This window comes from Oryx dammah, unplaced genomic scaffold (genome assembly GCF_014754425.2).
Source record: "Oryx dammah isolate SB20612 unplaced genomic scaffold, SCBI_Odam_1.1 HiC_scaffold_9, whole genome shotgun sequence".
Lineage (NCBI taxonomy): Eukaryota > Metazoa > Chordata > Mammalia > Artiodactyla > Bovidae > Oryx > Oryx dammah.
The window spans coordinates 47418141-47490229 of record NW_024070193.1 but is presented as its reverse complement, the minus strand read 5'-3'; positions in this window follow the sequence as shown (position 1 = coordinate 47490229).

Here is a 72089-nt window from a genome sequence, read left to right as displayed (position 1 = left end):
TGGTCTGTGCAAACACAGAAACAGAACCAATTCTGTCTTAGAGGCTGAATCAGAGCGGCCTGAATTATCCTATATCTTTAAAGAAGTGGTTGGGACTTAGGAAAGTGCATCAAGAAACAGATAAGGCTGATTTAATAATAAGCATTAATTTTTCCCCTATGAGATGCTCAGTTTAAGAATGCTGAGTGGGAATTATTCTGTTGGGAAGACTAAACAGTTTCCGTATAATCTCATTTGCACTATTCTAGTGCTCATTAAACTGTTTCTTCACATAAGGCATTTCCTGGATTCTGTCTGTGGGGGAGGGAGGGTGGATAAAAAAAATCCATGGCCCTGCCCTTGAGGGAAACTTCTTGGGCTACTTTTAAATTATCTTTAGTAGCCTCAAATGAGTACTGCTTGCTCACTCTGCTTTGAAAGATGATGGGTAAATGAGGGCCTCTTTCTGGGTCTAGGAGTAAAACCAGGCCAATTTGAGCTGCACAAATCAACAGGGGAAGGAAAGTGAGCAGACTTCCTGTGTGTGTGTGTGCGCGCGTGTGAGTGTGAGGTTCACTACCATGTAGAAGCCCTCAGTGACCATTTGCTGAATGACTGAACACTGTGGTTGGACAGGAATTTCTGCATCTCTGGGAGCACACATGGTTCTCCTAGGAGGTGTGTGTGGTGACAGCGTCTGCGAAGAACTGGGAAGATGGATCTAGACAGCAGCCCAGGTGGTCCAGCAGTTCAGGGCCAAGGGGCTCAGAGAAGATCCCGGAGCCAAGGCCAAGCAGAGGAGGGGGAATGGCTTGGAGTCTAACTGCCCTGACGTGGGATCCCAGCTTTGTTCCTCATGAGCTGTGTGACCTGATCACCTGGTCTTTCTGAAAAGGAGGTTGGTGACATGTGGATTCCCTGGAGGAGGAGGTTTTGTGTGCTTCTGGCTCCTAAGCAGGGGTCTTCAATGGGTAGCAGAGTCCAGGCCTCCCTTGGCTCAAACAGAAGGAATTCGGGGCCAGGTGTCTGCTGACGGGGGCAGAAGCAGCCCACATGTTGTGAGCTGGCCCAGCTTCCCATAAGGAAGGAAGTCATGCCCCTGGACGGATGAACACTATCCAAAGGGCTGTCAGCTTCTTAGGCGGCTGGAGGCCTGGGGTTTGAAGGAGGTTTGAGTGGGGCCAGGTGGAGAAGGAAGGATGCTGGCAAGCGTTGCTTAGAAAAGTCTTAAATTCTACAAGGTCAAGACTGAACATTTGTTTCCCAGACTTTCTCCAGAGCCCAAGTCAGCAAAAGGAAAACATTGTTTATTCTGACTCAAAATATGAAGTCACTCTACACCCCTTCCTCTCCTCAGCTCCAACATCCACCCGGTCACCAAAGCCCATCACCTCCACTTCCCAGAGCCTGCTAGAACCAGCCGCTTCTCCACTCTTGTACCATTGCAGCTTCTTCCTCTCTGCCTCCTCAGTCCATGGTCTCCATGGAACAGTCTCCATGCACAGGAACCCGACTTACCTTTTAAGAAACCTCTCCCCTGCTTAGGCGGTTTCATGATTCCCCATCATTTGTGGAATTCTGACCTGAATGAATGGGCCCTGCATCCTGTCCAGATACTTGATCCCCTTCATTGAGCAAAGAGTTCCAGAAACAGAGACGATATCCCCTTCCAGTGGAGTTTTATAATAAAACCAGGCGTCTCCCTTCATGTTAAAAATAAGAGCCTCCACTGAAAGCTTCCTATAGTCAAGGCATCCACACACAGAGCTCTATGCCTCATCTTAGTTCATCCTCACTACAGCCCTGAACTTCAGGGGCGTCTGCTGCTTCCGTTTACAGATGGACACGCACAGGAAAGTTACATAACATCACCCAGATCAGTTCACTGCTTGGCGATTGCATCAGGATCAAACCAGCCAGCCTGACTCCACAGAGGGATGCCGCATGTTCCCTCCTGCATCCTGAATGGACCACCTCTGATGGTTGGGCCCTAAGCATGTATTTGAGTGACACATTAACCAGTTTGTCTCCTGAAGCAACCCTGGGAGGAGGGAAGTCAGGGAATATTATCTTCATTTTTCAGAAAGGCAAAGTGAACTCGAATATAGTCTCTGAATAGTAATGACTAATGACAACAGGTCATTTCGCCCAGCAGCTGACACACGCTGTAGAGCATGCTGGCCTTGCCAGGAGAACAGTATCCATGGACGGTATGTGTAGCGGTATCGACGGTCACACGGGCACTTACCCAGAAGAGGAGTCTGGCCAGATTCCAGGGGGTGCCATCCAGGGGCGGAAGATGTGGGCAGAGAGGACTCAGAGACCACAGTTCTTACTCCCAGAGGTGACCTATGGGGACGAGGAAGGGATGAAATAACAAGGGCTGCCTGGCCATAGTGCCTGTACCAAGTGCCATGCAGACAAGCCCAGCGCCTCCCAAACGGCCCTCACTTGTCAGGCGCAGTTCTCACATTTGGCTCGGGTTGTTGGTCCTCCTGCTTATCGTCAGCGCTGTAAACCTGTGGAATCACCACCTGCATATTGGGCTGTGGGGACCAACATCTTTCCTCTTCCCTGGGGGACTTCTACACTGAGAGATCCCTTTAATGCTTGGTCTCAGGACCCTCTTATGGGCTTCCCTGGTAGCTCAGCCAGTAAAGAATCCACCTGCAATGCAAGAGACCCTGGTTCGATTCCTGGGTTGGGAAGTTCCCTTGGAGGAGCAATAGGCTACCCATTCCAGTATTCTTGGGCTTCCCTGGTGGCTCAGAGAGTAAAGAATCCACCTGCAATGTGGGAGACCTGGTTTGATCCCTGGGTTGGGAAGATCCCCTGGAGAAGGGAATGGCTACCCATTCCAGTATTCCTGCCTGGAGAATTCCATGGACAGAGGACCCTGGCAGGCTATAGTCCATGAGGTTGCAAAGAATCAGACACGATTAAGCAACTTTCACTTCACTTCTTTACTCAGGACCCCTTTATACTCTTATGAGTTATTAAGGAACCCCCAAAGAGACTGTTGATATGGGCTATTTCGACTGATATTTACCATATTAGAAATGAATAGCAAGACATTACAAATTTGTATTAATTCACTGAAAATAAACCAACCCCTTACATGTTAACACAAATGCTATCTTTTTTATAGTAAATAACTGTATTTCCCCAAACAAAAACTATGTGACTAAGAAGATAGGCTCTTTTATATTTATGAACCACTGTTGGGGCTGAGATAACGGAGCTTGGTTTTCATGAGTCACGATTTTTGCAGGAATTCTACTGGAAGCATTTTGGACCCCCTTTCTTCTCAGCATTTAGACTACATTTAGATACAATTTAATGGATTTCTTTGGATGCTCAATGCCAGCATCTACACTTCCAATTAACGAAGTGTCAACTCTGCAGTTCCTGCAAGGTAACAGATTTACCTCCCCAAATGTGCTTGGGCCTATTGTAATTAATAATGTGACCTTCGGCAACTGGAACTGAAAGCTTCTGGAGCAGGGAAATTGTTCACCTGAGTTCCACGGAGGGTGGCCAGAGCTGGGTGTGAGTTGCAGCATCTGTCAGTAGCAAGGTCAAAAGTCAGAGCACCTAAGAGAGGCGTGAGAGGGAGAAGGAGAAAGCAAGGAAATCCGTAAATCAGGAGTGATGTTTAGCTTTCAGGAAGCTCATGAACATACCCAGTGACAAGATAAATGTGGTGGTGGGCTCTGGAATATGCTTTTAGGAAGTCTCTTCTTTTTTAAAAAAACTTATTTTATATTGGAGTATAGCCGATTAACAATGTTGTGATAGTTTCAGGTGAACAGCAGAGTAACTCCAAATTCTCCTCCCATCCAGGCTGCCCACGTAACATTGAGCAGAGTCCCCTGTGCTATAGTGTAGGTCCTGGTTGGTTATCTATTTTAAATATAGCAGTGTGTACATGTCCACCCCCAACTCCTTCTCTATCCCTTCCCCCATCTCTTCAGACCATTATTCTGCCAGCCTGGAGTCCTTCCCTAAGCCGCCCAGCCTCCACACGCTGGGGGATTAAGTCCCCTGTTGAGGCAGATCTATGCCGCAGAGCTGCTCTCCACCGACTACTGGCAGGCCAGGGTGCCTATGTCCTGTGCCCCCTGCCACTCTTCTTCCCCCATGGAGTTCCCTGAAAATGCACAGTTTTCCTCACTCATCTTTTCTTAAAAAATGTTTCTTAAATTATTTTTAATTGCAGTAAAATACATACATATAAAATTTCCATCTTAACTATTTTTAAGAGGCATCAAATACATTCATACTGTTATACAACCATCATGGCCTCCATCCGTCTTCAAAACTCACTCCGTCTGGCAACTCTGAAACTCTGTACCTATTAGGCTCTAACTCCCTTTCCCCCTCTCCAACAGTCCTTGACTCTCACCTCTCTACTTCCTCTCCCTATGAATCTCTCCGTTTCAGGTTCTTCATATAAGTGGAACCATACCGTATTTGTCCTTTTGTGACTGGCTTATTTCACTCAACATAACGTCCTCAGGGTTCATCCACGCTGTGGCACATGTCAGAATTTCCTTTCTTGTTAAGGCTGAATAATATACCACTGTGTGTATATATATATATACATACATATATACACACATACATACATACATACATATATACACCACACTTTGTTTATCCACTCATCTGTCAGTAGACACTAGGGTTTGCTTCTGCCTTTTGACTATTGTGCAAAATGTTGCTGTTAACCTAGGTGTACAAACATCTCTTTGCATCTTTGCTTTCAATAAGTGGAATTGATGGAAAATATGTTAACTCTGTTTTTAATTTTTTAGGAGCCGTTGCAGTGTTTTTCAAAGCACTGCAATATTTTACATTTCCAACAGCAGTGCACAAGGCTTCCAATTTCCCCACATTCTTGCCAACACTTACTATTTTCTGTCTTTTTGATATGATAGTAAGTAGCCATCCTAATGGGCTCTCACTCATGACTGAATCTTCCATAACAGGACATGATACAGTACCTGGCCCAAGGGACGACCACAATGAGTGGCTTTTAAATGGCATGCCCTTTGGTTTCAACAACACGTTGAACCAAATCTCTCTCACCAAAGCCATCTTTGTCACTGCGCAGTGGTGGCGTTTATCAGCAATGAGAGACCTTTATGCCAGAAGACAATACCTCCCAACACATCCTGTTCATACATGGTAAGATTTGACATTGTAAAAGTGTATGTCTTTCCCAAGACAATCTGTAAAATCATGTTAGAATGTGATATCACAATATGAAATCTATCTAAAAAATAATCTTATGAGAACAGACGCAAAAATCTTGAAAAGGGAGAGTGGAGGGCACAGGGAGATTATATTTTGCAGTTACTGAAACACAAGAGCACGGCATGCATGGGAATCGGAGGGTCACTGCTCGCTGGGTGTGATGCAGAGATTTCTGTTCAGTTCTCCTCCTTGCTGTGGCCTGAGAGTTCCTATCAAGACTGCAAACCACAGCACTGCTATCAGCGCTGCCCTGGGGGCAGCCTCGTTCTTTCAGCTTATTCACTACTTTCTGCTCCCAGCTCTGGTTCTAGCTCTGAGTCTAGTACCCTTTCTTTAGGAAGGAGGGTTCCTTGGAGATTTCCCCTATTTCCTGTAAGCACAGCAATCACCAAAGTAAGTTTCCTTCTGGATCTAGGTGTTCTGGAGCAAATGAGGGGCGGGGATCAACAAAGAAGTATATCATTGTGCTAAAAATAGATTCTCTTGAGGAATTCAGATAATACTTTGAATGTTGTAACTATCTTGCTCCAGTGGAACCAAGGTAGGCAGACCTAATGGCTAGGCAGTGGCAGTGTCCTGACCGGACTTCAAGCCCCTGAGTGACCAGGGAATCCCACTTCCAGATGCTAAGATGTCGCATTGCCTTTGAACAGTGGTTTGTGATTTGATGACAGGTGTTTTGAGAGCTGGGAATAAGGAATAACTTTCCTCATTGGCCCCTCTCTCTATCTTTTCATTTCTGCAGCCAGCTCTTCTTTTATAAGAAATGCACCTTCTGGGCATCCAGATAAGCCAGATTTCCTGTGTTGTGCTTACTGAAAGATAACTTTTTTCTTTCCTCCACCTCCAGCTTTATGAGATATAATTTACATATAACACTGTTTAAGTTTGAGGTGTACAAAGTGTTATTAAATCTAAGTATTTCTAATGCTGGACAATGGGGAGCAGGAACAACCAGACAGACTCCTGCTGTTGCCTAGACCCTCATGTTCCTCCCTCTGTCAACAGTGAGCCACTTAGGCATATGGGAAAAAACCCCAAGAGCTGTTTCTCCCCCAGAACTAGTGATCAGGACACCAGGATTCTGGTCCAGCTCATCCTGCAAATATCACTTTTGAACATCTGAGGAATCTACTGCCCAACCCGGCTCTTAAAGCACCTGGATCTTAGAGATGACTTCATCACAGTGATTAGAGAGATACTGTAAAGACTAAATGGCTGCTTCAGAAATGTTATTCAAATGGAAAGCAGTAGTAGCAGCAGCATCAAAGATACCTAAGATACACAGAGCTTGGTGTTAGCACGGTGGAACAGCTGTATAATCTGCCTAGCTGCAGAGCCTGGATTTGTAAATAAACCTAAATGACTGTGTAAGGAAGTATATGATAACACATACTTCTCTCGAAGTGTGATCCATAGAAAACGTCCTTCAAAATATCGCGTAAATGTTTCGTGTTTAAATCAGTCTTGAAAATTCTCTCTCTTAAGTCTACTTTCTTGGGAAGTTACAATGGATATTAATTTATTAAACATTGTGGTAGATCCCGCACCAGGTAAGCCATGTAAGCCACAGTTTCCCGCATTCATTGACCACGGAGCTTATCTTCAGCATCACCGACTGGCGCCAATAGGAGCACATTTTGGGAACGCTGACCTGGACCTTTACACTTTGGAACGACCGTCAGGATACTAAGAGCTCAGTGGAGACGTGAACAAACGGGGAGCGTCCACACAAGGGACAAGAAGAGCTGGAACAGAGCAGACAGTCTGGCAGGTAAGCTTAGAGAAGAAGATGCCATTTGGAAAGGCTTGAGCAGCTGGCTGAAGGACTAGACTTTCACGAGGAAGCTGTGTGTCATGTTCTTCAATGGGCCTCCTCCTGATAGACCTGTGCGAAGCTCACAGGCTGCCCCATGGCCCTAGGTGAGCACCCCAGAGTCCCGCAGCTCTTCCTCAGCCCCAGGCAGGAGAAGACTATCAAGCTGGGTCTGTGTTGCTTCCAGCGCTTGCTCAGCCCAGCAGTTCTCAAACGTCAGCCTGCATGACAGGAACCCGCAGAGCTTGCTGAAGCAAATGTTGCTGGGCTCTGCTCGGTGTTTCTGATTCAGTAGTCTCAGAGGGGCCTAAGACTTTGCATTTCTAACAAGTGTAAGGTGATGCCAATCTGCTGATCCAAAGCCCACCCTCCAGGCAGTCCTTCAGGAAGACTTTTATCCCTGACTCTCAGCCCACAATGGTTTCTGCCCTGGTGGCTTACAGAGGACACCAATGATTGGGGGCATTTTAAACAGCTTGAGAGACAGATGGCTGCACTCGTCAACGGCTCACTCGTGTTCTCCACAGAAACAGGAAGTGGCTTGGTACTTGGGCCAGGTCAAGGCTTGCAAACTCCAACCCTAGAGGTGTCCGGGTGGCCAGTGAAGACGAGTGAAGCTAGCTGGAGAGCCCAAGCTGAGACTCAGCTCATGTCAGCTGGTGCCATGCTAGAGGGTGGGGCCCATGGTGCCAAGTAGGTATCAGGGTCACCTTTCCATAATTGAAGAAACAGGCTCAGCGAGGAGAGATAGTGAGTTCAACGTGACTCAGCTAGGTGTGAAAGAGCCCAGGGTCCAATTTAGGGGGGTCTGCAGCCATGAAATTAAAAGACGCTTACTCCTTGGAAAAAAAGTTATGACCAACCTAGACAGCATATTCAAAAGCAGAGATATTACTTTGCCGAATAAGGTCCATCTAGTCAAGGCTATGGTTTTTCCTGTGGTCATGGATTGATGTGAGAGTTGGACTGTGAAGAAGGCTGAGCGCCAAAGAATTGATGCTTTTGAACTGTGGTATTGGAGAAGACTCTTTTGAGAGTCCCTTGGACTGCAGGGAGATCCAACCAGTCCATTCTGAAGGAGATTAGCCCTGGGATTTCTTTGGAAGGAATGATGCTAAAGCTGAAACTCCAGTACTTTGGCCACCTCACGCGAAGGGTTGACTCATTGGAAAAGACTCTGATGCTGGGAGGGATTGGGGGCAGGAGGAGAAGGGGACGACAGAGGATGAGATGGCTGGATGGCATCACTGACTCGATGGACGTGAGTCTCAGTGAACTCTGGGAGTTGGTGATGGACAGGGAGGCCTGGCGTGCTGCGATTCATGGGGTCACAAAGAGTCAGACACGACTGAGCGACTGAACTGAACTGAACTGAGCTCCAAAACCTTTGCTCTTTCCCCTACACAGCATTGTCTCTGAGTGCCTTCCCCCTCCAGGTCATGGCACAGACAGTTAGGAAGGGTCTGTGGACTGGGGAGGAGTGAGGAGGTGTGCAGAGCCCTCCTGGAGATCTGGAGATTTTCTGTTTGCTAGTTTTTCCTGTTGCTATTCTGAGGCAGAGTCACAGGCACAGAGCAGACTCCGATGAAGGATGCCTGGGTTTGCTAAATGCTCTTGGCTATGCTCCACCAGGTTTAATCCTCCTGCTTCCCTAGTACCAGCTTTCCACCCCGGCTCCTTGCCTTGGAGTTCATCAAGCCTTAATTGGAAACAGAAATGCAGTCCCTTTCCTGAGTCACAGGATGACAACAAACCAAGATAAATTAGAGTGAGCTTGCATGATCTTGAGCTGCTTCTGCTAATGAAGCAAATGCAATTTAAAGAGATGGTCCCTGTCATGGTCTGCAGCACACAGGATGAGGTGGCTGGCTTTTATATTTGTGGCAGCATCAAGCTCCCCAGCTTCCTCATCAATCCTTTTTAACATTTGACTAGTAATAATAGCTGTCACACCAAATATCTCCCATCTAACATCACAGAGAATATAAGGAAGCATTAGCGAGTACATCCTCACAAATTCAACCCACTTATAATGTGGGTTGCTAAATAAAGTTTGACAGAAAGATCAAACTTGATCATAAAAGCCCAGACTCATTTTAGACCATGCTTTGCCCCAGTACTAATCATACTTTTGACATATTAAGAGCTATGGGATGAGGTGAATTTCATTTCTCTTCCGTGCATTGCTACCAAATTGGGTAGAGGTGAGGGATGAAGAAGAGTAGGGAAAGACATAGATGGAGAATTAATAGAATTATTGAAATTAATAAGTGAATTTTTAGAATTAGTAAATGAATTCTAAAAGTCCTTGAGCTACAAGGGCAGTGCATAAATACCTACTGTATTTCTTTATAGAAACATTATAGAAAATAAAGTTTAAATTTTACTTTACAAGTACAATTGCATAAAGTGTATCAAAGATTTAGGAATAAATATAATGAAATAGGTTCAAGACCTCCACAGTGAAAACTAAAATTCAGCATAGGAGACTTTAAAGGATACCTTTAAAAAAAAAAAATAGAGGGAATATACCATGTTCATGAAACAGAGCACTCAATATTGTGAAAATGTCAGTTGTCCCCCAAACAGATGTTTCGATTCAATACAGAGTCAAATCTCAGAAAGCTGTTCCTTGGGGAGAAACTGACAAGTAGATATTAAGGAAGTGGAAAAGTGTAAGAATAGCCAAGCCAGTATTGAAGAACAAAGCTGGAGGGTGTTGAGACAACTTACAACTGCATGAATGAAGGCGAGTTTGGGTGAACAGATCAATGGAACAGAGTGGAGAGTCTGGCAAGAGATCCGCTTCCGGGCTTTATCAGACTGTCGCAAAGGTAATGCTGCGTACAGTTTGGGGAGCAGGGTCTCTCCAATAAATGGTGTAAGATCCCCTGTCTCTCACTATTCACAAAACCCAACTCCAGATAGATCACTGATTTAAATGTGAATATGAAGCCATTAAAGCTTCTCGCAGATAGCATAGGAAAACATACGTTCATGACTTTCAAGTACGCAAAGATTTCTTCAAAGGGTAACAGGAAGCATGAGTGCTTAAGGGGAAAATTGATAAGCTGGTGTTCAGAAAATAAGAACTTTTAGAGAAAGACCCTTCTCTAATCTTCCCTTCTTATTAAAAGAGGAGGAAAAAAGAGAAAAATTTAAAACTTTTAGTCATCAAAACCCCATTAAGGAAGTGAAAAAGTCCCGATAGTGCTGGAGAAAACATTTGCAGTCCATATATTGATAATATAAAAAACTTCCACAAATCAGTGAAAAGGGCAACTCAGTAGAAAGATGGGCACTTTTCATACGTAAAATATATGAAATATGCAGGGAAATGCAAATTAATCATCAGGGAAATGCAAAGTAAAACCATAAGAAGACTCCAAACACTGAGCCAGTAATTCCACGATTAGGTATGTATACATCCCACAGAAGTACTCTCTTCTTCCTAGCATCTTTCCCCACATTTTCCAGCTTCTTTTCCTGATTCCTCTGGCCCAAGAGACAGACCTGCCTGTGACTCGGGCTGCCTTCTGAGCAAACCAGTGAGGGAAAAGAGAGAGGGGGAAAAAAAGTAACTGCATCGTCCCACCTCCAGATTCTCTGTCTAAGGAGACAGATATTCCCTCGGGGCAGGAACTGGGAGAGAGCAAAAACCACACAGGATTTCTCCTTGCAGCGGCAGGGCGTGTGGCAACTACCAAATGCACAGTGATGGGATGACATACAGGTATACACAGGCCAGGACAAAAATAAAATCTATAATTGAAACGGAAATGTCTCTGCTGCTTCCTGACAAGAAAAGTGGGAGGCGATGATGAGTGCACTGGATTGAAACTCTGGACTCTCTGATTCTCGTGTTGGCTCCTGGCAACACACGGGAAGTTGAAAACAGGTGATTTACAGGTGTCTCCAGGGGTCTAACGGAGATCCAACCAGTCAATCTTAAGGAAAATCAACCCTGAATAATCATTGGAAGGACTGATGCTGAAGCAGAAGCTTCAGTATTTTGGTCACCTGATGTGAACAGCCGACTCACTGGAAAAGTCCTTGATGCTGGGAAAGAGTGAGGGCAGAAGGAGAAGAGGGTATCAGAAGATGAGACAGCTGGATGGCATCACCGACGCAACGGACATGAACTTGGGCAAATCTCGGAGGATGGTGAGCGACAGGGAGGCCTGGCGTGCTGCAGTTCATGGGGTTGCAGAGTCGGACACACCTGGGCGACTGACAATAACAACAACCAAGGGTCTAAGAGTCAGGAGAACAGGCCAGACATCTGTTCTTTCTTCTGTCCCTTCATTCAACACATGCCTCTTGGGTGACCCATGCTGCCTGGAACTAAGCTATTGACTGAAGCGCACACGGACTCATTATTCTAATTCCTTAAATTCACACACTCTGCTCCCAGCCTGGGAGCAATGGCTGACCTTGTCACCCTTGCCTGAGTGTCCTAAGACCGAGGAATTGGCACTGGGACCGAAACACCAAACCCGACTCTTGGCAGCAAGGGAAAGAGCTACATTTGGGACAACCATCTTCAGGGGGAGCTGGCCACTTAGCTGTGTGACCCCAGGTAAGGCCCTTCGTCTCTCTGAATCTTTCTTCTTATCTACAAAATGGTGTAAACACAGTGAATTCCTCAGAGAGAGATGGTGATGGACAGGGAGGCCTGGCGTGCTGCGATTCATGGGGTTGCAAAGAGTCGGACAAGACTGAGCGACTGAACTGAACTGAAGTACATGCCTTGCAGAACTGAATCTTTACTCAACAATAGTGATGCTTCCCGTTTCGCCCCTCCCTCCCGTCCCGCAGTCTCTCGTCCCCTCTGGCCATCTCCCTGTGTCTGGAGGACATGCCCTTCTCCCCAGCGGGGCTGCCTCTGTCTCCAGGAAACAGCAAAAAGCAGGCAGCTCATTCTCTGCACCATCAGCCCTGTCTGGTGAGGACTTTATGAAAGTTAACAATGAAGAAGTGTCATAAACGTGTGCCTCAAAGGGCTCTAAGGCAGCACTCCTCCAACTTTAACGTCTGCTCAGACAGCTGCGGAACTTGTAAACTCCGGGTGTGACTCCGCTGCTCTAGCGTAGGGCCTGGGGTCTGCATTTTCACCAGGTGGGGCTGACGCCGCTGGTTACGGATCACACTCCAGATGGTCCCTCTAAGACGAGGCACACAGACCCAGACTTCCATACCCAACACTGCCCGTGTCCCCTTCCCACTCTAGCGTCTCCTGCTCACCCCTTCGGAAGGAAAGCTCTCAGGATGGTCCCTTCTCTTCCCGGGACACCCTTGGCACAAGTCACCACTGGTTCTTCTCTTCTCTGGGTTGTGGGCACCGGGGAGGGAGAGGACCCATCACCCTGACAAGCATCCCTCCAGTAGCCTCTGCAAGACATCCGCCGGGGAGCACTGGCAGCTGAGCCCTGAGCCCCGCCTCGGCGAGCTGTCCCATCCACCTCCACCCTGGACGCAGACCAGAGGAGCTCAGCCTCCGTGAAAAGTGCAGAGTTCCCTTACCTCCCTGATCGTTTAGCTTTCCAAGCTCTATCACATAGTGACTATGCGATGTTACATGTTATCCCACTTCTCTGAACCTGCAGATCCTTATTTGTAAAAATAGGACAAAACTACACACACAGGTTCATAGGACCACTCTTTTATAATATCTAATAGGCCACCTAAGTGTTCAATGATAGATGAATGGATAAGCAAAATGTGATATATATACGCATATAAAGCTGGCCCTTGAACAACATGGGTTTGAACTGCACAGAGTCACTCCTACACGGGTTTCTATCAGCAACGGGTATGACAGTACTACATGGTCTGTGGTGGGTTGAGTCCGCAGAGGCGGCCCTGTGGAGATGCAGGAACCCTGGTTAAGATCAACTATAAGTTACAGGAATGTTTTCTTACCTGCTTTTCACTCCTACTGACAGCCTCATGCTTAGAACTTCTTTATAGATCTACGAAAAAACCCATACAAAACAGTCAGGTACCACGAAAGGGCTTGTATATCTTGTTTCAAATTCTGAGTTGGATATGAAATTCCCAGTATACACAAGCCACACTTTTAAATGGGAAATGAACCACTGAACATCAGACCTAGGGACAAAGACCCTAAAGCAACTTTAATCAGTCACCAAGGACTAAAATTGTCACCACTCAGCAGCCATTTATACACCCACTAATCTTGCCTGGATGACTAGTGAGTTGACCCATGAGTAGCTTAGGGACTGCTGCTGCTAAGTCACTTCAGTCGTGTCCGACTCTGTGCGACCCCATAGATGGCAGCCCACCAGGATCCCCCGTCCCTGGGATTTTCCAGGCAAGAACACTGGAGTGGATTGCCATTTCCTTCTCCAATGCATGAAAGGAAAAGTGAAAGTGAAGTCACTCAGTCGTGTCCGACTCCTAGTGACCCCATGGACTGCAGGCTTCTCCATTCATGGGATTTGCCAGGCAAGAGTACTGGAGTGGGTTGCCATTGCCTTCTCTGGCTTAGGGGCTGAATGGCAGCCAAATACCCAAGTGATGTACTTGCTAGAGGCTCCAAAATTACCAACCAACTCTAACGCACAGAAGCAGGTAAACCTCCTCTTGGCTGACTTTGGCTGGAGTGACATGCTAAGACCTAAAGAGTGTGTGCTTTGAAATCAGGTTCACTTGGACTTAAATGGAATTTTTCTACTCCCCTATCTGTGTCAAAATGGACAAGTTGCTTAACTTTGCTGGGTTGAGTTTCCTTAAGGGTAAACTAGAGATAATCTTTGCATCTATATTTGTGTATAAAGTGTGTAGCAGGTTTCCGAAGGCAGGAAACATGCTGAATAAACCAATGATGAATCTCAAGATCTACAGGGTAGGTCATCAAACTGGGGACCCAGGACAACCCATGTAGTTCTAGTAGCAGTCAGGAGTACCTGGTGGGTACTCGAGATCTGGGAGCTACTGCTGATGCCGTGTGGGATGAAGTGAAGATGATTCAGAAGCAGGGGAAAGATGGATGGAGATGAATCTAATCTTTTCTGAAAACTGGCTTCCTTGGGCAGTCCTCCTCAATAGGCTGGGGCACAGCATCCTTCAAGGCCTTGAACTTTCTCCTTGCAATGACCTTTCTGTACTGCTTCACTGCCACAGTTACATTTTAAACAGCCACATTGATTTTTTTCCCCTTCCTTTTACCAGCAAAATCCTCCCGGCTCTGTTGACAGAGCAAAGCACATGCTCCGTTTCTTTCGAGCTCTCTTCAAGGGCAGGCCACTGTGTCCGCTCTTTACACCTGGGTTTGTGGAGAAAGCAAGCCAAGGATGCTGTAGGATCTCTGCAGATCACCAGTCCATACCTGGGCAGTGTGGGCAAATCGGGATGGTGCCGCACAGGGACAGCTGGAGATGACGTGGGGTCAGGACTTGGGAAAGTGTGTAGGCTCTTCTTAAATATATTTTTTCATGGTAAAGCAAGGGGGTTGATGGGATTCCAGAGTTCGGGCTCACTTGTCTTTTCCCTTCAGATAGGCATTGGGTTTCCACATTCATTGCTGCCAGCTCTTGCCGACACAAGGCCCAGGAGGCTACATGCCAACTCCTCACCTAGCTCAGAGCTTGGACGCAGCCACAGCCCAGACGTGTAGGAGGTGGCAGTATGGCCATGTTGAGAGGACTGATCCTGGTGGTCTGGCTGGATCCTCCCTCTGCCTGTGTGCTAGAAACCCCTGCCCATTGGATAACACCCACTGGGAGTGATGGAGAGGAGTCCTCCAGTGCCTTCATAGCCACAGAGCTTCCCAGAGACACAGGACTAATACGTATGGTGACTCTGTATCTATAAAGAGATTACTATGAGGAACTGGCTCATGTCATTATAACCAATGATGAATCTCAAGATCTACAGGGTAGGTTGTCATACTGGAGACCCAGGACAGCCAGTGTAGTTCTGGTAGCAGTCGGAGGCCTGAGAAACACAAGAACCATCCAAAGACTGGTGGGCTCGAAGCCCAAGAAGTTTCCATTGTGTCCAAAAGCAGAAAAGGCTGACATCCCGGCTTGAAGGCAGTCAAGAAGGAGAAGTTCTCTCTTACTCATGAAATGGCCAATCTTTTTTTTTCCATTCATGTTTCAGCTGATTGGTTGAGGTCCACCCACATTAGAGAGGGCAATCTGCTTTATACAGTCTACTGATTCAAATGTTAATCTCATCCAAAGACACCTTCACAGAAACACCCAGAATAATGTTTGACCAAATATCTGGGCACCCTGTAGCCTAGTCAAGTTGACACAGAAAATTAACCATCACATTAAACAATTCATGTCTGTCATGACTGTGACATCCTGAAACACTGTCAGTCTGGCTACAAAAATATCAACCCGTTTCCTTTCATATCCAAGGAAATAAGACTGAAGCCAGGGGGAAGAAGCAGCTTCCACTTGAACCCTATCTCATGAAAGTTTAGGATTTACCATTTTCTTGGCATAATACAGAGCATGGCATGCTGCAAAGAGCTCAGATTTACGGTGACACGACACAGGTTCAAATCCTGGCCCTTACTGGCTGTATCGCTGTGTGTAAATGACTTAACATCTCTGGATCTCGGTTTTCTCATCTGTAAAGCAGGATGACAAAACCTCCCATACTGTTCTGTACACAATGAGATAAGGCAGAAAGAGTGTTTGGAAGATGATCAACCAGGCCAACACCGTCCTAATGTGACACTGAAATGAGGGGAAATGCCAGTGTGAGACCAGAGCACAGAGGACATGTTGATCTGCCTTCAACTTACTTACTATATGGGAGACACTAAAGAAATATTGAATAAATAAATGTAAACACAAATGTTAGGCCCCACCAACTGTGAGCTGTTAAATAGCACATACCAAATTTTGTCTTCCTATGTTTAACATAATGCTGTGTTCATATATTAAGTTTTCAAAAATGTATTAGGATAGGTTATTAAAGTTTGAAATTCAAAAAATGAAGTTTGTTCATAAGCAGTTGAAGTCTGGGAGACTGACTGCTTTATACAAATGTGACACTATTAGATATTCACTATTTGTGTCATTCCCCTTAGTGTGTCAGAGATTAAAATCACATTTAATAGCATTCTGTTATGTTCACACCGTCATCTAGCCACATTTTCAGTTCAATAATCCACCCACTACTGAAGCCATTACTTCTTACTTGGGGGGAGAGAATAATTCTCTTTCACTCAAAGAGGGCACGTTGGTCTCGTTTCTTCCCTCAAATATCACCTATAAAGTAATTTCTGAGTTTCTATTTTTCAGTTTAATGTGACCTTTCTCTGTACTGAATAAAAATGTGTTCATCAACTAATCTCAGTGAATTTTCTTTCTGAAAATGAATTCCATGGCTGTATGCAGAGACTTCCTTGTTATGTTAACAAAAGGGAAAAGGCTGAGTCACTAGGCTTATGACTCATTGACTTATCAGGACAGTGAGTCAGCTGGGCTCTGACTGGAGACTGTCAGCAGGATGAGGAAGCCAGGTAAGACCTGGGCCCCTCCAACTGTCAACATGGAAAAAGGGAGCAGGTCTGTAATGACCAAATGTTCGAATATACATTTCTCCAAAAATTATATATAAGTGGCCAATAACCATGTGGAAAGATGCTCAATACAATTAGTTGTTGGGGAAATTCAAATCAAAATCACAATGAGATGCTACTTCACACTCACTAGCATGGTTAGTTATAATAAAAAACTCAGATAAGAGCAAGTTTTGACAAGGATGTGGAGAAATTGTAACGCTCATATATTGCTGGGGTGAATTTAAAATGGTAAGCCATCTTGGAAATCGTTTGGCAGTTCCTCATATAGTTAAATACAGAGTTCAAATATGATCCAGCAAACCCATGCCTAGATATCTACTAAGAGAACTGAAAATAGACATCCACATTAACACTGGTGCCTGAATGTTCATAGCAGCATTATTCATAATAGACAAAACATAGAAATAATCAAATCTCCACCAACTGATGAGTGGATAAGTAAAAGGTGATATCCACATGATGGTATATTATACAGCAATCAAAAGGTATGAAATACTGATATGTGCTACAACACGACAAATCTTACAAACATTACAAGAAGTGAAATAAGCCAGTCACAAAGGGCTAGAGGTTATATAATCACATTTACATGAAATGCCCAGAACAGGCAAACTCATAGAGACAGAAGGTAGGTTAGCAGCTGCCTAAGGCTGAGGGGGATGAGAAGTCATGAAAACTCTTGTTCACACAGTCTGTACATGAACCTCTATAGCAGATTTTTTTCTTTTCTGGCTGTGCTTCACAGCTTATGGGATCCTAATTCCCAGACCAGGGATTGAACCTGTGCCCTCGGCGGTGAAGGCGCAGAGCCCTAATCACTGGACAGTCAAGGAATTCCCTTCAACTTTATTCTTAATTGACCCAAACTGGAAACAACACGAGGAATGAATAAACAAACTGTGGCACAGCCCTGCAGAGAAATACTATACAGCAATAAAAGAAAAGAATGTTAATACATCCAACAACAAGGATGAATCTGAGATTCATTGAGCTAAGTGAAAGAAGCCAGACTCAGAGACTACACACTGTGTAAATCCATTTCCATGACATTCTGGGACAGGCAAGAAACCACAGGAACAAAACACAGATCAGGGGTTGCTAGGAGCTGGGAGCAGGAGGAGAGGTTGACCACAAAAGGATACAAAGGAATTTTTTAATTGTTCTGTATGTTGACTGCAGTGATGGTCACAGGTATTTGTTATGTATTTGTCAAGTATGGGTCTGTCAAAAGGCACAGGATTATATACTAAATAGGGTGACTTCACCAGCATGTAAACTTTTTCTCAATAAAAGATTTTTTAATCGTTTTAAAAAACTACTAACCATGCTAAATTTAAAAAAGGGGTCCTTGTTTTTGTTTACCATTCTGTTGAAAATGTTTGCCAAATATGGAAAAACATGAAAACATGCTTATAGTAGCATATCAGGTAATCAAATGATTATACAACTACTGTATTTAAAAATTCTTACATATTAGGGATGAAAAGATAGAAAAAAAATTAACCAAAATGCCAACAGTAGTCATTTATGACTGTTGGGGTGGGGGAGCCATGGATGGTTTTTCTCATTTTCTAGTTTTTAAGTTATATTTAATATGTATTATCTTTCTGTAAAGAAAATCACATATTATGTTTATGACAAGGATATGTAGGAGTCGGGATAACCCTTCCCAAATAGAAACATGTGCTTAGAGTATATGTACATTGGTCTAAAACAGATGTTTATTAAACAAGTCATTATTCTTTGTGCCTTAGGTTTACTTTTCTGCAAAATGAGAGGAATTTGATATTTTTGCTACTGCTCTCCTCGAAGGCAAGATAAACAAACAGCAGCTAATTCAGAGTGGGTGGAAAGGGGAGTTTGTAAAAAAAGAAGCATTCATTTGCACATCTGATTTAATTCACATTCTCAATGAAATATTTTCTAGTTTCATGGTTCGCTTTCCAGTAAAACAGTGGAACTCTCCAATTACTAAGCAACGTGCTGATATGAGCCACACTCTCTCACTCATCGAGTCTATGACAATATGTCCAATAAAAGAAAATCTGCCAGCCCAGTTCTGTTTCCATAGCACTGACCGACACTAAGCTCTTTGTGACCAGATTTATAAAGCGGCCTCTTACTATCAGAGACCGCACTGATACCACCAGGTCCTGAAGGAAAGTGGATCCTAACTCTCCCGCCTAACCTCACAGGGCCCCCAACCCTGCTGCACCACATACAGGATTAGAGGATGGTTTGAGGTGACCAAGAAACAAGGACACCCTGAGTGTTTTTGAAAGACAATTTTCTTTGAGCCAATATGTGCTTTATGACCCACTGAGGGAGAGACCGGAGGACTGCTGTAATATAAATTGTCAGGAGGTGGCAGGGCTATGAAATCAGATAGATCTGAGGTTATTCTGGCTTCTACTTCAAATTGGCGGCAACACACAATTTTTTTAACTTCTTTGACCCCCCAATATTCTCATATGTAGCAAGGGAGACAATAAGACCTAGCTTTGAAAATTATGAGGATTAAATGGGGGCAAAAGAAAAGTACCTAGTATTCAATAGGCACTTAATAAAAAGTTATTTCTTTTCCATGGAGGCCCAGGATGTTCTCTGAAATATCATAAGGAAGTCTAGCCAATTGTTCTAGAGAAAACAATTAGAGTGTCTGTGTTTGTACATGTGTGTGTGGGTCTCTGTGTATGTGTGTGCCTGTGTGGGTCTATGTATGGGTCTGTGTGCTAGGAGTAGGATCAGAAAGAATCATGTACAATGATGTGAATATATAACTAGAGGTGGCAGCTGAAAGCTACAAGACCTGGGAGAGAGGTGTTTAGACTCCTGGTGTAAAGGTTCTAAAGAAAGAGAAACAATTAGACAACCCATTTGAAAAGCTTGGCCATAGTATCATAGTGCACTCTCATTGAAAGACATTTTCTTTTTTCAATTTTTAGCTGCACAGCACCATGTGGGATCTTGGTTCCCCAACCAGGGATCAAACCCATACTTCCTGCATTGGAAGGCAGAGTCTTAACCACTGGGCTGTCAGAGAAGTCCTGAAATGTATTTTCAAGTTAACTGTATCCAATTTTCTTTTCTTTTTTTTTTTTTTAAGCAAAATAACAACAATAAAACACACCAAGAAAAAAATCAGAGAAAATCAAGGAATTTCTCAAGGTCTCACAACCTGTGGGAAGCAGAAAGGAGATTAGAACATTCCAAGTCCTCTTTTGCTGTGAGGTAGGGCCCTTCTTTGAAATGCCTGAGTGCATGGGCCTGTGCTAGAAGCTGGGTGAACAAGGTGTATGCCCACCCATCAGGGCACTGCCAGGGAGCAGAGGACAGGAAGATGGGCAGAGGGGACCACAAGCTGGAAGGTGGGACAAGCACAACTGCCAATCTGTTAGGAGAAGGAATGAAGTCCATATGCACACATTTGTGTATAGATGTTTACGTCACCTTGGGTTGCAGTAGATTGCTATTTGTCATGGAGGGTTCCATCGAAAAGACGTCTAGTCTGCTCAACAAGGAGGATATGAGTCTCAAAGAAGTCCCTGAAGAGGGTGAGGGATGACACTTGATGGAAACTAAAAGAAAGACATCTGAGAGGATTACAAGCATCCTGGAAGGGTTTATCAGGCTGTGGGACCTGAGGAAACTCACTCAACAACCCTTTCCTCACTTCGTTTCGGATTGTGTTGTCTTCGCCAGCACAGGACTAGAACTGAGGTCATGGGCATGGCAATGGATAAATGATTTAGAAATGCTAGTTGCACATCCAGGACTCAAAGTCCTTGCCCAGCTTCTTCCCTCTCCTGGGGAAATTCTAAGTCTTCTTAAGGAAGATATCTGGCTGTTTCAGGTAGAGTTTGAAATCAGTGTCTCTGCTACACTGAGTATTAGGTGTCTCATTCCTAAAAGGATGAAACTAACAGTAAGGGCTTCACAACAGCCTGAGATCTTGGACTTGGAGCTGTGCACAGGCTCACAGTGGGACTCTTGGTTGTCTCTTGCAGAAGAGGTTTTGGATGTTCTCTAAGCAAAAAGAAAAATAAACTGGATATATGATAGACTGCTGGAAGTGCTCACCACAGCCTCTTTTTGTTTTCCCCAGGGTACACAGTGAAGCTATATTCCCCAGACTCCCGTGCAATTAGGCATGGTCACATGACTAGCAGCCCACCCCAGTATTCTTGCCCTGGAAATCCCATGGACAGAGGAGCCTGGTGGGCTACAGTCCATGGGGTTGCAAAGGAGTCGGACACAACTTACTGACTAAACAGCAATACGTACATTATGGTGTAATGTACAATTATGTACGGACAGAATGTATATTATGTACATAATGGAGAAGGGTCTGGGGATCTGCCTGATGGTGAAGCTGCATGACGCAAAGATCATGAATCAATAAAACACCTAATGATATGAGCAAGAAGTTATCTTGTACTGCATTGCACTGCTAAGATTTGGAGGTTTAGCTGTTATAGCATTTAGCCTGCCCTACTTATTTCATCAGTCATAAATTGTACAGACTTCCATACTTTAATACTTCATCTAGATTTGATGAAGCACAGTCATATGAGAGTGCTAAAAGAGGCTTATCGACATGCTCACATTCACACAGCTAGGGTAATGGTGACAATCCAAGTCTCCTCAGTTCTGGATCAGAAGTGGCAACAGTTGACTGATTCACTCACAACTCATGGTCACATTAGCTATGGAATGCTATGCTCAGTATTTTGAATACTATCCATCTGAATTCTGTGACTGAGGCAGGGATCAAAGCTTGAGCATCAGCTGGACTGGGGAGTGGTGGAGAGGAGGCAAAGTACCGAGAGCCCTACTGTGTTTAGAAAAGGGGAAGGTTCTACTTTGCAGAATTGAGTTCAACTTCAAGTTCTGTCAGAGGACAGACGAGAGAGGCCTCAGCCTGCTGCGTTAGTGTGTGTGCCTGTCAAACTGCCTTTGGACGTTAGATCTCCCATCTGTACCGTGGTGTCCGGTTGCCAGGGTTACAATGCTCTCCTCGAACAGAAAATCAAATAGTTTCCTAAAACCCAGAGGTAAAGGTCATAGTGGATAGAACATGCTTCCTTTCTGGTATATAAAGGGAAAACTGTGCTGCAGGGGAAGCAAGCACTTCAGATTCCTCCGTTGAGGCCAAGCTGGTAAGGATGATCTGGGCAGAAACTTCACAGCTGATCTATATATTGAATACAAGAGAGCATCTTGACAGTGCAACATAAAAGCCACAGCTGGACACTGGAAAGGAAAGCTGAAAAACGACACAAGATCCCATGTCTTTGAGGGAACATGGTCCCTCGTGAATTACCCCACATTCTCTACTCTTAGCTAACTCGTTTACTCTCCCAACTTTTAGAGTGAATTAAGTACATGCAAGGAATAAAAGGGGCTTCCCAGGTGGTGTGAGTGGTAAAGAACTTGCCTGCCAGTGCAGGAGACGTAAGAGACACGGGTTTGATCCCTGGGTTGGAAAGATCCCCTGGAGGAGGGCATGGCAGCGCACCCCAGTATTCTTGCCTGGAGAATCCCATGGACAGAGGAGCCTGGCGGGCCCATGCGGCCGCAGAGTCAGGCACGACTGAAGCGACGGAACACTCATGCACAAGAGGAATAAAAACTCCACAAATGTAACAATAGATCATTGGGAGAAGGACACTTCCCAGATCCCATATGTAACTGAAACAGGGGTTTGATTTTCTGTCTTTTCAGGGCCCAGACAAACTCGGGAGTAAGGGGGTGAAGGGCAGGAGGATGTTCTCTGAGCAGGATAGTTTAGAGTTACAGCACACACTTGCAGACACGAACACCACTGTCAGAAGGCTAGAGGGGGACAGACTGCTCAAAGGCTTAGAGAAAGGCGAAGGGAGCTCTCAGCTGTCCTGTGCTTGTTGCTTTTTATTCTTTTTATTGTCATTTTTACTAGTGTTGGTGCTTCTTATAATTTTGATACTACTTCTACTTCTACTAGCACTTGTGACCACTAGTTCTTCTGAAATAATTTCCAGTGAAAGTATTATAAATGTAATATATGTAAGTATAACTGGACAGGAACATATGAAATGAAGTGTCCTTCTACATACTTTGAAACCCAAGAACTACTCAGCAGCAACCAATCTAAAGCATTTCTTGTGTTACTTCAGAAATATTCAATTTTTATATAAGTGCATATAAATATATTTGACATGTGGGATATAATATATACTGTTTCTCAACAAATATTTTTAATATCACTTAACACTGAGTCTTGGATATGTTTCCTTGATAGCACCTGTTGTTGTTTAGGCACTCAGTTGTGTCTGACTCTTTGTGACCCCATGAACTGTAGCCCACCAGGCCCCTCTGTCCATGGAATTCTTCAAGCAAGAATACTGGAGTGGGCTGCCATTTTCTCTTTCACGGAATCTTCCTGACCCAGGGGTCAAAGCCATGCCTCTTGTGTCTCCTGCATTAGCAGGCAGACTCTTCACCTCTGAGCCATCAGGAAGCCGGTTAGCACCTGTGAAAGTGAAGTAGCTCAGTCGTGTCCAACTCTTTGCAAACCCATGGACTGTAGCCTACCAGGCTCCTCTGTCCATGGGATTTTCCAGGTAATAGTACTGGAGTGGATTGCCATTTCCTTCTCCAGCGGATCTTCCCGACCCAGGGATTAAACCTGAGTTTCCCTCATTGTAGACAGACGCTTTATATATATATATATATATGATACAAATTTGGCAACATGGTTCAGTAAAAAGAGTATGAGGCACAATTAAGGATGAAAGGATTTGACTAAACGGTAACAATAGCTTCAGTCTTTACAATAGCAGAAGTTTTGCAACAACCTGAACATCTATTAAAATGAAATGTCACTATAGTATCACAGAAAAATATATAGCAAAATGGCACATCTTGCTTGATGTGAAATTTTAATTACATGACACAAAAAAGTTCTTTGACCGGATTTAGGGTGATTTTTCTTTCTCATGTTCTATATTTGTACTTGATTCTTTTACTATAATAACTTACTCAAGCTTCATGTCTTAAAAGATTCTTATCACATTGAGGATGTATAATAAACATACTTTAAATTCTTATTCTCTGTGGTTCTTTAATTTGGCCTTCCTCAGTATAGTTCATTCAGTCTGTTTTCTTGAAGAGTACTTATATTCCTTAGATGTGGGGTTATTTTATGAATTAACTTGGCTTGACCCAGTAAGAAAAATAAAACAAGCCTAAAAACTTAACTTGAGCAACTCTTTAACAACTTCATTAGGTGAATTAAGAATATTGTAAAGTTAAAAAAAAAAAAAGAAAGAAAGAAAGAAGGTGGGAACATCTCTGGATGGAGAGAGGGAAGGAGTGGGTGCTGCAATCTGGGTTTGACTAACCGTTGTGAGTGACCTTCCCGGCTGACCATTGCCCTTGGCTAACCTGATGGCTCAGATGGTAAAGAATCTGCCTCCAATGTGGGAGATCTTCATTCGATCCCCAGTTTGGGAAGACCCCCTGGAGGAGGGAATGGCTGCCCACTCCAGTATTCTGGCCTGGAGAATTCCATGGACAGAGAAGCCTGGCGGGCTGCAGTCCATGGGGTCGCAAAGAGTCACACATGACTGAGCGACTAAGCACAGCACCCTCATGGTACCTTTCCCCGGGAGCTTTCACTCTCTCTTGTAAGAGGTTCAGCTGCTAGATCAGGGATGAAGGAACAGTGGGTGGGGGGTGCTTAGAGGCTTTCCAATCTGCTGGCCACCATTACCATCACCTCCCTCACCTCTCATGTGTAAATGAGATCTTTATCTCCCTGGCTTGAAATCCAAGCACAGCTTACCACTGTGCTGGACTCAAAGCCAGTCTCTCTCATGACGTGCAAGGCCCTGCATGATCGGACTCCTGCCTTATCTCCTTCCTTCCAATCTCTAGGAATTCTCAAGTGGAAGCCAGAAGACGAGAGAACTTATGAAGATGATTCACAGAAGGCAGCATTCTGGTGAAGAGGGGAACATGGAAGGGTGGAGAGTGGCTCTGGAGAGGATGAAAGGGATCCCACGTGATATTCCCTGGAAGTTAAGCGGCACAGGGCAGTGGGGCTAGTGGTTACTCACGTCGGGAAGCGAGAGCTTTCCTGAGGAGCCATGTCTCCACTTGCCTCGGGGATTCTAGGTCATCTAGTGTGAGGAGAGGAGGTGGGCAGCGAGGGGGGCACGGCTGTTGACCCTCCTCCCATGGATGCTCTTCTCTCAAACCTTCCACCCCACAGGGCTCGGAAAATGCTTAAATAAAGTGAGGGGGTATTTTCATTCCCTCTAGGACTGGCACCTTGAGAACCCTGCTTCATCCAAGGGAAGCATTTTAGTCTGTAAGTGGAGCAAACTCGTAACATCCCTGAAGCCTCAATCAAGGTCCTCTTGAGCATCAAGATCCATGATTTTAAACAATTCATTTATAATTTGAACATTTCCCAAGCAATCCATGCAGAATTCTACTTTTTAAAAAAATAAGAACAGAACGTAGTTTTTCTGCTTAAGATGTATGAGTGTATGTGTGTGTGAGTATAAAGAGGTGAGCTGGGGTTCTGCCTGTTCCCCTTCCTTTCCTTATCTTGGTAGCATCTAGATAGCAACAGAAAATAGCAATAGAATCTCTGATACAGTCCAACTTCACTGCTTGAACAGGAAGCCCAGTCCTAAGGCTTCAGTCCAAGTTCATGTAGGGACTAGAGTTTTGAATTTCCTTAATACCCAGTCCAGCGCTCCATCAGCCTCCCTACCCTGCCTCCCATATGGCCTCTGGTACACTCATAAGTATGTGGTTAAGCAGATCCAAAGCATATTAGATTTGGGGAACATCATATGGAGTGGTGGGGTTAGAAAGTGCAATAGAACAGATTGGGTTCAGGAGTGTGGTACATGTCAAAAGAAAAAAAGAAATGGAGCAAACATTAAACCCAAAATGCATTTTCTGTTGACTTTAAAAAAAAAATCAAATCTGCCAAATACTTATGTTTAGGGATGAGCAAGTGTTAAGGCCACCATTTTATCAACTCATTAATCAAGAGGAAAGGCCTCTCATTCTCATAGATGTTAAGGATGAATTATTCCTAAAGCATGCAGGCCACGAATGACAGGTACTCCATCAGCCTAAAGTATTTTTGGAAGCAGGGGAAGTCAGTGAAAACTGACCTGGTTACTAGAGTCAGCTGGAATGCAAAGCTATTTTGATGGCTACCACAGGAAGCAGCAGCTACTGAAGAAATCACTGTCCTATCTGTTAAAATAATCTAATTAGATATTGGCTGTTTGAGCTTCTTTAAGTCTTCACAGAATAGGAGACTGAAGATCTTATTAAAGCTGTTCTGAGAACAAGGCTAACTTTCCTTTGAAATTTAAAGCACAAACGAAGTAGTCCACGCAGTGAGTTCTTGGGACATTCTCTTATTGTGACTCCATGCTTTCAAATTTCCAAGTTTGGGCTGTACACCCACCACTTCTGATGTGTCTGCATTTCATTCTAAATACTTACTGACATTTATTATCAAAAGTAAACATTTACAGGAAACGATTGCCGCAGGGGTGTGGCGTTAGGGCTCTGGACACTCGACTGCTCCCGACTGAGCCTGGGTGACTGGGAGAGCTGGTCACTAAGCTAGTCACTAAGTCTTGTTCCACACTTAAGCCACTGTGTCTATCGACCAGTACCCAGTTAGCGTCATCTTCTGTTTCTTCTCTTATATAAATTTAAATCCAAGTTCTTGAGTCTGTCATCTTCTCACTCAAAGCCCATTTATCCTCTATATTTTCAGATAAATTTTAGAAGCAAACCAACCTGATGATAAAATATTTCAAAATGAGAACATCCATGCTCCCTCTGAGTTTTCAGCACTTACTGAAAATCCAACAAGTTGAGCAAGTCCCCTGTGACTGCTGCTGCCGCTAAGTCGCTTCAGTCGTGTCTGACTGTGCGACCCCATAGACGGCAGCCCACCAGGCTCCCCTGTCCCTGGGATTCTCCAGGCAAGAACACTGGAGTGGGTTACCATTTCCTTCTCCAATGCATGAAAGTGAAAAGTGAAAGGGAAGTCGCTCAGTCGTGTCCAACTCTTCACGACCCCATGGACTGCGGCCCACCAGGCTCCTCCAACCATGGGATTTCCCAAGCAAGAGTACTGGAGTGGGGTGCCATCGCCTTCTCTGCCCCTGCAACTAAACTAGACCATTTAACAGACAGTCACGGCTTTTCCTCTAAATTATTTACATGATAGAAAAATCACTGGTGCCTGATCCAGATTCTTTTCGCAATGATTCATCATGAATGAACTTTAGTTAACAGATTAAATGCCACACTACCTTTGGAAAATTAGGACATTCAATCCAGATTCTACTTAGACTTTTAATGCAAGAACTAGAACAACCTTTTCTTCCACTATCAGAGTGTCTAAGAACTCTAGAGAAGAGTTTTTGTTCAAAAACACAATGGTTACAAAAGGCACAATCTGAAGATATCTTTGCTTGTGATCAGAGTATCAGTTCAGTTCAGTTGCTCAGTCATGTCTGACTCTTTGCAACCCCATGAATCGCAGCACCCCAAGCCTCCCTGTCCATCAAAAACTCCTGGAGTTCACTCAAATTCACGTCCATCAAGTCGGTGATGCCTTCCAGCCATCTCATCCTCTGTCGTCCCCTTCTCCTCCTGCCCCCAATCCCTCCCAGCATCAGAGTCTTTTCCAGAGTCAACTCTTCACATGAGGTGGCCAAAGTACTGGAGTTTCGGCTTTAGCATCATTCCTTCCAAAGAACACCCAGGGCTGATCTCCTTCAGAATGGACTGGTTGGATCTCCTTGCAGTCCAAGGGACTCTCAAGAGTCTTCTCCAATACCACAGTTCAAAAGCATCAATTCTTCGGCACTCAGCTTTCTTCACAGTCCAACTCTCACTTCCATACATGACCACTGGAAAAACCATAGCCTTGACTAGATGGACCTTTGTTGACAAAGTAATATCTCTGCTTTTCAATATGCTATCTAGGTTGGTCATAACTTTTCTTCCAAGGAGTAAGCGTCTTTTAATTTCATGGCTGCAGTCACCATCTGCAGTGATTTTGGAGCCCCCAAAAATAAAGCCTGAAACTGTTTCCCCATCTATTTCCCATGAAGTGATGGGACCAGATGCCATGATCTTCGTTTTCTGAATGTTGATCTTTAAGCCAACTCTTTCACTCTCCTCTTTCACTTTCATCAAGAGGCTTTTTAGTTCCTCTTCACTTTCTGCCATAAGGGTGGTGTCATCTGCTTATCTGAGTTTATTGATATTTCTCCTGGCAATCTTGATTCCAGCTTGTGCTTCTTCCAGCCCAGCGTTTCTCATGATGTACTCTGCATAGAAGTTAAATAAGCAAGGTGACAATACTGACATACTCTTTTTCCTATTTGGAACCAGTCTGTTGTTCCATGTCCAGTTCTAACTGTTGCTTCCTGACTTGCATACAGGTTTCTCAAGAGGCAGGTCAGGTGGTCTGGTATTCCCATCTCTTTCAGAATTTTCCACAGTTTATTGTGATCCACACAGTCAAAGGCTTTGGCATAGTCAATAAAGCAGAAATAGATGTTCTTCTGGAACTCTCTTGCTTTTTCCATGATCCAGTGGATGTTGCCAATTTGATCTCTGGTTCCTCCGCCTTTTCTAAAACCAGCTTGAACATTTGGAAGTTCATGGTCCACGTACTGCTAAAGCCTGGCTTGGAGAATTTTGAGCATTACTTTACTAGCATATGAGATGAATGCATTTGTGCGGTAGTTTGAGCATTCTTTGGCATTGCCTTTCTTTGGGTTGGAATGAAAACTGACCTTTTGTGGCCACTGCTGAGTTTTCCAGATTTGCTGGCATATTGAGTGCAGCACTTTCACAGCATCATCTTTCAGGATTTGAAATAGCTCAACTGGAATTCCATCACCTCCACTAGCTTTGTTCGTAGTGAGGCTTTCTACGGCCCACTTGACTTCACATTCCAGGATGTCTGGCTCTAGGTGAGTGATCACACCATCGTGATTATCTGGGTTGTGAAGTTCTTTTTGTATAGTTCTTCTGTGTATTCTTGCCACCTCTTCTTAATATCTTCTGCTTCTGTTAGGTCCACACCATCTCTGTCCTTTATCGAGCCCATCTTTGCATGAAATGTTCCCTTGGTATCTCTAATTTTCTTGAAGAGCTCTCTAGTCTTTCCCATTCTGTTGTTTTCCTCTATTTCTTTGCATTGATCACTGAGGAAGGCTTTCTTATCTCTCCTTGCTATTCTTTGGAACTCTGCATTCAGATGCTTATATCTTTCCTTTTCTCCTTTGCTTTTAGCTTCTTTTCTTTTCACAGCTATTTGTAAGGCCTCCCCAGACAGCCATTTTGCTTTTTTGCATTTCTTTTCCATGGGGATGGTCTTGATCCCTGTTTCCTGTACAATGTCACAAACCTCCATCTATAGTTCATCAGGCACTCTATCTATCAGATCTAGTCCCTTAAATCTATTTTTCACTTCCACTGTATAATCATAAGGGATTTGATTTAGGTCATACCTGAATGGTCTAGTGGTTTTCCCTACTTTCTTCAATTTAAGTCTGAATTTGGCAATAAGGAATTCATGATCTGAGCCATAGTCAGCTCCTGGTCTTGTTTTTGTTGACTGTACAGAGCTTCTCCATCTTTGGCTGCAAAGAATATAGTCAATCTGACTTTGGTGTTGACCATCTGGTGATGTCCATGTGTAGAGTCTTCTCTTGTGTTGTTGGAAGAGGGTGTTTGCTATGACCAGTGCATTTTCTTGGCAAAACTCTATTAGTCTTTGCCCTGCTTCATTCCGTATTCCAAGGCCAAATTTACCTGTTACTCCAGATGTTTCTTGACTTCCTCCTTTTGCATTCCAGTCCCCTATAATGAAAAGGACATCTTTTTTGGGTGTTAGTTCTTAAAGGTCTTGTAGGTCTTCATAGAACTGTTCAACTTCAGCTTCTTCAGTGTTACTGTTTGGGGCATAATCTTGGATTACTGTGATATTGAATAGTTTGCCTTGGAAACGAACAGAGATCATTCTGTCGTTTTTGAGACTGCATCCAAGTACTGCATTTCGGACTCTTTTGTTGAGCATGATGGCTACTCCATTCTTTTAAGGGATTCCTCCCTGCAGTAGTAGATATAATGGTCATCTGAGTTAAATTCACCCATTCCAGTCCATTTTAGTTTGCTGATTCCTAGAATGTTGACATTCACTCTTGCCATCTCCTGTTTGACCACTTCCAATTTTCCTTGATTCATGGAGCTAACATTCCAGGTTCCTATGCAATACTGCTCTTTACAGCATTGGACCTTGCTTCTATCACTGAAAGAGGAACTCCCCAGGTCAGTAGGTCCCCAGTATGCTACTGGAGATCAGTGGAGAAATAACTCTGGAAAGAATGAAGGGATGGAGCTAAAGCAAAAACAATACCCAGTTGTGGATGATCAGAGTATACAGACCGTCAAACTAGAGGATAAGGCACTACCAACTCTAATGCGTGTTTGTGACACAGTGATTCCAGATTAGGAATTTTCAGTTCTGGTCATAGTGCCTAAGTAATTTATACCAGACTTCCACCAAGAACACTTAGAAAAATAGAAGAAAGCATTTTTAAAGAATCTGTTTAGAGGCATCAGAGAATTAAGAAGATAGTGAAAAACATGAAGAGCTGTAGGTCCAGGAACTAGGAAGAAAACAGAACACAGAGAAATGAGCCCAGCATTTGCAGCCACTTTTTGTAGGGTAAGCACATGAGAGGAGAGCCTGTTAGTAATTTTTCAACTGATTACAATGGGTTAGAGCTGCTCACCCAATGTCTTTCTCACTCAATCCATTTCTGATACCTTTGGAGAATTTCCTGTCCATCCTATGTACAACCAGTGGGGATTTTAATCATGACTTGTCGGGAAGATCCCCTGGAGAAGGAAATGGCAACCCACTCTGGTATTCTTGCCTGGAGAATCCCATGGAGGGAAGAGCCTGGTAGGCTATAGTCCACAGGGTTCCAAAGAGTCGGACAAGACTGAGCTACTTCACTTCCAATTGGCCAGGCATATGACCTAAGTTGTGGGCAATCAAATAATATGCCACCCAGGAGAATGTCATTAAGATAAATAATACAGATGAGAACTGAAATTTGAAGAGGTCGATCCAACCATTAGAAGTAGCTGGGAGAGGGGTTATAGGAAAGAAGTCAGTCCGCCAACGTGTGATCAGTAAGCTGAAGAGGGGGTGGTGCCGTGGAACCCAAGAGAAGGGAGTGCTTCGTGAAAACCAGGGAGGTCAACTACGCCAGATGCTACTGGGAGGTCAGGGTGATGACAAAAAACGTATCCATTATGCATGGCTCTGTGGAGGTTGTTGGTGACTTTTGGCAATGGAAATTTCAGGAAAGTGGTAGGAGCAGAGCCAGATTGCAGTGGGAAGGAAAGAAACCAGGTAGTGAAGAAATGCAAACACCGAGCAGACAAGTATTCTGTGGTTTGGCTTTGAAGGGGGTAGAAAATGTAGCCACACCCGGAAGGAGATAAGGAGTCAAAGGAGTGTTTGTTTTGCTCTCTGAAGTCAAACTGATTTCTATCATACATGAAACCACCTTTTGTCCTTAGTTTTAAGTTCTTTATTTTGTTCCCTACAACTAACTTCTTGATATCAGATGTTGACAATAAATAAGCCTGGAAGCCCTGCATTTGGACATAAATATTTGAAAACTTGGGCTTCCCTGATAGCTCAGTTGGTAAAGAATCTGCCTGCAATGCAGGAGACTCCAGTTCAATTCCTGGGTTGGGAAGATCTGCTGGAGAAGGGATAGGTGACCCACTCCAATATTCTTGGGCTTCCCTTGTGGCTTAGGTGGTAAAGCATCTGCCTACAATGTGGGAGACCAGGGTTCGATCCCTGGGTTGGGAAGATCCCCTGCAGAAGGGAAAGGCTACCCACTCCAATATTCTGGCCTGGAGAATTCTATGAGAACTTTAGAACTGTCATGAAATGGACCCTAGGTCTTCTAGTCCAATCACAATGTGCCTTGCTAAGTTTCTGCACTTGGGTAATGACAGAGTCCCCTCCTCGAAGACTAGCAAAGCCAGACACAGAACTTCCACTTCACTGTTGAATGCAATGGTTTGCAGGACTCAGATTCACTCTCAGAGCTGTCAGAATTACACAGAGAGAAACAGTCTGAAAGTCTCTGTTCCCAGTCTCTGGAGAGTATGATATGCGTGAGCCTGTTCTTTAGACCATAGCCATCTTTGCAATATTGATAACAGTGAGTCTCTGGACTATATATCTGGGGGTTGGACCTTGTAATCGGACAATATCTCTGATGTACATTATGAACCCTTAACTGGCCAATCATTTCGAATCCTCAGCTAGCCTGTCTATTTGAGGGAGGGAATAGTTCAACATTTAATATTCTTATCTCTTAATTAAACAACTGGCCCAGTGAGGTTATTTCAGCTCTAAGCTCCAACTCAGAATCTAGACTAAGTTGTGGGCAAAGCAGTCAGTATATAAGGCTTATTTCGGAGCCCTTTTAGTGGGGAAGTGCCAAAAAAAAAGAGCAAGATTTGTGAGCAAGAAAACAAAACTAAAACCAAAAGGTAAATTAAGATGAAGCAACCAAAGCATTTAAAACTTCTTAAAAACTTCTATTAATAGAGAGCAGATGGATGAGTATCTCAAGGAATGAGCCAACGTCAGATTCTGCCTACATGGTTGAATACATTTTAATATAAAGACTTTATTCTCAAAAGCAAAGCTGAAAACTTTGTTCCCAAGTTCCAGTCATGGTCTGCAAACTTTTCCACAGATACAAGATGACCTGAAATAGATTGGTGCTCTCACCCCAGGCAAGCCACCTGATGCAAGCATAGCTGAAAGTGAGTGTTAGTCGCTTCAGTCTTGCCTGACTCTGTGACCCTGTGGACTGTAGCCCACCAGGCTCTTCTGTCCATGGAATTCTCCAGGCAGGAATACTGGAGTGGGTTGCCATTTCCTCATCCAGGGATCAAGCCCTCATCTCTCAGGTTTCCTGCACTGGCAGGCTGGTTTCTTTACCACTAGCACCAACTGGGAAGTCCCTAAGTATAGCTAAGAACCTACTAAAATAAGCAATATTTTCAAGAGGATATTAAACATCTGGCTCAAGACTTAAAAACCTATGAAACTACCAGACGGCTATTTCTGAGGGTGCTAGGCTACTGATGACATTTGGCATGAAGGCTCCGGGGGTGGGGAGCAGGGACTAATTCTATATTTGAGCAAGGTGTCTTTTTTGAAAAAAATTCAGCTTATTAGGACTTCCTATTTTCTTTTGAATTATCTAGGTTGTTGCATTTTTCCTCAAAAATTTCCTTTCAAAAGAAAGATGGGAATAAACTTGCATGTGTACACACATACACTGTAGATAAATTTCTTTTAGAGAGATCAATAATGTAATTTTTGTAGTTTTTTTTTTTTTTAATAATGCAAGTCTGATGAAAGACTGGGGAACATTAAGTTGATAACACTGGACCCATTTCACCATGGAAATTGCAGTGATTTTTCTTTACCGGGATAGGTTCCTGTTTAGAGAATGGTCCTGACTTCTCTGCCAGCACCAGTACCACTACCCATGGACTCACTGCATGCCTTAAGACTCATCAAATATCCCTCACCACATAGCTTCTATCTGAGCAGCCCATTTCACAGCATAAAAGCTGTGACACTTCACTCTCACCTCTGGAATTCTCTGGACTCATCATCTACTTTATCACTAAGAAGAAGTTGGCCCCTTACATTGGTTGTGTTGCTAACTGGGAAACCTGTATCGGTCGGGGTGCTTCTTTCAGAATATGTTATGTATTCTCAACCTACAACTGAGACACATAACTTGAGAACAAAGTAACAAAGCAGAAGTGCTTTCTCTCATCTTACACTTAGTAACTTGCTGCAGAATTTTTGCTTCCCATTTCAGAACTTTGGGTTCTGTTCATCTAAGTCTTCATTCTCAAGGGAGGGAGGCATTCACCAGGGGACACACAATGGCCCCGTTAAATGAAACCCAGGCCATCCCCTGATCAGGTTGGTTCCTCACACTATTGACACAACAGGCAAAACAGTCACTGAAATGGGGCTGGTAACTGTCCAGGGTGATTGGTTCTGATGAGTAAGAGGAGCCTGGGTTTCTGATATGAAATTGTTTGAAAGCAGCTTCCTGCTGAGGTTACTTTAGGGATGGCCTTACCATCTCCCTGTTTAGTTTCCCAGGTTTTCTGTTACTGGCGTAGAATCTCTGGCATTACATTTTCTGTTTCAAAAATTTAGGGTGGCTCCTCAGGAACTTGACTGATATACTTCTTGGTGTCAGGAGTGGTCCCAGGAAAATCCCCTCAAGATGAGATTCTACAGATTGAGTTCTTATCCCTTTGAGCACAGTTTCAGGGTTGTCTTACTTTACAGACAGAAAATGAATTACCAGTACCCTCGGCATCTTGCCTTCTTCCTCTGAGTATCTGGGCTTCTGGCCATCCTGAAGAACCACTAGTCCTGGCCAGCCTGACCTGCACCAGGTATAGCCATGTGACAAAGTTCTGCCAATGGAATATAGAATATAGAATATAAATGGTAGTAGTATGTGGAACTTCCTGGAGCCATTCTTAAAGGGAGCAACTTGCACTTCTCTTCCCCTTTTCTCCTTTCTGCCGAAGGGAATGTAGATATGAAGACATCTTGGGTTATCCCTTAACAACAGAAGTAAAAGCCTGGAGAAGCCTTGGTCTCTGATAAATTTAAAGAACTTTCTTACCAGCCCAAACATTGGCTAGAACCAGTGACAAGGTCAGTGACCCCAGGGAGACCAGAGGCTCTTGCCCAGATACAAGCAAGATCTGATACCTTAACTGGGGTGTATAAGGACCCAGGGGATAGGATGCAAAGAGGGCTCTCCTCTCCCACAGAAGGTAGATTCCCAAGTTTCCCCACATTTGCCAGGTTGAGAAAAAGGAGATAGAAGGGAGGAACTTCCGTGATAGAGAATCTTCAAATTCTTCAAATATCTACCCAAAAGATTCAGGGATCCAAAGGAAGAGCTTTAAATCAGAAGAGACTGAGAAACCATCCACTGGAACATTTATGGTTGTTAGTTTGGTTGGTTGGTTTTCCTTACAACCCAGTGGGTGGGGACTTAAGAACATTAGATCAGTCACAGGAAATAAGAATCAGCATCTTCTTTGAACATGTAGAATACAGTAGGTGTGAACATCTGATTGAACTGAGTTTCACATGGCTAGCCTGGCAGAATGCTGGAATCATTGTTAGGGAAGAGCTATACATGCTGAAATCAGAAAATCCATAGATGATAGGAGGGTTAAAGCCATCAAGTGGACCATGGATGTCATTGCCTTTATCAGGAAATTCTATGTTGCAAGAAAAAGCCCTGAGTGATGAAATAACAGAGAATCTGATGAGCTTTACATATACAAGAATAATTCAGATACCATGCAGAACTCTGCCAATACCAGGGCAAGAGAACATCTGTAAGCCAGTTGCAGAAACTTCAGAAAATCCAGTCCCCAGCAAAAACAAGACCCTGAACCTTGGTGACTAAAGTCAGTCTTCCCCACTGGAGGCCACGTTCCAGCAACAATGCCTGCTTTTGTTGGTCACTGTGTGCCCAGTGCCCAGAACAGGGCCTGACACCTAATAGTTGTTCAATAAATATTTGATAAATATATGAATAGAAAACTTTTTTTTTAATTTTTAAAACTTTATAACATAAGGAGATGGTGCATTTCTGTTCAGAAGGAAAAGATTCTTTAAATTTTCTTCAGAAATATGAATTATAGTACTTTAAAAAATTCCCTATTGAGAGATTTCCCTGGGGTCCAGTGGCTAAGACTCTGAGCTCCCAAAGGAGGAAGCCTGGGTTCAACCCCTGGTCAGGGAGCCAGATCCCACAGGCTGCAACTAAGACCTGGTCAGCCAAATAAACAGATAAAAAATATTTTTAAAATTCTCTGCTGATATCCCCACGTGAAAATACTGGAAGACAATGTGACAAAAGCCACATATGCTGGAGGAAGAAAGCTGGGACTTAAGAGGGGCTCTGGGGCTTCCCAGCTTGGCCTCAAGAGCTGGCGGCCCATGACTGCGCCAGAGGTGAGATGGGGGAGCCAGAGGCAAGGAAGACACTGTACTCTTGCATTGGCTTATATTTTCTCCCGCTTATCTGGAGTGGTTACTAGAGACAAAACACTGTTCTGGGCATGTTATTTCTGATCTCCTTGAATCCTCACAGCAATCCTATTAGGTAGAAAGATTCCTATTTAGCATGATCAGAGAGATAAAATTATCTATCCAAAGTCACACAGCTGGAGGTAGAGGGAGACCTGGACTGAGCCCGTTTCGCCCACAAGCTTGGGTTTACACCTCCAGCCTCACCTGGAACACCTGCTCTGGGAGCGCCTCTCCACTCACTGGTGACCTCTGCTCCTCACTTATCCCTGGACTCCTCTTCTCAAGGCCGGCTCAGAGCAATGAGAAGCTCTCAGCCTTCCTTTTCATCAACCCCAGCTCTGTCTTCAGAAAAAGCTTGGATGCCAGTGCCTCCAATAGCTCTCTTGATCACCCCTAACCGTGCTCTGGCACTGCCTGGTCGCAAATGTAACAGTTCATTCCATTGGGTGGTTATTTCATTAACCTGTCTTTCCCCACTAACGTGGAGACTATATTTGTTTTCACTCTCCATTGTCATGCTAGTGTCTAGAACAGCACCTGGCATGCAGCGAGCCTTGATAGATATTTGCTGAATGAATAAAGGAATGCTTTGTGTGTGGGACTCTGCTTAGGGGTCATTTCTGTGGTCCCTTTATTGGCTGACTTCCCTAGCACACCCTAGGACATCCCTGTGTACCTTGTCATATGGGTCTCTGCTGTTTGGAGACCTGGGCTACACAAAAGGGAATCAGGGCATAATGTTGATTGAATTCTTTTTTAAAATGCTGTATACCGTCAATTTTTCTTCTGAGGTTCTGATATAGTTACTCTAGTCTAAGGAGTCTAAGGATGATGCATTATTAATAAAATTTCTTAAGACACAGAGAAAAATGAACTCATTCCTTATTAAAACTGAATTGCTGAAGTGAAATAGGGAAAGTTTCATTATTAAACATAGATCTTTGGAGATTAGTTTCTACTTTATAATCTAGTAAAATGGTTTACAAACTTTCTACATTCTCTGTCTGTCAATAACCCAGTCTTGGGAATATAACATATTTGTGCTTTAAAAGACTCACACTCCTATAAATTTAATCAACTATAAACACCTTAAACTTTTAACATTCAAAACAAATACATTGCAAACCATATATCTAATAAGGGAATTATATCCAGAACATAAAAGGAACTCCTGCACTCAACAGTTAAAAGAAAAAAAGATACCCCATTTCAAAAATGGGCAAAGTAACTATTCAAGATAGCCAAGACATGGAAGCAACCTAAATGTGCATAGACAGATGAATGGATAAAGAAGATATGCTGTATTACACACACAGTGGAATATTACCCAGCCATCAAAGGAATGAAATGATGCCGTTTGCAGCAACGTGGATGGACCCAGAGATGATCACACTACGTGAAGTAAGTCATAAAGAGAGAGAGACAAACATATCACATCACTTATCTGTGGCATCAGAAATACAACACAAAGGAACCTATCTATGAAACAGACTCGCAGACACAGAGACCAGACTTGTGGTTCCTAAGGAGAAGTGGCAGAGGAAAGGAATCGGCGCGGGGCGGGGGGGGGGGTTGGGATTGGCAGGTGCAAAGTAGGATAGATAGGGTGGATAAACAACAGGGCCCCACTGTATAGCACAGGGAGTTTATTCAATGTTCTGTGATACACTGTAATGAAAAAGAATATGTACATGTATAACTCAGTCCCTTCCCTGTGCAGTAAAAAGGAACACAACATTGTAAATCGACTATACTTCAATAAAATTCTTTAAGTGGGCAAAGCATTTGAACAGATATTTCTTTAAAAAAAAAAAGCTATAAAAATGGCCAATAAGCACATGAACATGAAAAGATGTTCAACATTATTAACCATCGGGAAAATGAAATAAAAATGACAGTGAGATACTCTCTTCGTACACACTTGGATGGCTATATCCAAAAAGACAGATAATAATAAGTGTTGGTGGCCATGTGAAGAAATTGGGACCATCATACACCGTTGGTGGGAATGTAACATGGTGCCCGACAACTGCAGACAACAGTTTGGCAGCTCCTCAAAGAGTTAAACAGTGATCGTATTTTCTAGCACTTTCACTCCTAGATATATACTCAAGAGAAATGAAAACATGTGACCACATAAAACCTTTTACAGGATGCTCCTAGCAGTATTATTCACGATAGTAACAAGGTGGGAACAACCCAGTGTCCATCAGCTGACGAATGAATACGTGCAACGTGGTTCTATGTCCATGCCATGAAATACCATTCAGCACAAGAAAGGCATGAAGGTCTGAAACAGGCCACGAAGTGAATGAACCTTGAAAGCACGATGCTCAGTGAAGCCGCCAAGATCCATTTGTATTGATATTGTAGGATTCCATTTATACGAAATGTCCAGAATAGACAAAGCTGTAGTGACAGAAAGTGTATTAGCGGCTGTCGGGGGCTAGGATTGGGGAGAATCAGGAGTGACTTCCAGTGGGTGTGGCACTGTGAAAACTAGGACAGTTCCCAGAAATCCATCCAGATGAGGGTGGCAGGGGTCCCAGACAAGAGAGTTTCTGTCACACTGTCACATATAACAATTTCTTATTTTCAGCTTTATTACATTTATTACTATGTTTAGTCATCAACAAAATCTATTTCCTATATGACTGTTACAATCATAGGTATCACTTACTGGCTTCTTACTATCTTCTGGGAGTACCTCTTCATAGCTAATAGGATAGACTTTGGGGCAACATAAACTGGGTTAACACCCAGCTCCATCACTTTCTATGTGACCCTCTGCAAGTTTTGTAAGCTGGGATGAATTATCCAAACCTACCCTAGCTGTTTCTTCAGTTGTAAAATGGCAATAGTAATAGCACTGATGTCTTAGGACTGTTGTGTTGGTGTGTGATAAGCGTTAACTATTTTTCTTTGTTAATTGTTAACAGATTTTAGTCTTGTTTATTACTGATTCCCTAGCCCCTGGGAAAACCAGCGCATAACCTAATTCATCAGTTATATCTTATTATTTTCAGTTAAAAATTGATAGCCTTTATTTTCTTTATAGCATGGTAGTCTTACAGCAAAATTTAATAGTAAGTATAGAGTTTCCCTGCTTATTTAACTTCTATGCAGGGTACATCATGAGAAACGCTGGGCTGGAAGAAGCACAAGCTGGAATCAAGATTGCTAGGAGAAATATCAATAACCTTAGATATGCAGATGACACCACCCTTATGGCAGTAAGTGAAGAGGAACTAAAAAGCCTCTTGATGAAAGTGAAAGAGGAGAGTGAAAAAGTTGGCTTAAAGCTCAACATTCAGAAAACGAAGATCATGGCATCCGGTCCCATCACTTCATGGGAAATAGATGGGGAAACAGTGGAAACAGTGTCAGACTTTATTTTTTGGGGCTCCAAAATCACTGCAGATGGTGACTGCAGCCATGAAATTAAAAGATGCTTACTCCTTGGAAGAAAAGTTATGACCAACCTAGATAGCATATTGAAAAGCAGAGACATTACCTTGCCAACTAAGGTCTGTCTAGTCAAGGCTATGGTTTTTCCAGTGGTCATGTATGGATGTCAGAGTTGGACTGTGAAGAAAGCTGAGTGCCAAAGAATTGATGCTTTTGAACTGTGGAGTTGGAGAACTCTTGAGAGTCCCTTGGACTGCAGGAGATCCAACCAGTCCATTCTAAAGGAGATCAGTCCTGGGTGTTCTTTGGAAGGAATAATGCTAAAGCTGAAACTCCAAAACTTTGGCCACCTCATGTGAAGAGGTGACTCATTGGAAAAGACTCTGATGCTGGGAGGGATTGGGGGCAGGAGGAGAAGGGGACAACAGAGGATGAGATGGCTGGATGGCATCACGGACTCGATGGACATGAGTTTGAGTGAACTCTGGGAGTTGGCGATGGACAGGGAGGCCTGGCGTGCTGCGATTCATGGGGTCGCAAAGAGTTGGACACGACTGAGTGACTGAACTGAACTGAACTGCTAGAGTTTCCATACCTGTCCCTCCCTCCAACAAACAAGTTTTTCCCTTTAATAAACATCTTCCATTAGTGTGGTGCATCTGATACAGTTGATGAGCCTATACTAATAAATTATTCACCGAAGTCCACTGTTTATATTAGAATTCACTTTTAATATGATAGAATTATGGGTTTTGACTAATGTCTAGCCAGACATCCACCTTTACAATATCATATAGAACAGCGTCACTGCCCTAAAAGTCTCCCATGCTTCATCCGGTCATCCCTTCCTCCCCACCAGGTCCACTAGCAACCACTGATCTTTCTTTACTGTCTCCAGAGTCTTACCTCTTCCGGGATGTTGGCACAGAGCGGGAATCATTCTGTACTTAAATGTTTTCAGATTGTCTTCTTTCACTTTCACTTAGTAGTAACCATTCAACTTTCCTCCATGTCTTTTTGTGCTTTGATAGCTCATTTCCTTTTGTCATTAAATAATACTCTATTTTTTTGAATGTACCAGTTTGTCCATTCTCCTAAAAAAGTGCATCTTGGTTGTTTCCCAGTTTTGGCAATTACAGATAAATCTACTATATACCTTCATGTACAAGTGATTGTGTGTACATACATTTTCAGCTTATTTAGGCAAATGCCAAGGAACATGACTGCTGGGTTGTATGGTAACTGAATTCTGCTTAGAGAATGCACCGGTCATAGCAAACACCCTTTTTCAACAACACAGGAAATGACTTTACACATGGACATCACCAAATGGTCAATACTGAAATCAAATTGATTACATTCTTTGCAGACAAAGATGGAGAAACTGTACACAGTCAGCAAAAACAAGAGCTGGAGCTGACTGTGGCTCAGATCATCAGCTTCTCATAGCACAATTCAGGCTTAAACTAAAGAAAGTGGGGGACACCACTAGGCCAGCCAGGTACCACTTAAATCAAATCCCCTATGAATATGCTGCAGAGGAGACAGACTGAAGGGATTAGATCCAGTAAACAGTGTGCCTGAAGAGCTACGGGTGGCGGTCGTAATACTGTACAGGAAGCAGAGAGCAAGACCATCTCAAAGAAAAAGAAAAGCAGAAGGCAACGTGGTTGTTTGAGGAGGCCTTACAAACAGCTGAAGAAAGAAAAGAAGTGAAAAGCAAGGGAGAAAAGGAAAGGTGCATCCAACTAAAGGCAGAGTTCTAGAGAACAGGAAGGAGAGATGAGACGGCCTTCTTCAATGAACAGCGCGTAAAACTAGGGGGAAACAACAGAAGGGGAAAGACTAGTGATCTCTTCAGGAAAACTGGAAATATCACGGGAATATTTCACCCAAAGATGGGCCTAATAAAGTACAGAAATGGTAGAGATCTAGTAGACGCAGAATAGATCAAGAAGAGATGGAAAGAACACATGCAAGACTTGTACAAAAAGGCATTAATGAAATGGATAAGCACGACGGTGTGGTCAGCCACCCAGAGCCAGACATTCTGGAGTGTGCAGTCAGGTGGGCCTTAGGAAGCCCTGCTGTCAATAAAGCTAGTGGATGGGATGGGATTCCAGTGGAGATATTCAAAACCCTAAAGGATGATGCTGTCAAAGTGTTGCACTCAATATGTCAGCAAATCTGGAAGACCCAGCAGTGGCCACAGGACTGGATGAGGTCAATCCTCATCCCAAGAAGGTTAGTACTAAAGAACATTCAAACCACTGGACAATTGCACTCATCTCCCATGCTAGTAAGGTCACGCTTAAAATCTTGCACGCTAGGCTTTAGCATTATGCAAACCAAGAACTTCCAGAAGTTCCAGCTGGGTTTAGAAAAGGCAGAGGAGCCAGAGATCAAATTGTCAGCACTCAGTGGATCCTAGAGAAAGCAAGGGAATTTCAGAAAAAGATGCCATCTACCTCTGCTTCATCAGCTGCACTAAAACCTTTGACTATGTGGATCATAACAAACTGTGAAAAGCTCTTAAAGAGATGGGAATACCAGACCATCTTACTTGTCCCCTGAGAAACCTGCGGGTCAAGAAGCAGCAGTTAGAATCCTGTATGAAACATTGACTGGTTCAGGACTGAGAAAGGAGGACGACAGGGCTGCCTGCTGCCACCCTGTTTATTTAACCTACATGCTGAGCACATCGTGGGAAATGCTGGGCTGGCTGAGTTACAAGCTGGAATCAAGATAGGCGGGAAAAACATCAGCAGCCTCAGATATGTGGAAGATACCACTAATGGCAGAAAGCGAAGAGGAACTAAAGAGCCTCTTAATGAGGGCGAAGGAGGAGACTGAAAGAGCCGGCTTAAAATTAAATATTAAAAACAAAACTAAGAACATGGCATCTGGCCCCATTACTTCATGGCAAACAGAAGGGGAAAATTTGGAAGTAGTGACAGATTTACTCTTCTTGGGTCTAAATTAACTGTGGATGGTGACTGCAGCCATGAAATCAGAAGACGATTGCTTCTTGGCAGGAAAGCAATGACAAACCTAGACAGTGTGTTGAAAAACAGAGACATTACTCTGCCGATAAAGATTCATATAGTGAAGGCTATGATCTTCCCAGTGGTCACGTACAGTTGTGAGAGCTGGACCGTAAAGAAGGCAGAGCACCAAAGAACTGATGCCTTCGAACTGCGGTTCTGGAGTAGACTCCTGAGAGTTCCTTGGACAGCAAGGAGATCAAACCTGTCAATCTTAAGGAAAATCAACCCTGAATACTCATTGGAAGGACTGATGCTGCAGCTGAAGCTCCAGTATTTTGGTCACCTGATGAGAAAAGCTGACTCATGGAAATGTTCCTGATGCTCGGAAAGATTGAAGGCAGAAAGAGAAGAGGGCGTCAGAGGATGAGACGGCTGGATGGCATCACCGATGCAATGGACATGAACTTGGGCAAACTTTGGGAGACGGTGAGGGACAGGGAGGCCTGGTGTGCTGCAGTCCATGGGGTCGCAAAGAGTTGGACATGAGTGGGCGACTGAACAACAACATGGTAAGAATCCGTTTAGTTTTCTAAGAAACTGCCAAACTGCCTTCCACAGTGGCTGTACCAGTTTGTATTCCTACCAGTGATGAATGAGAGTTCCTCTTGGTCCACATCCTTACCACCATTTGGTGTTGTCAGTGGTTTGGATTCTGGCCATTCTAATGTGTGTGTAGTGGTATGTAATTATAGTCCTAATTTGCAATTCTCTGATGATATATAAAACTGAATATCTTTTCATGTGCTTATTTGTCAGCTGTGTGTCTTCTCTGGTGAGGTGTCTGTTCAGATTTCTTGCCCAGTTTTGAATTGGGTTGTTCATTTTTTTTTTTTATTGTTGAGTCTTAAGAATTTCTGTATTTGGATATCAGTCCTCATTAGACATGTGTTTTGCAAAGACTTCCACCCTGTCTCTGGTTTGTGTTTTCATTCTCTTAATATATTTGTTTTGTCAAAGTCTTTAACATCTTCTTTAACCTTGATGTAATCCTCCTGTTCTTTTTCAGATTTGTTTTGTGTATTCTAACTTTGCGAGTTAAATGTTCACTAACAATTTTTTTATTTGCTTTTGTTTGAACATGAAAATACGCATCTTCTGTAGTTTCTTCTTGGTGCACGTTGGCTGAACTCCATTTTTTTTTTCATAAATAGGGTTTTTAAAATAATGATGCAAAGTGATAGATCCATGGGAATTTTAAAAATAGTAAAATAACAAATGAAAGGAAGATACGTGCTACATGATGAAAAGTTATTCAACTTAACTGATAGGGAATGTCTACTTCCAGATATGATGCAGTGACTTGCAACAGGCTGATGCTCTCCTAGGATTGACCAGGGAGGCCAGGGAAAAGACGAAATTTCTTCTGTTTGGAGACCACAGAGCACAGCTGGGCTGGATTTTGGAAGAACAGAACTGCAGATTGGTGAGCAGACATTCTAGAACTGTTCTGCCTTTAGGGAACTTGCCAGCTCTTGGCACTGACCGAGGCAGCAGGAAAAGAAAGCTAGAGAGTCATTGTTTTTTAATTAATTTTTGTTGGAGTATAATTGACTTACAATGTTGTGTTAGTTTCTGTTGTACAGCAAAGTGAATCAGTTATACATGAACATATATTCATTCTTTTTTAGATTTTTTTTTCCCATATAGGTCATTACAGAGTATTGAGTAGAGTTCCCTGTGCTATCCAGTCAGTTCTTACTTGTTATGAGTTTTATATATAGTAATATGTATATGTAAATCCCAATCTCCCAATTTTTCCCTTCCCCCCGCCCCCTTTAGAGAACCATTGTTTACAGAGAATCAAGCAGAAATTCTAACACTCTCACAGACATGGGGAGGAAAAATGGGGTGTAGGGGTGCCTAAACTGACCCAAGACCCCAGTGAGAGAAGCCAGTACTTAGAAGTGAGTCTGATGCTGTCAGCTTTCCTGGAGGCATTTGGCAAATTCTTAAACTTGTAAGGAAGAAAGACACTGCAAAGAAAGAAAAAGGGCAAAGCAGCATCTTCTGCACTTTTGTAGCACTAAGAAAATTAAAAACTGAAGTTAGAATGAATCCTGAGAGAGAAGGCCAACTAACAACCCAGGAGCTCAATCAGAAACCCCAAAGGAGCACACAGCAGAAGCAGGGGGGACCAGAAGTGGGCGAACTCATGCCCAAAGTGCAACCGAACCTTGAACTGGCTCATTCCCTGCTGGGATTAAGGTAATCCATCACTTCACCATCTGCTTACCAGAGGAGACGTTGAGGGTTCTTAGAGAGAGAAATCATCATTCAAGGTATCTACAGTCTGACAAAATACACAGCGCTCAACAAGAGATTATAAAGCCTTCCTAAGAAACTGGACCAGGAGAGAAACACGCAATAGCGGATCCATGGATGTGATGTCACTGGAGCTGTCAGAGAGGGACGTTAATATCTGCATAAATACACAGTATGTGCAGGAAAAGACAATGCCACAGAGAACTGGAATATATAAGCAACAGTCAAATAGTAATGCTGGAATTAAATATTACTGCAATTGCCCCATGGCCCAAGAATTCTATTCCTAAACACATGTAGAGCAGAAATTTGTTCACATAGTCACTGAAGATCTGTATAAGAATATGTTTGTAAGCTCATATTAGTTCATAATAGTCCCAAACTGGAAACCACCCAAGTGTCCACAATCATGAGCAAATAGATAAGCCATGTTACCGAGCCATGTTACCGCAGCATGATGGAACACTACTCAGCAGTGTAAAGGGAAGAACTATTGAAACACCCCAAACTAAACCTTTCTTTCCACATGCCCTCGTATTTTCTACAAAGGTGCCCCTTCCCCTTTTTTTTGGTCAGAGCAAAACTCATATAGTCAATCTTGGCTACTTTGGTTCTTGCACAAATAGCAAATAAAGTTGACTCTGCTTTCACAACATGCTTTTTTCAAAGTATCAGTTTCTTTCCTGACTGCCAACCCTACCACACCTATATAAACCCTGACCATTTCTCTCCTAGAGCCTTCAGGTGGGTGTAGGCACCAGTGCTTGCTTCTCTTCCACCCCTAGATGTGGGCCTTCTGAAATGTGCATCTCGTCATTTAACCCACCCACTCACGACCTACCAGTGATGATAGGATTGCAGCCTGACTTACAAGGCCCCACAGCACCTCTCTTCTCCCCCTGCCAAGCTTCAGATACACAGGCCTCCGTACCCCTAAACTTGCTCTCAGGAACTCCCAAACTTGCTCTCAGGAATTGTCTTTGCTCTCTCTGACCTTCTTCTCAGAATTGTTCTTGGTGAGAGTCTCCTCACCTGGAGACCCCCAGGAGGTTAATCCTCAATCTGGGGGCCCAACGATTGATATGGGGCTACAAAACAATGTCTCTTTGCCTTAAGGTGGGGCAATGCTGGGGTGAGATAAACACCCCAGAGCTGTGGATCAGGCTGGACTTTACCTGGGATCATGTCCCTGCTCAGCCACTTCCCCTGCCTCTTCTTGCTTCACTCCATCCCCCTGTCCTAAGATCACTCCCCCAGTAAACCACATGCATCAAATACCTATCACTGACTCTGCTTCTAGTTAGCCTAACCTAAGCCACAGGGCTACCGCAGAAGAAAGCATAGTGATGTGGCTAAAGAAAAAGGCTTCAACAGCCAACTTCCTGTCCCATATGAGTGGACTTTGCCCATGCCATACGTGTCCAGTTGGGGCTCACAGGTTTTGGAAATCTGCAACAAGTCTACTAGTTAATTAACAACTTTAAAAAAGAAATCAGCGTATGATAAGTAAGGGATAGACTCTCGGAAGTCACTGCAGTCAGGACAAAAGCCTTGGCAAACTGTCAGTTTGGAGAGGTTAACAATTCTAGAAACGAAGCCAAAAGAGAGAATACCAGGATAAAAGGTTCATAAATCTAAGAGCAGATGTTCTCTCGAAAGGGCAAGGAGCAGTTTTTAAAAAGAGCCTCCTTGGAGTAAGTCTACATTGAAAGTAGCTTTATGGAAAAATTCTAGAGAAAAAGGCCAAATGTTCCCAAGAGGAAAGGCACACAGCCTTGTCTAGATCCTATCCCTGGGGAGTGGGGGATTTACCTCTCAGGCTACTGCTTGGTGAGGAAGTTTCCACCGGCCGAGGCTAATGTGGGGAGCTCACCCATGTAAGCCAGTGGCTGCAGCCCTGCACTCACTGGTGATAGGGGTGCCAGGTGGAAAAGGGAATTCAGGAGGTCAGTCACAGGGCCCACCATACCTGCCTCCAGTAGAATCTGTTCAGACACTGGGACAGGCTTCCCAGGAGGCTTAGTGGTAGAGTCAATTTGTCAAACAGGAGACGCAGGTTCAATCCCTGGGTCAGAAAGATTCCCCTGGAGAAGAAATGGCAACCCACTCCAGTATTCTTGCCTGGGAAATCCCAGCGACAGAGGAGCCTGGTGGACTACACTCCGTGGAGTTGCAAAAGAGTCAGACATGACTTGGTGAATAAATGACAGCAACCAAAAACAAGACAGTGGGACATGACTCTCTGGGGAAACCAACGTCTTGCACGTCACTAAAAAATAAAGAAAATCAAGCAGGTCATCCAGGACCCCTGCCCTTGACCTCTCAGCGGGGTAGAGATGGGAGATGAAGGTGTGTTTGGAGACTTTTCCTTACAAATGTCCAATTCTTCCTTCTTGGGTTTCCCATGACCAGATTTGTTCCCCATCACCCTGTAACTGGGGCTATCATAAACTCCTTACTCTTCTCACCCGAAGTATTAATCCAGAGTAAGTTCAACTTCTCACCCAAGCATATTCAGAGAAGTGTCTCCAGGCGAAGCTGCCTGTCCTCCCCTGCTCATCTCACGACCTTCGCAGCCAGATGACACACACTATCCCAGAGGTCTGCTATAAATCACAGCTTCCTGGTGAGTCACATATCAGCTCCGCCACTCTCGTTCTTACAGTTTAATTTTGTTTGAATCCAAGTAATAGACTTAACACAGATTTAAAGGTCAGAGTCCCCAGAAAAGAGTCTTCCAGTCTCTTCCCAAGATGTACAGGTTTGACACCAGAGCTCCCATACCAGACAGGAACTCAGTCCAAGAAGCGTCATCACCCAGAGTGCAAGCTTGAGTCCTCTGTGCAACATCTCCCCCGATCCTCAGTGGTGCAGCCCTCCAGAAGTTAAATCTCCCTCCCTCTGCTAGCAGGTCCCTGGGCTGCCTGGGGTAAGGGGGCTGATCTGCCGTAGCGCGTTCTATCAGCTTCACATTCAAACTAGCAGCAAATCCTTGTCAGCTTTACTCCTCAGATCCTTCCCTCCTTGCTTAGAGGTAACTGGTGTCCTTAATTCCTGCATCATCCCTGGATTCTGTGCTGGCAGTTCATCACTTATTTCTTGTGACCGTCATTATTGGCAGTACCAGGTTTAAGATTTACCTGGTGAGCTAAGGCAGTTACCAGGTTACCATTTTATTTTCAGCCTTTCAAACTTTATAGAAATTTGCGTAATCTCTGGTTTTATTTGACCTAACTCCTGTTGTCTTTGTTCTTCTCAATTGATAGCCATTTTATTCTTTAACTCTCGCTTGAATGGAAATAGATATGGTCCTACTTCCAACTAGGTTACTTTCTAATTCTGAAGTGTAATCCCATGGATAACCATTAGGGGGTGCAAAAATTTTAATGTAAGGTCCTCCTAAAGGCTACTTTCTCAGACCTTTTTCATTTAATAAGCAAAAGTGGACTTTTTCTTAGGATTCTTAGAAAAAACTTTTCAAACCACCACACATGTAAATATTTTTTGTCGGATTACCAAATGCAAACGAAGAAAGAAAAACTAGTAATTAGACTGCCAGTCCATGTTTCAATGTCAAACTTATTCACTCATCCATTCAGCAAAATATTTATTAAGCACCTACTACATACCAGGCACTGAAGCAGATATTGGGAATTCAGCAGTGAACCTGTATTCATGCATGCCTCAACTTGCTTCCTCTCTTTCATATTGCTTACCTACAAGAATTCTTCAGTCATTCACAGACTTCTTACCGATGACATCAGAATATTTTAGGAGAAATTCTAAGGATCAGAGAAGAATCATCTTTCTTAGATAGGTATCAAATGAACTAACAGGTACCTTTAAAAAGGTCATAAGACTGCCTTATGACCCAGCAATCCCACTGCTGGGCATACACACTGAGGAAACCAGAATTGAAAGAGACACATGTACCCCAATGTTCATCGCAGCACTGTTTATAATAGCCAGGACGTGGAAACAACCTAGATGTCCATCAGCAGATGAATGGATAAGAAAGCTGTGGTACATATACACAATGGAGTATTACTCAGCCGTTAAAAAGAATACATTTGAATCAGTTCTGATGAGATGGATGAAACTGTAGCCGATTATACAGAGTGAAGTAAGCCAGAAAGAAAAACACCAATACAGTATACTAACACATATATATGGAATTTAGAAAGATGGCAATGATGACCCTGTATGCAGGACAGCAAAAAAGACACAGATGTGTATAGCAGACTTTTGGACTCAGTGGGAGAGGGAAAGGGTGGGATGATTTGGGAGAATGGCATTGAAACATGTATAATATCATGTAAGAATCGAATTGCCAGGCTATGTCCGATGTAGGATATGGCACGCTTGGGGCTGGTACGCGGAGATGACCCAGAGAGATGTTGTGGGGAGGGGAGTGGGAGGGGGGGTTCATGTTTGGGAACGTATGTACACCCGTGGTGGATTCATGTCAATGTATGGCAAAACCAATACAGAATTGTAAAGTAAAATAAAAAATAAATTAAAAAAAAAAAAAAAAGGAAAAAGCAAGAGAGTTCCAGGAAAAAAAAACAAAAAACAAGTCATTATGTTGTACATCTTAAACTTACAGACTGCTGTATGTCAATTATACCTCAATAAAGCTACAGGTGGGCGAGGGGAGGCAAGCAAAAAACTGTGATATGCAAAACATATATCTAACAAATGTATCCAGAATATATAACAAAGTTATACAATAAAAAAATAAAAATAAAAAATAAAAATAAAAAGGTCATAAGGAGAAGATTTAGAACTTTAGGAACATCAGAAGATGTTTTTTGGACAAAATTCAATACTTTTCCTATTCTAGATACATTGGGTAAAAATTTGAAGATACCCTCCATTTTTTTCTCCACTTTCTGCTGGTGACACATCCATCCACCCTTTAATTGTTTCAAAGAGCAGTTGTATCTGGGGATCACTCTATTCCCCATCTTAGGACGAGACAACTAGAAAGTTCCTTTACCACGAAGCATCACGTACATGCACTAGTCAGCGCTTCTCCTCCAAGACAATCTGCATCCCTCTTTTGTGTTTAGGATCACTGATGGTGATGATATCTTATTCCAGGTTCTCTTTATATTTGAGGCTTTGTATACTCTCTAAAAGGGGCTTTCCTAGTGGCTCCGACAGTAAAGAATCTGCCTGCAATGTGGGAAACCTGGGTTCGATCCCTGGGTTGGGAAGATCCCCTGGAGAAGGGAATGGCAGCCCACTCCAGTACTCTTGCATGGAGAATCCCCATGGGCAGAGGAGCCTGGTGGGCTACAGTCCATGGGGTTGCAAAGAGTCAGATCTGACTGAGTGACTAAGCACAGCTTTGAAATCTCTCTAGAGGGGTATTTCAAAGCAGCAAGCCAGCAAAAATTTTATGTGATGGTGCAAGACCATGGCATTCATTCATTATTTCTCTGCCTTGGTCCTAACATAAAACTAATCTCTGGGTGCAAGGTAGGAGGGAGGTTCAAGAGGGAGGGGACCTGTATGCCTATGGCTGTTTCATGTTGATATATGGCAGAAACCAATACAATACTGTAAAGCAATTATCCTCCAATTAAAAACAAATTAAAAAATAAGCAGAAATCACAATTGTGCATAGCTTCAAATCGATCATACTATTGAAATTGGAAAAAAAAAGAATCTCAAGGAAACAGACCAACCTATGCATTGCTGTATCCTGCTCTCCTGTTGAGAATTTACCATCTCACATGTTCCCAGATTAGGAAAGTCTTAGCCTATGGCAAATGGTCCAGAAGCACTCTGGGCCTGACCAGGAAGGGCTGTGCTGGGATCCCAGACATATGCTCATTTTTGTATTGGCTTTGGTGGGAAATAGGGCAATGCTTCTTATTAATTCTACCACTGGGAAGAAACTGATTAACTTTCTCAGTTCCAGTGAAAAATTAACTATAAATAAATAGATAAATGATCAGATGCTAGTGCTGGAATCAGCAAATGTGACTGAGGACGAGAGCTGTGGTGGGATCTTGGATGGCAACACCATGGCAGTGATGGAGGAGCAGTTCCCAGAAACGGGGACGTATTCTCAGAATGGGCATGCTCCGAAGACCAGGTGATAAGTTTCCACTGTGGCAAAATTCACTGTCGCTTTTTATTGGGAAATTAATTCCCTTTTTAGGCATAACTGATATGGAAAAAACTTTGAACTTTTTTCCAATTTACCAGAAATAGGCAAAACTTTTCAAGAATCAGTACAAATTTAAAATTATTTAAAATTACACTGGGAAATATTTGGAATCATCCTGTATAGCACACTACAAAAAGGTAAAATACCATCAAATATCACTGATTCTAGCAAACCTCAAAAATTAGTCTTTCATCTGGCAAAAACGAAACCTTGTACAATTCCTGGTGAAAGACACACTTTCTCTGACCCCATTTAATATCTTGTTTCCAAACCCCTTACATTCTCCACTTTGATATCTGAGGACGAGTGGCAGCTAGAACTGAAGGTCAGTTTTAATTGCCCCATCTATAGAAAGAAGGGTGATCTCTAGAGAGGCACAGGGCTTGAATGTATCTGAATTTAGCACCTTTAAGTTATCAGGGCCCAACAGGCAGATCCTGCATCTGGCAGGGGAAAGATTTTCAAGTATGAAATTGAATTGAGTTCTTACAGTCTTTAAGAACTTTAAGTATAACACTTTGAGAGAGACATGAACGTATCTGCGGCTGCTTTGTTTGAAAGAAGTGGCTTTTGCTTTGTTTTTAAGAAAAGATTCATCCTTTAATTAACAAATGTTAAAAGGAATTTTAAACCATTTTAATTTCACATTCAAAGGGAAATTAAAGTGGTTTAATTCATATACCCAAAGATTAGAGCTAGATTTTATTTCTCAAAGATTGTTGCATAATACTTAAATTAGAAACTTCTTTGAGGCTTAACATACATCTCAAGTATGCAGCTGGATGAATGTGTGCGTGTGTGTATATATATATATCTGTGTATGTATATATATTAATATATATCCATGTGTATGTATGTATATATATATCAGTGATCTTCCTGACCAAGGGATCAAACCTGAGTCTCCTGCATTGCAGTCAGATTCTTTATCATATGAGCCACCAGGAAGCCCATGTATCAGTGTGTGTGTATATGTGTGTGTATATGTATATATATGTATCTCCACGTGGCACTACCGAGATCAAACTCTATATCATCTCCAACAACACAGAAGACCTCTTCATGTTCCTATATGTTCCTATGTCTACCCATGATCCCAGAAGTAACTATTATCCAATCTTTATGACCATCTGAATTTCACTAAAATGGTAAAATTCAGTATATCTCCTTTTATGTCTGGCTTCTTTCACTCAGTATTATTTCTCTGAGATTCATCAGTGTTGTTTCATGTAGCAATGGTACGTTTGTTCTCATTACTCACTATTATTTCATTGTATAAATAGACCACAACTTCATTACCCGTCCATTGTCTTTGGTAGACGTATGTACTCCTTTATTTTAGATACACACTAGCAGTGAACTTGCTGGGTCACTGGGTAGGTAGCCAGTTAGCTTGACTAGGTAATGCCTATTAGTTAGTTACCCAGTATGATTGCACCAGTCACACTGCAGCAAGAAAGGAGAGTTCTGATGGCCTCACATTCTTAACAGCTCTTGGTTATAATCAGTCTCTCACTTTTGCTATTCTGGTGCTTGCTAATTCTGAGCATTTGGAAACAAAGCATCCTTAAATGGCAAACAGTTAGATAAACCACAGTAGTGCCCAACCATGGAATACTACTTAGTGGTCAAAGGGACAAACAGAGCGATATCTTACTGTGGTTTTACTTCATATTTCTCTGAATCCAACTGATGCTATTATTCTTTCCCCATGCTCCCATAGTTATACAAAAGTCTCAGAGGGCTAAAAAGTCAAAGATAATGCAAGTCTCAACTACATAGTAGCCGCAATATACAGAACACAGCAGAAAATTTTGAGACACACAAAAAGCCATGAAAATGTAAGCAATAACCAGGAGGGAAAAAGTCAGTAGAAATACACCCATACCAAATATATATCCTGGAATTAACTGACAAGGATTTTTAAAGTTTATATAAAAAAATTCAGGGATATAAAGAAAAAGAGAATGAGTGAACAGATGGGAGACTCAGTAAAGAAATGGAAATTTCTTCGAAGAAGAACTAAATAGACATTCAAGAACTGAAAAATAAAATATTTAAAATTAAAAATTCACTAGGTGAACTTATCATAGAGTGGACACTGGAAGAGAAACGATCAGTGAACTTGAAAATAGATCAATAGACACTATGCAAATTGAACAGAAAGAAAAGATATTTTAAAAAGAAATAATCTTTAGCAACCTAAGAGACAACATCCAGTGGTCTGATATATAGCTAATTGGAATCCTAGAAAGATAGCAAGGAGATTGGGCAGAAAAAACATGCTTGAAAAATTTCTAATTTTGATTAAAAAAATCATTTCAGAGATTCCAGAAGCTCAACAAATCCAAGAAGGTTACACACAAAGAAAATCACACCTAGACACATCATATTCAAATTGATAAAAACCAAGAAAAAGACTAAATTTTGAAAGAAGCAGAGGGAAAGCACACATTATATGTATGGAATAATGATAAGAATCTCTACTTATTTCTTATTAAACACAAAGACAAGGTAATAGCATCTTTAAACTGCTGAAAGAATAAAAGGCTCAACTTAAAACTGTATATCTAGCATAAGGATCTTTAAAAAATGAAGTACAAACCTTTCAGATCAACAAAAGCTAAGGGAATTTATTGCCAGCAGACTTGCACTAAAGGAAGACCTTCAGACAGAAGGGAAAAAATTAAATAATACCAAAGAGAAACCTTGATTTACATAAAGGAACAAAGATTGCTAGAAATGGTAAATATGTGGGTAAATAGAATTTTTTTCTCAATCATAATACGAAAAAGAAAAGAATCATAATAATGTCTTGCAGGGTATACAGCTTATGTAGAAATAAAATGGGTGGCTGGTGGGGGAGGTCAATGAAAACATTTTGTTGTAAAATTCTTAGATTGGATGTGAAGAATTATCATATTAAAGCAAGATATACTGTGAATGGGACTTCCAGAGGCTCAGTGGTTAAAAAAAAAAGAAGAAGAAGAAAAAAAAACCCACCTGCAATGCAGGAGATGTGGGTTCAATCCCTTGGTTGGGAAGTCCTTGGAGGAGGGCATGGAAACCCACTCCAGTGTTCTTGCCTAGGAAATCCCAAGGACAGAAGGCCTGGTGGGTTAGAGTCCATGGGGTTGCAGAGGGTTGGACATGACTAAACAACAACAATAATACTGTTAAGTAGCTACAGATATGCAAACAGCAACCAAAAGAAAGGCAAAGTCTCTATATTCACTTTAAAGTAGATTTCAAAACAAGAGTGATATTTCAGTTTATAAAGGGCATAACAATCCTAAGTCATTATGCATCTATTAAAAGCAATTTGAAGTACACGAAACAAAAACTGACAGGACTAAAAAAAGAAATAAACAAGTCTGTAATGATAGCTGTAGATTTGACTCCTGTCTAATTATTGTTAGAACAATTAAAGTAAAAAGTAGCATATAAAGAACTTGTAATACTCTCAAATAATTTAGCAAACTTGGTATTTAGAGAAAACTTCACCTAATAACTAAAGAATACACCACCCTTCAAAGGGCACAGGGATCATTCACTAAGATACACCACTTGCTGGGCCCAGGAAAAGTCTCAATAAATTTAAAGTGGTTGAAATCACATAGAATATGTTCTCTGACCACAACGGAATTAAATTAAAAATTGGTAAAAACAAATAAATAAATAAGTGAAAAGTATCCAAGTATTTGGAAATTAAACAACACATTTTCATATGATCCATGTACGTGCATGCTAAGTCACTTCAGTCGTGCCCGACTCTGTGTGACCCCATGGATTGTAGCCCCCCAGTTTCCTCTGTCCCAGGAGATTTCCCAGGCAAGAATACTGGAGTGGGTTGCCATACCTTCGTCCAGGGGATCTTTCCAACCCCCGGGATCAAACCCGTATCTCTAAGGTCTTCTGCACTGGCAGGCACGTTCTTAACCACTAGTACCACCTGGGAAACCCACATGATCCACAGGTCAAAGAAATAATCTAAAAGGAAATTGTAAAAGAGTTGAACTAATGACAATTTTAACAACTATATCAGATAAACAGCAAGGATTTACTGTATAGCACAGGGAACTTTATTCAATATCTGGTAATAAACTATCATGGAAAAGACAACCTAGATGTCCATCAGCAGATGAATGGATAAGAAAGCTGTGGTGCATATACACAATGGAGTATTACTCAGCCATTAAAAAGAATACATTTGAATCCGTTCTAATGAGGTGGATGAAACTGGAGCTGATTATACAGAGTGAAGTAACCCAGAAAGAAAAATACCAATACAGGATACTAATTCCATACAGGATATGGAATTTAGAAAGATGGTAACGATAACCCTGTATGCGAGACAGCAAAAGAGACACAGATGTATAGAACAGTCTTTTGGACTCTGTGGGAGAGGGCGAGGGTGGGATGATTTGGGAGAATGGCATTGAAACATGTATAATATCATATAAGAAACGAATCACCAGTCTAGGTTTGATGCAGGGTGCAGGATGCTTGGGGCTGGTGCACTGGAATGACCTAGAGGGATGGTGTTGGGGGGGAGGTGGGAGAGGGGTTCGGGATTGGGAACACGTGTACACCCATGGCGGATTCATGTTGATGTGTGGCAAAACCAATACAATATTGTAAAGTAAAAAAAAATAATAATAATAAAAGAAAATAAATATATACACATATGTCTATATAACTGAATCACTTTGCTGTACCCATGAAACATACAATATTGCAAATTGACTATACTTCAAAAACAAAACAAAACAAAACCCTGCAATATATCAGCTGAAGAAGTCCTTAGATGGGAACTTATAGCTTGAAATGCTTATATGAGAGAAAGTGAAAGTGAGAGTTGCTCAGTTGTGTCTAACTCTTTGCAACCCCATGGACTATGGAGTCCATGGAATTCTCCAGGCCAGAATACTAGAGGGGGAGCCTTTCCCTTCTCCAGGGGATCCTCCCAACCCAGGGGTTGTATCCAGGTCTCTCTCACATTGCGAGTGGATTCTTTACCAGCTGAGCCACAAGGGAAGCCCAAGAATACCAGAGTGGGTAACCTATTCCTTCTCCAGTGGATCTTCCTGACCTGGGAATCAAACCAGGCTCTCTCGCATTGCGGGCGGATTATTTACCAACTGACCAACAGGGAGGCCCCAGAATGTTATAAAATCAAGCATGTATATTCCTTCCTGGCTAGAGTCAGGGGCTACTCTCAGCTCCAGGGGCCACCCCACTTTTCTTGTCACATGGCCCTCTGTGTCTTCAACAGGAATCTCCCTCGAGTTGAATCCCCATCATGCTTTGATTCTTTCTGACTTCTCAAACTCCTATCTCTAGATTCAGACTTGAAGGGCTCATGTGATTAGGTCAGGCCCACCTGGAAAATCTTCCCTTCTTAAAGACACATTAATATGACCGAGCTGGGGAGTGAAATCCATCCTATTCACAGTCCTGGGGATCATAAAGGTCATGCACACTAGGCAGCAGGAAGCTTGGGCCCATCTTCAAATTCCAGCCACTGCAATATCCACATCTGTATGTAATCTTGGGCTTCCCTGGTGGCCCAGATGGTAAAGAATCCGCCTGCAAGGGGGGAGACCTTAGTTTGATCCTGGGTTAGGAAGATCCCCTGGAGAAGGAAAAGGCTACCCACTCCAGTATTCTTGCCTGGAGAAATGCATGGACAGAGAAACCTGGCATAATTTAGATAGGTAGACAGACAGGTAGATGGGCACACAGAGTGTTGATTTCTGCAGCGTGTCTATGTCCAAATATGGGTCTACTAGAAACGACCAAATTCCCAATTTTAGGCCAGGCATCCTGTGGTATGTTAGGTGATAGAAAACTGTCATTTCTCTGAGACACATTTCCTTATGTTCTGTGACATCCTTGCTCACTTGCCACCTCTGACGTCACTGTCCATGGAAAACACAACATAGAAGGATGCATGCTCAGTGACAATAGGAATTGCAAAACGAGAATTACTACGAGGATCAGGTTGAAAAGGAGGAAGACAGGGTTTTATTATTGTGTTGTTGTTGCAGGTGAGAAACAACAGACATCTTAAGATAAATAAATGGGCCTCTATTGTCTTTATCCTTTTGGGATTTCTGCCCACCACAGGCAAAATTTTCAAAATAATTGGGAGGAACTGGAATGAATTTGGCAAACACATGCCATCTGTTGAAGCCAGACTCCCAGATCATTTCAAGGCTGTGTGAAGCTGCTTACAGAGGCAGGACTGCTGGGGGGCCGCGTTCCACAAGGAGGGGTGGAGGGGTCACCTCTCCAGGGGTCTCTCTCATGCAGCTCTGTTTCCCTGTGCCTGTTTTGTTCATCTCTGCTTCACTGATTGTGAGTGACAGCTGGAGTAAACACAAAATCCTTCTCTTTTCTCTTTTGGGTCCACTGTCCAAATTCCTTTCTCCTCTGGCTTCCAGGCCCGGGTCCTAGTTGCTGACTGATCCTTCCAGGCTTTAGGCAACCTTCCTTCACACTTCAGGCAGTGGACTTTATTCCGCCTGCTTCACCCAACAGGCCTCCCCATTGGAGGACGAGTGGGGGAGCAAGGCCCGAAGCTCGCCTTCACACTTCACAGAGTTTGGTAAATGAGTTTTTCTTCCCAGCGGGAAAAACACTGGGATAAAGGGACTATGTTTGTTTGAAGCTTGTAAATCAGACATCCATCTTCTTGGTGAATTTGTGTTCTAAATTTTCTCAGAAACAACAGAATAAACTGAACTTCTTAGGAGATCCCCAGACTGCTTTCAAACAGCACAAGCTGGGAAACCAAGGTTCTGTGATGCTTACTCCTCACAGCAACCTGACAGCTCCTGCTCCCCACAGTTCCCCAATTCATCTGATAACTCTTATGGCTCTTTTTCCCATTTCATAAGAATATTTTTAAGCTAAAAAACAAAAAACCTCTCTCCCTGTTCTTCCTACATGTCAGAAAGGGCTCTGAGAAGCAAAATCAATTTTCCTGCTCTGACATCTCAAGTACTTGAAATAAATGTGAGTAGGGTGAGACGATCTTAATGAAACTGAAAGGCATAGAGTTTTTGTTTTATTTTGTTTTAATTTTTTCCACTCCAAAGTCTGATTGCTGGCTTTCAATCAACACTGTTCTGCAGCTGTTCGCAAATGTAGGCAGTGTGTTTAGGTCCACCACAATTGGGGTATTTTGTTTGAAAACTTTCTGGAATCTCCATTAATCTTCACAGCAAGTCTCTGGGGCAAATGCAACATCTCTAAACCTGAGATTCTCCAGGTTGGTGACTTACCCCATTTTTACAAATGAGAAGCAAGCCAGTAGAAGGGCCAGAACATAATTACTGGAAAAAAAAAATCTCCAAAATAAGACTTATGACATTTCCTCAAGAACATAAGAGAAAAAAAATGCAAAGACGGTTTGATGTTTAAGTGTAAGATGGAAAAGCTTTCTTTCCATTTGTTCAAAATGAAATGAAAAAACAGGATATGTCTTTATTGCATCCAGTCTAGAAAACAGTTCAGTAGTTTCTTCAAATATTAACCATATGCTTACCATACAACCCAACCAACCCTGGATGTTTACCCAAAATAAACAAAAGCATATGTCCACAGAGGGGGCTGAAGATGAAGGTTCACAGTGGCTTTATTTGTAAGAACTACAGACTGGAAACAGTCCAAATGTCCAGCAACAAGGGGATGGATAAGCAAACTGCGGTATATAACACAGTGGAAAGCTACTCAGCAATTAAAAAAAGATGAACAACTGACATACACAATGACATGGATGAGTAAAAAAAAAAAAGGATATATGCTGAATGAAAGAAACCAAATAAAAAATACAAACTGAATGATACCATTTTTATGAAATATAAACTAATCTATACTGCAAATGACTTCTTGCTGGGGGAAGAAGTACGAGTTACCAGGTTCAAGGGAACTTTGGGGACAATTATCTTGATTGTGATGAGTGTTTTATGAATGTTATCAAATGGTACATTTTAATTTTATGTCCCTCATTGTATCAACTATACCTCAATAAAGCCATAAAAACATAACAAGGATTCTTTTCTTCAATTTGAAATGAAAAGAAAAAGAAAAGAATATACCTGTGCGCTCAAGAATTCTGAGATAATTATGAAGCTTGTAATGAACAGCAGCATGCACTCTCTTCATCTGAATATTTGGAGCTGGTTAGAAAAATAGTTTCCACTGTTCAGGCTCTCAGATAATACTTAATTATCTGATTGGATGGTATTGAGCTGGGTATGAATTTGTGGCTTCACGTACTATGGTTTCTCATGGATGGTGTGCTTAAAGAATAGGAGATATCTTTCAATTCCTGTTACATATCTTGCTGACTTGGTCCATGGAACAGGATTTGTCAACATTTCTTCTGCTCAGGAAGAGCTGGGGTAAAGCTTTTGCTCTTACTCCCTCTCCATAACAGGAGAAGTAACTTATCTCACGGATGAGATGAAAAGAAGTGTCCCTCTCTCTGACCAGCATGGAGGCAGGCTATTTTCTTCCCTCTCCCTCTCCTTCTAGGTGCTAAGTACACCTAGGAGGTGGGGCCTCTTGTCCATCTGACTTGATGCAGCTTAAGATACACTCAGATCCTCCATCCATGTGACTGGAGGAGTCACCCCTGAAGTCAGAACTCCCCCACTGTGTGGTGGCAAGGTTTAGATTTGAGTTGAGTTGGAAAGAGGTCACTGAAAGCTGAGTTTTGCCTCAGGTCTGACTCATATTCTATAATCTGGCTAAGAATAAAGTGGATATTATGATTCAAGTCCAACTTCTAAATTGGTTCAGAATCATAGAGGAGGGAGCTGTGATTAAACAGATGATGGGACCCTACTCGGAGAAGGCAATGGCAACCCACTCCAGTACTCTTGCCTGGAAAATCCCAGGGGCGGAGGAGCCTGGTGGGCTGCAGTCCATGGGTCGTTAAGGGTCGGACACTACTGAGTGACTTCACTTTACTAGATGGCGCTCTCCGATAGATAACATAAAAAGCAAGACTTCCAGTTATAAATGTGTAATGGGGATGTCATGTACAGCATCATGACTACAGTAAACAATATTGGATATTTGAAAGCTGCTAAAAGCATAGATTTTAGAAGCTGTCATCACAAGAAAAAGAATTTGTAACTATGTATATGTGCTGAGCAAGGGAGCACAAAAATTGGTAGCTACATATGGTGATGGATACTAACTAGACTTACTGTGGTGATGATTTTGCAATATATACAAATATTGAATTGTTATGTTGTATCCATGTAACAACATAATGCTCTATGTCAGTTATATCTCAGTTTTTAAAAAGAATAAAAAAAGAGCCACTAAAAAAAGTAAGGGAAGACACAGGTGAATTTTTTGTCACATACCTAAGTTAAAGTTTCTCTCATCTGGCAGTTTGAAATGACAATTATTAAAAGCATTATACCTTTAAATCAATAGATACAAGGAAGAGATTAATTACACTTCTAAGCTTAGAATGTCAATGCTACTTGAGGGTATGCTATAAAATTTTAATATGTGAAGGTATTTTTTTTGTCATTCAGTTGCTAAATTGTCTAAGAATAATCTGGAAGAAGGAGTTGAAGATTTGGGGGAAGCATTCTTACATAATATTTAAATGATTAAACAACTTATTAGATAATTTGTTTCCCCTGAATTCTTTACGATTTCAGTTCTTTAAAATGGAAAAACCCAAGGTCCAAAAAAACGGGGAGGGTCTCTCCAGGTGCGGTGGGGAGGGGTTCCAAATTCTTGGGTTGGACAGGTGCCATCAAAATGTTTTACAATGCAATAGTCTATACTTCATGCTTTCCTCTATACTTCTAGTAAAACTGCTGTCCTAGAGCAGAGAGCCTGAAGAGGTTATTGGACTTACTCAAAAGCAACAGAGTTAGGATAACAGAGCCTCCATAAGAAAAATGAGGTTAAGTTAGGTGCCTTTTCTTAAAGAGTGAAAGCTAGAGCCAGTCAAGGTTTGATCCCAGCTGTGTCTGAGTCCAGAACCACTCTCTTTAACCACTGCTTTAAAGGATCTCCATTCTGAGGAAGAGTTTGCCATTACCAACCTAAGTAGGTCAATACACGTAAGCATTTGTTTCTTATAGCTCTTTGTGAGCCTGGCCATCTATGACACTCTTTGGTCCTTCTCTTTTAGGACTGATTCATAGGGCCAAAGCCCTTTTAGTCTTCTAGGTACTATACTTATCTCAGGCATATCTCATAATTCAAGAAAGACTCCACGAGGCTTGCACTTCGATTCTTAGTGTAACTTATGGCTGCTGCTCCTGTGTCCATTTGCCATGGGTACCCAGCCTTTGGTCTCACCCTAGACCAATCTTGCAACAGTCTTTGTTTGTTTGTATCATTTCCAATACCAAATCTCATCCACAAATGTAGATTTAACTAAAGATTTTGTGAGAGAGGCAGAAGGGTATAGTTTATGTTGCACAACAGATGGCATTTCACTCAATAACTCCAGGGTATCTCTTTAATTCTCTCTTGGACTTGCAGCCACCTGCCTTCCAGGCTTATCATCTCTTCTTGGTTCATTTGTGGAGCAATTTAGCTCTCTCCGTGTTTCCATATCCAAGTTTACACACCTCCACAAAACCACTGAGAGTATTGTCAAGTGGATCAAATGCTACTGTTTCTGAGTATAAGGATTTTGTTTGAACTGAGCCAAGCAAGCTATTCTTAATGAACAGCAAACCATTTTAAAGACAGTGAGATATTGTAAATATTTAATGTAGGAAGAAGCAAGGTAACAAAACCAGTTAAAACCCATCTTGTTCAGGAGAGATGGTTAGGTTTTCTCAAGAGTCACTCCTGAAGTCTTTAAAAAGAATAAGCCTTTTGTTCTCATGGAAACATTGGTTCCTGAAGAGACTTCCTCACCAATGGAGTTGAAATTCTCGTTCAACCCCAGAAACCTAGTGGGAGAGTCAGTAATTCCCGAAGAGAGGACTCAAACTCGGTACAAACTTAGGTAAAAAGCCAATATCACATTTGCTTCCAAAATAGTTTTTAAGCAGCTAAGATGTTATGTTCAGCAAGGCAGAACAATGATAATGATAACGTGATAGAGTCAGAGAACTCCATCCACGTGGACACACATTCTGGTGTCTTTTGTATTTATCAATACTGTCTCCTGCCATGCTGATGTGGAAAAGGATAGTGTGCCTTTTGTGAGGCTTTGCACAACACTACAGAGAGTACAGTAGCCTCTTACACCCCGCTATCTCCCTTTATGGTCTCTCCCAGACTCCAGGTTCCTCATCCACTTTTCTTTCTAGCCTGAGTGAATTACAGAGGAGGCTCAGTGCTTTGATTGTAATGATTCAAGATTTGGTGTTCCTATTTGCTTCCAGCCATTCTAGATCCAAACGTTGACCATTTTCTTCTCCCAACCACTGAAGATTCTTGGCTTGAGCTATATAAGTAAGAACAAGCCCTCCCCACTCTGACCCAGGATAAGAACCTGAGAATCTGCATTACTCACAAACTCCAGTAGCTGATTTTTATGCAAATTAAAATGTGATAACTCCTCTGATATAGAAAATGATTGTAGATGGAAGCTAACAGAATGTATTGGGAAGTGTGCCGGGATGGTGTTGGTATGTGTGGGTCAGTGGTGGTTTGACAGCCTAGGATGCCTTTTCAGAACTGAGAAAGTTAGTCATCAGTTTTTGGTGGTTCTTCCAGCACGTTTGTATCCCTTGTCGCCACTCTTCAGCCTCAGGTTTGGGTTGACGTAGGTTTGACTGGCTGCAAAGCAAGACCAGCGAAAGTCTGTTACTGCCCCCTTGCCTCCCTCTTGGCCCTAGACCCAGAGCTGCTGAGATGAGCTGGTTCACAGCCCTTTGAGAGAAGTGATGACACGTTTGTATTAACTTCTATCCATCTGTCTCCAGACACAGTCTGGGTGGCCTCATTTAAGTAGAGGCTGCAGACTGGTGGCCTCCTAATTATCTCCTGCATCTGTGTGTGTGGTCTTGGCAGCTGTTCTGGGGTCACAGGGGGCTGCCACAAGGCCCTCACAGGTTCCCTGCCCATCTGTCAGCCTCTCTGTCCCTACTCGACAGAGGAACTCAGCTGCAGCCAGAGCACAGAGATCAGAGCTTGAATTGGCCTCTGTGAGCTCCATAATCATAGCCAGAAATGGAGAACAGCATCTTGAGTGAGTGTGCCTGGCTTTGCTTAGGCTCCCTATCTAGGAATCCTGAAAGCTCTTCCCTGGGAAGAAAAGAGAGGATGCAGAGACAGCTGATGAACCCTTCAAAGTAGAGTAAAGCCAGAACTTTGAGTTGTGTGGCTCCTGGGGTCTGAGTCAACGAAAACTCAGACTAGACTTGGCAGCTATGGGGAAGGGGGCTTTAACTTCTGTTCCAAGGATATCTCCTGTCTTGTTAACTTTGTATAACAACCTTTTTTCAAGTTGAAGTGGGGGATGGTTTTCATCTTGTGATAAACTCCCCTTGGAGCAAATTCTGTATTGGCTGGCCTCCTACTGGCGGGGGCTGGGGTGGGGGGTTGTGGTGGGTAGGGGGGTTTGGGGGGTGGCGTTTGTCCTCAGGAAAGAGAAAAAGCATGTTCACTTTATGGAACAAGGTCGGGCTCTGTGACCACAATCATTCCCAAGATCTTAGACTCAAATATAAGCTTCTCTGATTTCTACTAATAGGATTCATGAAAGACTGATGGATGTAGGGGGAAGGGAAGGGGAAAACAGAGGGCTTAAGCTCTTGGCCAGCGGAGGAGTGAAAAGTGCTAGAAGACTCTCCATAGTAAGAGTGGCATTGTGCTCTCAAACATGGGCTCATGTGTCTCGAGCTGGCTTTCCCAGAACAGAGCCTGTGAGAGACTCAAGATTATAGGATTTGGGGGACATTAAGGGAATGTTCTTCAAGAAAAACCTGTAAGTGTGGGAGGGAGCTCGGAAAGGGAAGGAGAAAGAGGTGAATAAGGATGATGTCTTAGCCTGATCCATGGCAAGAAACACCCCCAATGCCCCGGATTTGACCTCATTCCCTGAAGGTGCTCAACCTCTGCCTGAGCTCAGCTCCACAGCCCTCACTGGGTGTGGAGGTGGGCCAGCCCTGGAGATGGACCAGGCCCGTCTTGAAGTGCTCACAGTGGTCATCAATGCAGATAGGCAAGCATGTATCTATGTTATCACACTTTTCGCTATCACGTTACTACTTCCATCCCTTGTCCCAGGAAGTGAGTTATTTCTAATCACTCTGCCTTTGCTCTTTGGCACACCAATTTACAAATACATTTCACACCTAGTTTTCTAATGCTTCTCAAATCATTTCCCCCCCACCCCTCAGTTTTGTTCTGGGCTACAATGATGAGTCATTACTCCCATTAAAAAGAACTGTAAGTTTTTTCCATTTAAATACCTACTTATATTTATAGGTGAGTTTCTTTTAATATGATGTTTTAAAAATGATTAACACATTAAGGTTCTTGCTTTTGTAACTGAAGGTTAACTTCAATTAAGATGATAAAATCAATGTGTTTATGTCATAATTCAGAACATGGTAGTAAAATTAATTTTACTTTAAAATTAAAGCTGAAAGCTTTAAATGTCATCAACTTTTTTTGTATATATGTTTAAGTGTATGTATAAAGATATATTATAATTAACGAACATAGGAAGTTTGTGGATAAGGAAGAAGAGAGAATTAGTAGCTTAAAGCTGATGTTTGGTGTATTCATTGGGTCTTACTAAGAGGTGGTAAAGAGCTGTTCTCCACGTATTGTATGACCTGCCCAGAGAACACACATTCCTCACCTTCTCAAAAAAAAAAAAAATAAGACCCTCACTTGAGAGCTGAAGAACTCCGGGTCTTGGTGATGACACCTGTCAAGCTTTGTACTTATTTTATAAGCAAACAATATAAGTTCCTTGCTTCTAAAAGAACTAGAGCTTCCAGATTACCTTCTACTATGTCTGTTTGAAACTTTTATTGCCATTCTGGTTAATAAAGGAGGCAGGCTACAAGCATTTTTTATCCTCAGGACCCTGTGCTCCTACCATAATCAAGTGGCCAATCTCTTGCAGTAACTCTTTTTAACATTATTCCTACTTAACGAGTTGGATTGGAAGGCCCTGGGAGATTTGTTAAGGCTCTCCGTGGCCAAAATATGTTCTTACCTTCAGGGTGCTAATTTGGCCTGATCTGTATAAAATAGTCATGTGTACATGTGTTTTACCCGTGAAAGTATTCTATCGCCCTCCACTCTTGTTCATCCCTGGAGCAAAGGAGAGTCATTCTGTTTTGTCACCAACAAGTTGATTCTCTGCCATCCTCTCATTTTGCCTGAAGGCCTGTTATAAGCTACAGATTAGAAACTGCTAAGTCGCTTCAGTCGTGTGCGACTGAAGTGCGACCCCATAGATGGCAGCCCACCAGGCTCCCCCGTCCCTGGGATTCTCCAGGCAAGAACACTGGAGTGGGTTGCCATTTCCTTCTCCAATGCATGAAAGTGAAAAGTGAAAGTGAAGTCGCTCAGTCGTGTCTGACCCTCAGCGACCCCATGGACTGCAGCCTTCCAGGCTCCTCTGTCCATGGGATTTTCCAGGGTGCCATTGCCTTCTCTGAGATTAGAAACTAGGTCTTCCTAAAATAACAACAAAAAAGGACAGGCTAGAAGAACCGGTAGGAAGGACCAAACCGAATATGATAATCAGATAACTATCGATACTTCCAGGGATCTGCTCATGGCCACAGGTCTCCCAGAGAAGCTAACCTCGCTCCTGTGAGCAGACCTGTCGGACCATGCCAGGACATCAGGCAGAGCTTCCAGGACTCCTAAAACCTGGGATTAGACGACATTACGAGAGCAGACCTCTGAACCATAGTTTGAGGAAACCAAACCTGATTATGTGGACAGATGAAACAGATGACAGAAGTACTATTGTATTTGTTTCTAATGTTCTATTTTTGAGGTGCATAAAAAGAAGCCCCTTTTCTGTATTCTTACTATGCCTTTAACCTTCAAAATAGCCGGCTGGAGCTGTGCAAACTGGAAAGAAACTGAGCGATGTCTTATCCCAACTGTCTCCTCAGAATTCACGAGAGACACTCTAAAGGAAATCTTAACACAGGTACAAGCTAAAGACTCACGGAAGATTATAAGACGATGATGGTGGTGCTGGTAACTGGAGCGCAGATGAATGTTTTTACAATGGGCTCTGCTTAGTGATAATAATAGCACCTATCTTTAACAGTGTTCTTGTGAGGATAAGACCACTAAACTGAAAACGGTTTACTACAGTACTGGGCCTGAAGCAATTGCTCAATAAATGTTATTTCTTAAGGTTATTATCACTGATACAATTGCTTAATCCTCATGGTAACTCTGTGAGAAAGGAGTGTAAAATTGAGGTGAAAACCAGCCAATGGGAGTAAAAAGGGATGTTCCCTCCATAAGCACGCATACCTGTTGGGCCTATCTCAGTCACGAGCTACTTCTAAACCACAAGGGGATAGGTGCCCTCTGTGCTTACTTAGGCAGGGCACAGCAGGCACAACTGTACCAATGTTTGTGTTCCTAGCTTAGAAGCTGACATTGGGTAAAAGTCTGATGCAAAAGCAAGTCTTGTGGGTATTTTAGAGAAGAGCATTCCAGGCAGAGGGAACAGCATGGGCAAAGACCTCAGACAGGAACATGCCTGGTGAGATCGAGAAGTGGCCAGGTGGCCAGATTGGTAGGGGCGCTTGGGTGAGAGGCAGGGGAGATGGTGCTGAGAGCCTGAGTCGCAGGGTGTCCTGACCATTTGGCTCCCTCGGTCCTGGTGGCGGTCTTTGGCTTTTACCCTGAGTAAGATGAGAGCCACTGGAGGTTTTGATCAGAGAGGTGTGACTGTGAAGTCGCTCAGTCGTGTCTGACTCTTTGCAACCCCATGGACTGTAGCCTACCAGTCTCCTCCATCCATGGGATTTTCCAGGGAAGATTACTAGAGTGGGTTGCCATTTCCTTCTCCAGGGAATCCTCCTGACCCAGGGATCGAACCCGAGTCTCGTGCACTGTAGGCAGACACTTTACCATCTGGATTAGAGGGGTGAGTAACACTAGAAGCTGTTGTGATAATGGCTCATTTTGTAATAAGGGGTCAGTATAGAAGCAGAGACGCCAGTTAGGAGGTTGGTGCAAAGGCCATCTTGAAGTTACAGGCACAGGATACAGCAATGAATAAAACCAGGCCAGCCTTCATGTTTAGAGAGATGGACAGCAAGACAAAGGAGCAGGCTGAAATACAGCTTATCATGAAGACGAGTACGTAGAGGGTGACTGAAGGTGTCTGCCTCCAGCTGAGTTAGAACAGTGGCAGGTCAATGCTCCTACTATTAACTACCAAAACAGCCAGAAATGAACGCTAGAAACATGTTTTTGAACACAATCAAAATAGGGGGCGGAATCCTGTAGCTGGAATCACAGAGATATATTCGTCAGCTGCTTTTACCCTTGGGTATTGGCCAGAGTGTCAGACAAGAGTTTCCATTAAAATATAAGCCAGATCACATCATTACTTTGGCTTCACACGAAATGATATGCATCTCATTTTGTGTAAAGCCAACATCTTTTCAATAACTACAGAGACTTTTGATGAAGGAGAAAGAGGAGAGTGAAAAACCTGGATTAAAATCCAACATTCAAAAAACTAAGATCATGGCACCCGGTCCCATCACTTCATGGCAAATAGATGGGAAAACAATGGAAACAGTGACAGACTTTATTTCCTTGGGCTCCAAAATCACTGCATATGGTGACTGGAGCTATGAAATTAAAAGATGCTTGCTCCTTGGAAGAAAAGCTATGACCAAGCTAGACAGCATATTTAAAAGCAGAGACATTACTTTGCCGACAAAGGTCCATATAGTCAAAACTATAGTTTTTCCAGTAGTCATGTATGGATGTGAGAGTTGGACCATAAAGAAGGCTGAAGAAGAAGTGAGAAGTGAGTCGCTCAGTTGTGTCTGACTCTTTGCGACCCCATGGACATACAGTTCAAGGAATTCTCTAGGCCAGAGTACTGGAGTGGGTAGCCTTTCCCTTCTCCAGGAGATCTTCCCAACCCAGGGATCAAACCCAGGTCTCCCACATTGCAGGTGGATTCTTTATCAGCTGAGCCACAAGGGAAGCCCAAAGAAGGCTGAGTGACAAAGAATTAATGCTTTCAAACTGTGGCGTTGGACAAGACTTTTGAGAATCCCTCGGACTGCAAAGAGATCAAACCTGTTAATCCTAAAGGAAATCAATACTGAATATTCACTGAAAGGACTGATGCTGAAGCTGAAGCTCCAGTACTTTGGCCACCTGATGCGAAGACCCTGATGCTGGGAAAGATTGAAAGCAGGAGGAGAAGGGGACGACAGAGGATGAGGTGGTTGGATGGCATCACCGACCTGATGGACATGAGTTTGAGCAAGCTGTGGGAGTTGGTGATGGACAGGGAAGCCTGGCGTGTTGCAGTCCTTGGGGTGACAAGGAGTCGGACACCACTGGGCCACTGAACAACAACAACAGACCCTTCAGCTGGACCTCCTTATTAGCTCTCTAACCCTTTCCTGGTATGATTTCCCTTTGCTCCTTCTGCTTCAGCCACCCTCAACACTTTGCTGCTCCTCAAAGCTGCGAAGCCATGGATGACTCAAGGCCTTTGCATGCTGTGCATTTCATTTTAAAATTAATTTTTGTTGGAGTATAGTTGTTTTACAATGCTGTGTTAGTTCTGCTGTACAGCAAAGTAAATCAACACATATGTATGTACACATATCCCCTCTTTATGCTACACATTTTAGCTGGAATGCACTTCTTCCAGTGATGAGCACCCCCATCTCCCTGTCCTCCTTTACTCACTGCTATCTTTTCAATGATTCCTTCCCTGACACACTATTCAAAAATTACAACAACATTCCCAAAGTTCCTTGTACCCTTTCCTTGCTTTACTTTTCCTCCAGATCATTAATCACCATAGTCTTTATTACACACTTCATGGTGTTGATTGATTACTCTTTCCTCCTCCTCCCTACAAGGCAAGCTAAAGAGGGAATTTACTTTTATGTTTTGTTCACATTACTTAAAACAGGGACTGGCCCATTGTAGCACCATGATAAATATATGTTGAAAATAAGTGAATGACTGAATAAATGAATGATCCACATTCCTGATAAGTTTCAACACTTATCTGGACAACACTGATAAGTTTCAACCATATAGAGTTAAATAACTTGAAATTGAGGGGATGACAGAAGTTGATGCAAAACTCTCCTTTCTAGGAAGCTCAGAGTTATGGGAGAAGGTTCCAGCAAGCCTCACTAATAATCTCTTAAAATTTACAGTGAAAGCCTGAAGACATGGATGATCTGTTGGAAAGTCAGCAATAACCTTTGCCTGCTATAGATCAACCCAAAAGGATGTGGTCAGGCTATTTTTTTCCGACTTGTTTTCCAAAGGAGAACTCGATCTAACTTCAGTGTCAGAGAAAGTCTCCTACCCTGGGATGAAATAATCAGCAGAAAGAAGTCTCAGTAAACAACCTCTCAGGAGTCATTTGCACACATGTGGAAAAACAAAAAAGTGATGGAAAATGTAAAATTTTCTGCAGTCTCATCAAATAGTCCACAAGGCTTTTGAATTTCTTTCTCATTCATCTCTTTTCCCACATGGTCTGTTCACCTAAAAGTAGGGTATCTATCATCAATCCTAAATCACACCCCCCCCATTGGATATAGTATTTCAACAACATACACTAAGTGTTCACTGAATTTTAGTTGAACGAGGCTAAATGTATAGCACAGAGAACAAACGCATGTACCCATGGTGATACAATATTTAACAATACACATGGCTCAGAAAGAACAACTCCCATAAACAACCAGTACAGCTATGCCAGAGAATACTGACTGAAAGACACCCGTACATTTATCACCTGCCTCTCCCACCCCCAACACAGATTCAAACATCACTGTATGAGATGCTGTATCTAATCGTGACAATGTCTCTGACCCTTTGGTCTTCAGCCTTTCTCATTTCCTATTGTATTTATTCACTTAGAGAAAGTAAATTGAGTCACCTAAAAAGACCCACCTTTCTAGGATATAGGCTTCTTAATGTTTTGCTGACTTCTGAGTGCAAATTTTTCATCACCAGATATTAACTGTTTAGCACAACATATCCAGGTTCTAGGCCAATAAACCGATGGTGACGTGCATGCCTACCTAATCTGATCTTTTTATTATCTTAGTAAAAGTAATTTCTCATACATGTAACTTACTAATAATTTCTACTTTTATTATTCAAAGAGCTCTTGTAAGTACAAGTGTCTCTTCAATGATATAAAATTTCCTTTACTTCAAGATTAAATGTAAAACTTTAATTAAAATACTCAAGGCAATAAAGTCAAATTCTAATCCCTTTGTGTAGTCAATGAGATGGAATTGAAAGAGAGAAGAGTAGTGGATTTTTTCAATGGTCCATTCAATCTTTTAAAAATTTTCATTATTTTCCAAAAAGTAAGTTATCTGAGATAATATGTTTCTTATTTATAGGAGGCAAAATTTTCCAATGAAATTGTTGTTATTCACTCAATCAGTATTAAAATAATCAGCTACCAGGAATGCTATGTCTACAAAATAAATGTCTGCTATTGGACACATATCTTCTTTTTGCAGACTGCTTCTGTGCAATTTTCTTTTATGTATGTCTATCTGATCTCAGTATTTATTATGGAAGCAGATACCATTTTCTACTTTTACTGACTACAAATATACCAGCAGCAAAGCAATCACATAGATGTACAATTCAGCATTTGTTCTACAATATTTTAACACACACATATCCCCAATTTCCTTCCCTACATCATAAAAAGTTGTTTGACCCAGCTGTCATGAAAAGTGCTAAAGTTCATTTGAAACTATACATAAACACACACACACACACAATGGTAGGTTTTTCTCCATTGCCACAATTATGCTATTACTCATCTTGTGTACTGTGAATAATAAATCAAACAATTGTAAGTTGCTCTTCTTGCATAAAGTTGCCAGTTCTCTCCTTTATAAGATTTTTAAAAACTAATATGTGGCTATGAAAATTTATAGCTAACAGAAGAACCATTATCCTGAAGATTAGAAGACAGAATAGTCTTTGAAAAAATGACTTACTGGAGACAATAAAACAAAACTAAAAAAACTGTCATGCTTTAGGGAACAAAAGGAGAAAGCTAGCATCATGAAATGGAGATAACTGTAACTTATTCATGAACACAATGGAGTATTTGCCAAATGCATGCCAAGTTGCTTCAGTTATGTCCAACCCTCCGTGACCCCATGGACTGTAGCCTGCCAGGCTGCTCTATCAGTGGGATTCTCCAGGCAAGAATGCTGGAGTGGATCCAAGGGATCTTCCTGTTCCAGGGATTGAACTCGTGTCTTTTATGTCTCCGGCATTGACAAGTGAGTTCTTTACCTCTAGCACCACCTGGGAAGCCCATTTGCCACATAAGACTCACAAAATAAATATTTGTCAATTTAATAGTTAAAGAAAAAATTTCTGAAGTTACCCCAGGACATGCATATCAACATCAAACACATCCTAGTAATTTTTTTTTTTAAGAATGAAAAGTAGATAGATAAATAAATGAAAAAAAGAGGAAGAAAGTTTTAAAGCACTGAGTAAAGGAAAAATAGTAGGAACAGACATCAGAATAGGCTCAGATTTCTCTGGAAATACCAAATTCCAAAGGACAATGATGAAACCTCTAAAGAATTTAGGGAAAAGTTGTAACTTCCCCCAAATGTGTATCCTGCCAAACTTTTATGTATAACAGCAATAGAAAAATATTACATGCATTCTAGTCTTAAAATCATCTTGAAATATTACATAAATATTTTATACCAGCAGTCTTCAGTATAAGGTACACTTATAGAATATACTAAATTTTTTCAAGGAGATGAATGGGCACAGATGGTTTTATGGGAATCGATTCCTAGAATCTGAACTTATGTATTGCTTTTCAAAACTAGGTTGCTTGGTTCTTCTTTCTAAACTCCCATTTAATAGTCATTCCTTTCCTACTTGACAAAAGTAAGATCAATCTCTCACCCACCCAGGAAATTACCATTCTACATGAGTGCCTTTCGTGTAAATATCTCTGGAACAATTTAGAGTAATAGTATCAGGATTGAGAAAGTGAATGACTCTAAAGACTTAGCAAAAAAACACTTTTGCAGATAAGGGAGGTAGCATCTGTTGTTTCTAAAAAAGTGAATGTTAAGCTGCTG